The sequence below is a fragment of the Anser anser genome (genome assembly GCF_964211835.1).
Source record: "Anser anser genome assembly, chromosome: 7".
Classification (NCBI taxonomy): domain Eukaryota; kingdom Metazoa; phylum Chordata; class Aves; order Anseriformes; family Anatidae; genus Anser; species Anser anser.
Window position 1 is genome coordinate 39926126 of NC_139727.1, and position 72089 is coordinate 39998214.

General features: G+C 42.4%; 1 protein-coding gene and 3 long non-coding RNA genes across 7 annotated transcripts in view; 2 read left to right on the forward strand and 2 right to left on the reverse strand.

The window, feature by feature from the left end:
- Positions 1–16697: 16697 nt before the first annotated feature.
- On the reverse strand, positions 16698–27883 carry LOC310902300. Its single transcript, XR_014586628.1, has 3 exons — positions 27352–27883; positions 20273–20660; positions 16698–19080 (listed from the first exon to the last, which is right to left on the reverse strand). It is a non-coding gene; the product is annotated as an uncharacterized lncRNA (long non-coding RNA).
- A 14912-nt stretch (positions 27884–42795) lies between these two features.
- Positions 42796–48699, forward strand: LOC310902417. Its single transcript, XR_014586715.1, has 3 exons — positions 42796–43808; positions 46184–46240; positions 47047–48699. It is a non-coding gene; the product is annotated as an uncharacterized lncRNA (long non-coding RNA).
- A 13909-nt stretch (positions 48700–62608) lies between these two features.
- Positions 62609–66740, reverse strand: LOC310902723. The gene is made up of 3 exons (XR_014586918.1): positions 65532–66740; positions 65315–65431; positions 62609–65117 (listed from the first exon to the last, which is right to left on the reverse strand). It is a non-coding gene; the product is annotated as an uncharacterized lncRNA (long non-coding RNA).
- A 180-nt stretch (positions 66741–66920) lies between these two features.
- The window catches only part of MGMT (O-6-methylguanine-DNA methyltransferase), a 186295-nt gene continuing 181126 nt past the window's right edge, over positions 66921–72089 (forward strand). For 3 of the 4 annotated variants that reach the window (XR_014586915.1, XR_014586916.1, XM_083844684.1), the window contains exon 1: positions 66921–67051. The gene's annotated coding sequence lies outside the window, so the exon portion shown is untranslated. Of the gene's footprint in view, positions 67052–71949; positions 72079–72089 lie in introns of those variants that run through there. The other variant, XM_083844685.1, reaches the window with a different exon arrangement.

Genomic DNA, 72089 nt, shown 5'->3' on the forward strand with positions numbered 1-72089 from the left:
ATCCTCCTACCAGTTTTAAGATGTGGCCTATTGCCCAACATAAACTTGGCAAAATTGGCCTTCAGAAGAACATGTCCCTCTTTCAAGAGAAACTCGTTAACCATGTTGTTATTCATGGGATTTTTACCTTCAGTTTTGTGACTTGGGTAGTTTTTTGAAGTCTCAGACTACTTGAACCACGTTTCTATATCTATCTCTGAACTTTTACTAACGTTTAAATTAAGCTCTTAACACTCATAGCATCAGAAATAAAGATCACAAAAGCCTTAACATTTTTCAGAATCAGAAAACAGATTAAGATGTACTTACCACTGTTAATAGTATCAGATTTCACTCCTCATTTGTGAAGATTTCTGACTGACAATATTGTGTTTCTTAAGACTTGAATGGCCCATTAGCATTTTTATCCAAATCAAAAATACTCCTTCCATTCAAAATCCATTCAATTGGCAAAGAGCCACCTGAAGACTGCGTCATTGCATTCACTATCGCAACAGTCACGCACACACGTTAATAAAGAGAAATGTAAGACTTCACGAAACAGTATTTCAGCATTACTAAGCATTACTAAGCTGTTGAAATACTCCATTATTATTAACAATTTGGCAATAATGCAAATAGTGTTGCATTTAAAAGCATGCCTTGGCAGCACGATGGGTCAAGATATGAGAAACTCAAGGTAGAGGGGAGTGGAGGCAGAGAGACCATGTCAGTACAACCCCTCGTTTGAAAACTGAGACTTGTAGCACTAACTGCAGATGCATAAGGAACAATTTGTCTTTTCCAGTTAAAAATTTAAACACTAATTCCAATTCTGCAACTTGTGCATCACTAAATGAATGACAGCCCCATCTCCAACTGCATTGAAACTGAGCAAAAGTAGAACCAAGGGGTAAATTATAGCAGCAATACCACAAAACAACCTGCATGTGAAAGACCATATAGTGTGTGCAGACCACTGCAAGACTTTACAAACTGCAACCACCTTCATGCAAGGGAGATCATATCTGATTAAAAAAAAAAAAAAAAACGGGAATCTCATGATTTATTCAATTTCCTTGTAAACAAGACCATGTCTGCTTGCATGTTAAAATTTTCACCATATTCAAATATATTTGTATATAGGACCTAAGACTGAGAAAAAATGTGTTACTTTATAATGCATCACACATAATAAATATTTGTTTAACAAAGCCTGCATGAACTTCACGCGTTAATCAAAATTGAACGTGGCATGATTTGTATGATTAACTCAAAAGTCATGTTCCAAATGATAAATAAACTAATACTAACACTGTTTGTTCATTAATAATGCAAGTTATTGATAGTTCACAAACACTACTGATACAATTAACTGAAGGATCATATTTTTAAAATATTCTTCATTAGAGTTTCAGGGTTACATTCTTTCAAGACCCAAACTAACAAAAAGGCCGTTCCAAATGCTCTTCAGATTTGGGCCGATCACTTCTCTTCATGAGGATCATGATGTGCTTGTAGAACTTGGATATTCATGTCCAGAAAAAAACAGTCCATATACTTAAACCAGTATGGTTTTTATCTCAGAAACATTGCAGAATCAAACTGAAAAACAATATCAATATCGTCCTTAGCATGACTTAGCACAGCTATCATTGGTCCTTAGCACTATATATATTTTCTCCCCTTAAATAAAATAAATAAAATAAAATAAAATAAAATAAATACATCTCTGGCATGCAGAGGGGCCAGAAGCAGCATGGCATTTCTGCCCACCAGTGCCCACCAAGGGGCCACAGACATGGACCGGGCTAGCTAGAGGGGTGGCCATGTAGCAGGGTGAAGGCTGGCTGGTGTTTAGGAAGGGGCTTCTGTTTTTATCATCAACAGCCAATAGTTATCCAGTTAGGAGAATTAATAACACCGCAAACTTCTCTGAGACTGGATGGTGAACTGGGCCAGACTGCGAGGAGTGGCAAATTCTGTATTGTTTCCCCAGGCCTTGGAGATGAGCACTGTTTCTGGCTGAGGACAGTCTCTGGGTTTTCCCTAGAAATATTCATTAATATATTTTAAATGAAAGCTTGTCTGCCCACTGAAGTATGACTTGTTAAAGAGTGTCAATAAACAATTTTGAAAAAAAAAATAATTGTTTTTAAGCCAAACCCTCTGGTTATTCTGTTAGCCAAGCACATAGCTGGCTATGAGAGCTTGCGTGCAACCCATCATGAACCAGCGCCTGTGTGCTTGCAAGAAAAGTGTCAGCTAATCACAACTACAAATTCAAACATTCAGCATTCATTCTCCACAAAAGACACTGAATGTTTTCTTTGAGCTTTTTTTTTCAATCAATACTCCTGACAATAAACTCTTTCATTAGAACATTGTTAGAAAAGAAAAAGAATATATATATATATATATTATAAAGAAAGCATGTTGCCAAAACAAATGAGTTTTAAAATCTGAGCAAATACCAATGGAAAGAGCTTTTGTGTCAGATGCCACCCAAGTTTTTGTCTGTACACAGTTGGTATGTGCAGTTATATACATATCCATGGTATTTTCCACATACTCTGCATTTAACGCGTTAGCTGTATGAAAGTTATCATACCCATCAGTATCCAGAATAGAGGCAGAAACACAAGAAAATGACATCCTTACTACACCATATTTTATGCCTTGTTTTTATTTCCTTTACTTGCCTTTCAGTGTAAACAGTAGATGTTGTTATAAGAGGTCAGTTTTATATGCTGGTGCACCACTGAACTGTTTAGGTTTAAAATGACACTACTGTTTAAGACCCAGTAATTTTCAGAACATATGATTTACTGCTCTGGCACTCTATAAGCCTCATTTCATACCTCCAAGAATGAACTAGTCAAAGTGTTAAATAAACATGAAGTATAAGGCTTGTTTTCTTTCCAAAAGTGCAAGCACTGTATTACTCTAATGATTAAATATTGTTTAAATATACAACTGAGTGACTAGTTTCACAGTTGATTCTTTCCCTGTGCTTCATTTTATGTATTAATTATTTTGTGTTCAGACAAAGGCTTTAATTAAGAAGCATAAAGAGTTTCTGAAGAGTGAAGAAGTAATTGTTTTATCTGCATTAAACTGATTATCAACAGTTATGTTTCTGAAGAAAACAAAATAAAAGAAAAAAGAAAGGAGTCAGGGAGAAAAGAAAAAAATTCTTAACTGGAAAAAAAAGTTGTTCTACGGGAACAGAGCACTAAACTAAGACCCATTATCCAACATATTTTCAAAAGCAATTTTAAGCAGATTAACAAAAGCTTTTACTGTAAACTACCAGATCACTGAATTCAGCGAGAGGTCCATGTCATAACAGCAATCTCTCACAGACATTAGCACAATCTGCAAAAAGAAAGCCCCAAGGAGGAAACGTGCCCAGGTGACAGCTTCAGAGAAGCCCATCCTCTGGTGGACAGGTTTGAGGTTTGTGGTTGCCATGTTTATAAACACAGGTTTTGAGTAAATATATATTCTTTATGGCCAAATCAAGTCGGGGGAAACGGAAACAAAGAAAAAGGCTGCTGACATGTCAGACAAGGTATCTTTTATTTTAAGGAGAAAAAAGCATGTTGACTCTGGGTTTTGTCATTGCAGGCTTGATATCAAACTTAGTCAAGTTTGTTGGAAGTCATTCCACTGCCTATGAAGCACTTGGCATCAAGGAGGGTTTCTGGAAATTAAAATTATGCATGTAAAGTCATAATACATTACAGAGCGATGTTAACAGTGACTTAAATTCCCTCATCTACAACCCTGTTCCCAGATGCTTATGAATTTGCCAAACTTCATCTATCAGGCTGAAAACCTCCCTTCTGGACCTCGCCATAGCCAGGCTGAATTTTCCGAGGGTTTTGCTGAGCGGGGACGTCCCAGCCAGGCACGCGCACAGCACCAGTGATCTCCCTCTGCAGCCCAGCAGCCTCCAAACCAGGAGGATGCTGAAGCTGTTCAATTGAAAAGTTTCCAGAGCAGAAAGTAGGACTTGAAATTTGGCAGAAATTTTGCCTTTCTGTCAGTAATTTGAATGTGGGCAAACTTAGAAGGAAACAGTCAGGGTGGGGAGGGAGGAGAAGCGGGGTTTAGTTTATTGGTAGCTCCTGCTGAGCACCTTTGCAAGCTTTAGGCCTGATGAAAGCTTTGTGTTGCAGACTGAGTGCAAGTTATTGTTGGCCTGCACCGTATTTGTGCAAGATGGGCATGCAAATACGGTACACAGGACTGAGCGTGTGATATAACATCTGGACAGGCAGGGCTGCAGCATTCACAGAGGTTCATCTTCATCAGTTTTCTTTGCAGCTTTAAACCAGACCCTTAATATCATTTAAATGTGGGCCTTTTCTGCAGCTGAGTACAGCTATAACTTTGCTATCCGTCACTTCCTCCAGTTCTGACACGACTGAAGATAGAAGATCTGAAAGGAAATGTAGAAGCAAGATCCATAAGACACTGGCTTACAGTTCATGAGAATTTGCAATTTAAGTATATAATGACTGAAAAAGATGTAGATGTGTTGTGAGATGTATCTTTTATCCAATCCATCCACAGGCTGCTTAATTAAAGCCACTAATATTCTGCAGAAAAGTGTGAAACAATTACCAAGTGAGTGCTTCTGAAAGTTAGTTAATGCTATTTGCACCCCACGCTATTCTCCAACCACTGAAAATAAATAAATATGTGAATAAACACATAAATAGAAAAATAGATAGGAAAAAGCAGAGATATTTCTTTTTCCAGTAGTGAGTGATGGTGCTCCTGCAGCCCACAGCCCAGCCTGGAGAGCTCAGGCACAGGTTTGGGGGCTGAAACTTCTCTTTTATAAAACCCTGGGCTGTCAGCCTGAGGTGGTGGGATCTACATTGGTACGAAACACCTTTCCACATAAAAGTGCAGACAATTATGCGCAAGAAAAAAATAAAATAAAAAATCAGATTAATAGGTTATTCACTGTTTTCCATGATGTTGAAATTTCTCTATAAAATCACCAAGAAAAAATCAAAACAGTATTCACAACAAATATTCCTTTTTTTTTTTCTGTAAGGAGCATCTGAAAAATATATAGGAGAAAACTGCACCATAGGAAGTACAGAGTGCTAGAAACATTATCCTGTGCTGGAAAAATATTGGAGGGAAGTTTTAAGTGCCCTACCCGATACAATAAAAATACCAATACAGTATGTCCTAAACTTTGTATTCTTCATTTAACAAAAGACACTGCCACAGATAAATATCAGAACAGATTTGTTAATGCTGCACTATTGGCAGCTAAAAACGGATCACTGTAGACTGGAAGACTGAAAAACTGCCAACTGGTAATAAATGGATGGCTCAGCCTAAGGATTTACTGCCAATGAGGGGAAAAAGGAGAGCTATGTGAACAGAAATAAACTGAAAGAATTGAAGAAAACACAAAATTTCTTGCAGGCTTCCTTCAAAATACAAATTGGTTGGCAACAGGCAGGGAAAGAAGGAGGAACTCCTAATCACCTGAAGGTAATCACTGGGCTCCTCTGCCCCTGACCCCACAAATCCTAGTAGGAAAGATTTTCCAAATAGCAATAATAATTTTAAAATATTTTTTTTTCATATATTTATTTGTATTGTGTGTGTCTGGTCCTTGCCACAACCATTCTGTCTTACTCCTCCAACTCGGTGAGATGCCTACACCCTTGTCCTGGGCACGGGGCTGGGGTCTCCTCCTCGCCCCCCAGATCGTGCTGTGCTTGGCTGCGTTTGGATTTAAGGACTTCTGTAACTCCTCAGAAGGCTCCAGTTTTTTTTGGCACTGAATGAGTCCCTTGGGATGCACTGAAGTCCTCCCATTGCACGACAGCATCTTTTAAAAGGGGTTGAGATGCTACGTAGAGCAAGTCTGCTGGTCTTGTCTTAGCTGTTCTTGCCATTTCGTGGCTCATTACTTTGTAATATAAATATTAAGGTTTGTATAGAAACATATTGAATATGCATGTGTACACATATGCATATGCACATACACATATTAAGTAAATATACAGAAAGTGTGCGTACACAAATATATGCCTGCATATGCAACACAGGCATGCTAATTAGCAATCATTAATAAATGTATGCACATACGTACGTACGTATACATGGCACTGCCCCTCCCGGCATGCTGGGTCAAGTGCATGTGGGAATGGATGTTCCCAAAAAGATGGAAACTCAGACCAAAACCCCAGCCATGTCTGGAGCAAGCCTCCAAGAGCACGTTCTATAGACAAGGGTTACACTGCTGCAACAGATCCATGCAGGACACATAAAAATGACAGCGGTCTGTTTTTTCACCCATTCAGTGTAAATAAGGAGGATATTTTTTCATTTTTTTCATGCGGCAGCATGGGACAAGGGCACTGAGGCTGGTGGGGCAGCTCTGCCATTGCCTTGCTGGCACCATACTTTGCTCACGCGGCTCTGCCGGGCACAGTGAGGGGTTTGTCCCCAGCCAGGATGCCACTCGATGCTGTTCCTATTGCAAGCTAGATTTGTGACATAAAAATACATGCCAACCGTATTTTTAATTATTATTTAAGGAAATAATATCTGCAGCCCTGGGCCTGATTCTCAGCCCAAGGGCTGTGATTGGTACACAGGGCTGTGACTGTTTTTTTGATCAACAGGGGCATAAAATTGACACAAGGCATCTTATTTTCCTAGAGCATTAACTAGTCCTAACAGGTACCCAAATTTCTATGGGGTACTTTGTTGATCTTGGAGTTTTAACACTTTCAAGGCATGGCAGATAGCTGTCTGTTAAAGTTAAAGAAAAAAGATGAATTAAAGTCCCACCGAAGAGGACCAGGCTGTATGGGGAAAAAGAAATCAAAAGGAAGAAAAAGTTACCCAGCAAACTGAAAGATATGAACTTGATAATTACTTGGAACCAAATTAATATCAGGATGGCTGCCATTATTCTCAGAGGACGGCCATTTCATCTATTGTGCAGGTGTGCTCTCCAAGAGTGGATCACGCTGATGAAAGACTGCAAGAATTTCAATGACACCTTGGGGGATCTTATGAATAAAATATCAAAAATGGACATCTCCTTTGTATAGGAAGATTTTAATGCAAAAATCGTAACAAGTTTATAAGGTATGCCAAGAAAATAAGGAAGGTTTATTCTACCTTTAGCTGAAGACAGACAGATATTGCCAAGTCCAAGTTTTTCACAAGCATGACAGACTTTTCTTTTAAAAGCCTGTATTACCTCTGTGCTGAACCTCCCCGTTCCAGCTGGACTTTTATCTAAACAGATTGACTACACACTCATAAACCAACACAGATAAGAAGTGACCCTTTCTCCTCCAAGGCCTGAAAATCAGAAAACTTGCGTGAGCAGATTTGGGTGCGGTATCAACAAAATCTCTACTTTTTCACTGGGCACACACAGAAAAATGCAACAGAGAGTAAAGCAAATGAAAAGTGGATTTAATTGTATTTAAGGAGTAATAGCCTTGTTATCAAGGAAAGATAATGCAGGGATCAAGGGGAACAAACTGAGAAAAATCTACAGCCAGGTGAAACTAAAACCACCAACCTGCCCAAGTTAGACCTTTACCATGCCCTACATTTCATCTGTATGTTGTGGCAAGCTTGTTGCAACACACCTCACTTTGGAAATGCTGAAGTTTTGGGGCACCGAGGGCCTTCAGACACGCCACCATTTGCAGTCAGTGAACAAAGGTAAAATGATGGGATGTGCCAGTGGGTGCAGAACGTGTCCCGTTGGAGAGGGAGGTGAGCAGATGCTGTCTGGGACAAGAGGAAGACAACTTCAGTGATATTCTGTGGGTGTGGGGAAAGCACGGCCAGGATGGAGAAGATGGTTCAGGGCAGGGCGTCAGCGTGGTAAGGAGGGGTGCTTATTCCAGACAGAGGACAACACTGCGTGAAGCCATGTGGCAGTGAAAACTCTGCCCCACCGAAATGACTGGAGATGTTTACCTATAAATTTAAAAGAGCCCTGATGTGCGATTCCCGTCACATCTGTGAGTTTATCATCTGCCACCACTTTCGAAGCACTGTGAGATGGAGGTGCAGGAAAAGGGGAAGGAAGGGAGAGTTGGGGTGAGAGCGGAGGAACTCCTGCTGCAGCCCGGCATGACATGGCATGGCACGGCCAGCAGGACACGCAGCCAGAGTCAGTGAGTGGTGGAAGAGAGCAACTGGAAGCAAGCACGGAGCGTATGGCTCTCAGAAATCGCGTGGCAGGTGCCTGGGATGGGGGCAAGGAAGAGGTGAGCTGCATAAGGGCATCCCTGGTGGGGATGAGGAGAGAAGAGGAAAAAAAGCCAGTGCTGGGAGTCAGCAGCGCGCAGTGAGCCCCAGAATGGACAGGAAAAGGGGAAACAGCATGCCTGCTGTCATTCGGGCTTATTGCCCTTTATTGTGTTTCCATGAGTAAGACCACCTTTTCTCGATCCAGTTGGCTACCCCCTAAACCCCCGGGTTCAGCACGGCGGGGCTGCACCCGCCGCGCTCCTCCGGCAGAGAACCGTTACGCGGCGCGCTGCTGGGACCGGCGGCGTGGCCCGTGTATATGTTTGCCGGCTAATCTGCATCGCGGCAGTTTACGTTGCGTAAGCTGTTTAGGTTCAAGGGTGTTTCACTAGCACAGCTTATTGGGGACTGCATTTTCTCCAGGGTACACGCCAAGCTCTACATCAAAGCCTGATTGAGCAGAAAATATGTGCTAATGTTCACAGCAGTACTCTATTATAGTATAAGTATGCTTGTAAATATTCACTACATGTTATTACGCCATTTGAACCAAGAATATTGCAGGGTTAAAGGTCGGCCCTAATGCTCTCTCAGGAGGCAGCAGTTTTGAATATAACCAAATGGGATAATGGTCAGGAATACCCAGAGGGGGCAATGTAGCACATCGTAAAGAATTGTGCTGCGAGTTTTAAGTTTTCAGGACAACAAAGATGCCAACGAGATGGCTCATAAGCAGTCATTATTAATGGAATGACAAGGGTAATGTTAAGCAGGATGTCTTTACTATAATAAATCTTGTCCCTGCGCCATTAGTAGTCCTTACAACTGCAAATAGCAGTTAGGTTATAACCTAACATGGCAGAATTTTATCCTCTCAATCTCTAATGTATTTTATAATGCTGTTAAAGTCAGGAATAGCAACTGTTTAAGCTCACTTAATCTGTGAGAAGTTTAAACACGAATTTTAAATGCGAAATCTGCTTTGATAGTAGTTTCTCTTAATTAAATAGATGAAGTAGCTCTTTTTAAGCATACACTGGGCTGTACTAGAGGGTCTGGGGAACACTGTTGAATTTAAAACATTAAATATTTTCCTTCAGATGTAACTCCTGCATTCTAAAAAACAGACAGTTTTTATTTCAATTTTAATTTTTTTTATATTCATTTACAAAATTTCCTGTTGTTTCTGTACTGTGATTTTCTGGCCTAAAAAGAAAATACTGTGGTATTGGGTGTACTATTTTTTTTTTGCTTAAAAAAAAAAAAAAACCTCTTATGGGCAAATAGTATTTCTTTCTTTCTTTCCTTCTTTTTTTTTTTTTCTTTTTCTTCTTTTAAAAGCCCTCCTTTCAAAACCATGGACCAAATTCTACTCTCAACACAGGAAAGTAAATCAACAACTCTTTTCATAAAAATGGCATTATTCCAGATTGACATTTTATGATCATTCAGAATTTGATCCAAGGACAATATATTATTTTCAAAATCTTTCCTCAAGTCCTAGGGAAAGGGGTAGCCCTATTTAAAAGAATAAATAAATAAATAAGTAGAATGGCATTACAGAAGAGCAATTATTTATCTTAGTGTATCAAATTTGGGTATGTTAAATGGATCTTAGCTAACTGTTTTATAAATATTTAAACAGCTTCACTGCTAGCTATCCATTTCACCTGCTTTGTTTTTCTTCTGCTGGTCTTCCAGCAGTAGCTATGGAAATCACCAGTTCAATCAACGCCGCGTAATACTGTGGCAGAGGCATCATCAAACCATGATAGATTGGACCCGGAGTATTAATCAAGAGCCAGCTGAGTATTAGCTAATATGAACAGGGCCGTCTCTAGCCAGTCTGGTGCTCAGCATCCTCCTTGATAGCCTTACTTTTCTGAAAGTTGTCAGAAAAGTAAGGCTGCACTTTCATTGAGAAGTGCCCATTGCACTTCTCACTGATATTTAAAAATTAGCAAAAGGAATCATGATGATTCTTGCATATCCCTTTAAAAATAAAAATAAAAAATAAAAAAATCCCCAAATTCCAATATTTCACCTAGTAAAACTACTGGGAAATTGCATAACGCTAAAATGTCTGATCCTCGCCTTGTTCAGATGGTTATTCTACCAGTCCTGCTGACACTTATGCACAGTCTGCCAGATCCTGCTTCCCAAAGGTGCCTTCTTTGCAAACACTCAAGACCCCTACAGCCACCTGGCAGTGGTGCTGTCTTTCTGTGCAGGAGAGCAATTGAATTTGGCTCTAATCCTTCAGAAACACTGACACTAACATACCATGCCTGAGCATTCCCAAGGACTCTTCTAGGGACTGTTTGACTTCATCATGCTTCTGTATCTTTTGAATTAAGGAGTTTTATGTTCTGTTGTTTCAGTTTAGCTTACATTAAAAACAAAATTAAAAAAAATTAAAAAAAAATTAAAAAAATCAGCAATTCTAAATTCCTCTTAGAAATTCTAGTCCTGAAAGTTAAAGCTGATAATAGCTCCCTTCAGTTTTATCATACCACATATCAAGAGTGAGTCTTGTAGCATCTTACAGATCCATCTTCTCAATGGGAAAATGAGATACAGATCATAGGTGACTTATCCCGTATCATTCAGTGGCAATATTGAAATGGGATCTCCAACATACAAACCCACTGCTTTACTTGTTGGGACACCCTGCCAAATTGCACTTAGGGCTGTTGGGATGAATTCACCTATCCTTGTTGCAGATAGTGTTTGGGGGAAATGTATAAGACATGCCTAAACCAGGGTAGTCCAAGTTAGCTACCTATGCTTTAAAGGCAAACCAATCTAGCTCAAATCTAGTGAGAAGACTAGATAATAATGGAGGGGAAAAAAAATACTTTTTTTTAATATATTTTAGTTTATATATTAGATAAATATTTTATTTATCTTTTGTCTTCCATTCCATGAATGATAGTGGCGAAAAGACATAAGAAATATTGAAGAAGCAAATAAAATTTTGAGATAAGCAGTTTTGAGCACTGTGGTTGTGGATGCCCCTACATACTCTGAAGCCCACTTTGCAGCTCCCTGCGAACAGCCAAGCAGCTGTGCACTCCCGCTTTGATGCTGGAGAGCTGCAGCAAGGCGGCCGTTCTTAGCTAGCAGTTCTGCAATATCTCCCAAATCAGGACAGTGTGTTATTGCTGTTTAACGCATTTCACCTTCATCTTTGCGAATCAGTGGGGACCCAAATGAACCTCCTAAATAAGCAGAGCGACATAGCCGGGCAGATGTCCTGATGTGCCCGGAGGACGGGGGCTCATCTCCAGTCTACCCAGGCTCAGCTCCGTCTCTGTGACAAGACTGTGCGAACAGTCACCCTGCTGCCTCCGCAGAGTCAGTGCCAGCACTGTGACATGTACAGAAAGAGACTATCCTTAAACTCCAGAAGATTTTTGAACACAATATAAATTTGAACCTCAGCTGCTGGGGTGGTGTTAGCAGGCTTTCTTGCTATCCAGGGTACTTGTGACACTGCCATGTGTGGGACAGTGTTAACCAGAGGGGGCAGAAACAAATTCTGCAGCTGGCGGCTGGTTCTGCTCTACCTTAAGCAAGCTACATATTTATTTTCTCCCATAGATACACTCCCATCACCTACAGTTAACACAAACCAGTGGAGTATATACATTGGCATCCACCGCATACATGAAGGGCGTCATTTCAGCAGCATGTAGGTGAGAGGAAAACGTTGTCACCATTTTTGTGAAGCGGACGCCAAGGCCCAGCCATGCACACATCGTAAACTCAGTACCTGAGAAAAGCCCTGGTCCCACAGCTCTTATTAAATATTTTGGCATGCAAAGGACTGTAAGTAGCCAAGTGCAACGCTTGAAAGCGGCCACATGGGCAAAGAAATAACTTAACCTAAAGGTTTTGATAACTCTAATGCCCGAGATGATCTCCTTTCCTCTGTGATCACGGTTTCAAGATTGTTTAATAATTTCCACTGTAAAAGACCTTCGGGATCATTATTTTTGCAATCTCAGAGAGCAGTGAGGCACTGAAGTCCCACCTCTCCCCCCGTGTACTTCGTGGGACACTTCTTCACCCAGCTCTTGGGTGCTTCATGGGGCACCCCCGGCCCAGCTCCTGGGAACCAAAATGGCAGCCTGGGAACCCTGACTTGGCTGAGCAGCCTGGGCCCAACAGAGCAGCAGGAGCTGGCCCAGGCCCTGCCACATGAATCATAAAATGAGGGAATTTGGGTTGGAAGGGGCCTTACAGACTACCCGGTTCCAGCCCCCTGCCATGGGCAGGACCCCTCCCACCAGGCCAGGCTGCTCTGCAGCAGGGGCTCACACACGGAGGCCGGGCCCTCCCTGCCACCTGGCTCCGAGGGACCTCCCTCTGGTGACAGCGAGCTCTCCTTTGCAGCAAAAGGAGGTCGAGTCTTTATTGTGAACATTTGGGGTTCAAACCATGACAGTTTATCAGAAGGAATGTAATTTGTAGGTTGTTGCTTTTTTTAAGAAGGATACTCATCAGCTCAACGCCATTCTCGAGATGGCAAATCCAAGTCCCTACAAACCCTGTTCATTGCATAGGAACACTACAACAGCGCCTCAGAAAATTTGCCGAGAGCCATGAAGGAAGGAGTTCGGGCACCGGGGAAGTCCTTTCAGCCTACATCTCCCCAGGGTTTCCCCAGGCCGTCACCCTGCCCAGTGCCGTTCCCAGCGGCACGGGCCTGGGGCCAAGGGCACGCGGTGGGAGCGGGCGGGCAGCCAGGGGAGGCAGGCGGCGGCACCGCACGCCCGCTTCTCCCACCCAAATGCAAAGCAGAGCGCCGCGCGCTCGAGAGGTCTGCTCTCTGGTGAGGTTCAACATTAAGATGTGACAAGCTCCTTATATACAAGAGGATAAATGATATGCAAAGTCCATACTCTTTGTTCTGACAAGTGTCCAGAGGGAGAATTCGTGAGATAAAGCTGTAGCTTTCCAAGGCACCAGGGTAGGGTGGGCAGAATGAAGATTTTATCAAAGAAGTTGAGCATTGAAACACTAAAAAATGCCACGTTGCCTTCCCTCTGCACCTTCTCACCCTCCCCAGTGTGTTGGCCTCACCTCCCACCCAGCCTTTTGGCATCGCTGAACATCACCCTAACCCAGGGTTAGTATTTTTCTGAAACCCCAGGGAGGATTTTTTTTCTTTCTTTTCTTTTTTTTTTTTCATTGTTAAACATATATAGGAATAGACTGCCACAGAAAGAGTCATGTTCTTCCAGTCTGAGGAAAGCCTCAGAGCCAGCATTTTAGCTGCTTGCCCTGGTCTCACGTGGAAAGACCACTCTGGTTTCTGAGCGGCGGGCAATGGGGCAGCTGCATCCCCGAAATCCCTGCAGTGAGACCCAGAGTTGGGCTCGACACCCACCAGTCCTCCCTATTACTCATCCTCACAGCAGTGAGAAAGGGGGGAATAGCCAATTTCAATGGCTAAATAGAGACCGAAGGTCTCTGTCTGGGTGCAGAAAACCAATTGGTGCAGCTTCTTAACCTGCTCTGCTTAACACCAGCAATAAGTGTGAAGAAGCATTTCCACGTGTGCTGTGAAGGCTGCAGGTCCCCACTGTGAAACTCTGGTAGCATCTATGGCCTCAAAAGGGAGCAGCTATCTTACTGAAGCAAATTTTGGCTTTTTTAAATTAAACCCGGAGATCTGTAACACTTTCATCCTATTTGATATAAGATTTCTGTAGCAGGCAACAGATAAATCCAGACATAAAAGAAACAAACTGTTGATTAAAAGCTCAGTGTGGTTCTTATGTAAATACAACGTAAACATTAAAATTCACCCTTAACTATGTTTACCTCAAAACTGTAGAGCTCATCAATTATTAGACATTGTTTTAATGCACACAGTATGCCCCCATAATATGGCAATAAGTCCCAAAGTCTTATGTAAAATATCTCTTTTTTAATCATGTCTAGTTTCATAGACAAAAGTAATCACTAAAAAGCCAGTGGCTACAAAAACTGCAAACAAAATGAACCTTTAAAAGCTAATGACTTAAGGGTGGTTTTACAGACATATAAAGTATGTTAGGGGCTTACCCTATTTGTCATTAGCACATATTTTGAAAGCTTGGCTAATATAATGTGACACAAAATTAGTCAAACACAATTCATGCAATATTGTTTAATTTTACTCCTCATTTAACTTGGTTTTAAGCAAAATCATTATGTCACATGATAACATTCACTTGAACAAGAAATATTTTATAATGGTGTCTGCGTTTAGAAATGAGTTATTATGAGCTACATGCTGAACACATTCTTAACTATGAAAACTATAAAGCTAATAGCTTAATCATATTTTGACAACATCTACATACTTTATGCATTATTTACAAGAAAGATATAAAATGAAACTACTGAATATCTTGCACCATACTTCACCGTCATAGTTAACTGGTTAAAAATATAACACATTTATCTTCTGGTGGCTCTAGATTTGCATAGGAATATTTGCATACTATGTTGCAATGTGCTCTTAATGTAAAATTTAACCTTTGTACTTTCTCTCTGATGTGTAAGGTATACTCATTAAGTTAAAAATAATGGTAAAAATAAGTCTGCTGGTGATATACATTCCACGAATGATTCCCTTGAGCAGTGAGGAAAGGTAAAATGTGGGTGGGAAAGCGTTTAATTGAATTAACTCCTCATTTCCTATATTTTTATTCCAAATTTCACTGGCAGAGCAATTTGACTGCTATTTGTCAACCACGTGAACTGCACAAAGTTTCGCCTTCTCTAGTGAGGCTTTCAGGAACCACCGACCCCGTGCCAAGGACGCATTTCTGCATGCAGGTGGCAGTCCTGGTGCTTGACGTCTTTCGAGGGCACGGCCACTCACCGGGGACTCAGCAAGGAGCATGTGCCCAGGCATGCAGGCGGGGCGCTGATCCCTGGGCAGAGTTTGTAGCTCTCAGATTCGCTCAGCTTTCCTACAAGTCAGAAGCTCAAAATGTCACTGCTTTTTCCTCTCCAAACAGGGCTAGTTCTAACCAGCTCCTAAAGGATACAACACTGGTTTTGACCACTTCTCACTTAGGCGATGCTTTTAAAGAAAAGATATCATCTTTCTGTACTCAGAGCATAATAATATTACGGACCAGAAAAGCATAAGATCCACCAGAGCTTCATTTTACACACTGAGAAAATGCAGGTGAATCTGCTGAGCCCTACACAGCAGCAGTTTTGCAGCTTAACTGCTCCAGAGCAATTAATGGCTGCACCTTCAATTTTCCTCTCCAAAAATGCATGCGCCTCTCTTCAACGCAAAGCCTGCTCCCGGCTGCTGGCTCCTTTCATATCCCCAAAATCCCCCTTTTGTGTGAAGAAATTCTGCATGACTTGCTTACGCGCGGTAATTGGGCCATTATTTTTTTCTTTTTAGGGCAGATCCCGCGTTGGCGTTTCTCCGCGCTGACCCACCGACGACCTCCACCATTGACCTCAAAGGACTACTTTCTCTTTTGGTAAGAGATAATTCAGTCTCCCTGGTATGCCTCCTGGGCACAGTCAAAATTATGTCTGGTGATTCTGCGGCGTGGACCACTGTCTGCTCAGGACTGAGCTCACGCCGCGGCGTTCAATTAATTCAGGACCTCGGGATGGCCTTGAACTGCCGTCCCCGGCGGGCCGCGGCTCTCGCCCCGTCCCTGCAGAGCGCTCACCTCTAATAAACACCGCTGCTCCAGCGATCGGGGGATATGTAAATGCATTAATTTTTCATAAAGTGAGGTAGTCAGTGCCCGACACCCCCTCTGCTCTGCAGAGAGAGGGGCCGCCTGGATGCTGCGCAGCGGTACCCGCCGCGAGGCAGGTGACCCAGCCGCAGAAAGTTTTAAATAAATCGCAATAGGCTAAAATTTCAGAAAAGAGCCAGGGCAGGATTTCCGTGTTGGACCTGTACTTATTTACTGCCTCAGCCGGACCTGTGCAGCGTGTGCTGGTGATTGTTCTTGTAAAGATGCTCAGCGAGGTAAATAAAACCACGCAGCCCCAGCAACTGGCTGTTATTACAGCACCGAGCGGAGGTGTACAGAGCGGGAAATAACTCTCCCAGGGATAAATTACATGTGATGAGGGCCAAAAGAATACAGCTCCTATTTCAGGAAGTCTTCCAGGCAAAAGCAGAGATTTGGCAGTTTTAGCGTTCCTTTCAAGACAATACACGTACACCAAAAACATTACTCTTCACAGAGTACCCCAGAGGCCTTTCCAATCATCTGGATGCTCGCAGTTATTCCATTCCCTCAAATTCAACACAGATCTTCTTTATTAATTTTAATTTGTCATCAATAACCTGACAGGCTCTCTTTCGGCAAGAAATACTGTATTAACTGTTTCACTCACTGTGGCAGCTATTAAAAATGTGATAATGATTAGCAGTAATGAGGTCAAATAGAATAATGTGAGTATAAGTTGCTACCAGCGAAATATATAACACAAGAGGATTTATTATGTTCACTTGCTGAAATGTAATTTAAAAACAGGATATTACCACCTGCTATGCCGGCTCATAGGGTTATCCAGATCATTTAAGCATTTCCTGCTAATATGTTTATTTGCTTCTGGCAGATATTGCCACTACTGTATTTCAAATAACTACACTTAAAACAAAGTTAATTGTTCCTATCTACTTAATATAAATATGATTATGTAAGCCAATCATCAGATGACTAGCTGGTAAAAAAAATTATTCAAGCATCAGTATCATTTAGGAAAAAAAATGATGCAATAACACCGAGAGTTGTGGGCAATAAATCAGGTACACCAAAAGCAGATCTCCAGTGAAGAAACTTTTTGTGGGTACTAAGGGGAGCTGGGTAAGTGCTGCAAGACCAGTGCTGCCGACTTGCGGCTTCTTGAGAAGAGAGAGCATTCAGGTTTTGCATATTTGGGCGAATTAAGTGAAATATTAAAACCTGATCAATAGGAGAAACCGATACACAATCTCATTACTCACTGCCTGTATTCTCTTAAAAGATTTCAGATTTTGACATCTTTGTATTATTTTCAATTTGTTGATCTAAATAGATTAATCCTCGGGTTTTAACTGCAGTGACACACAGCAATGTGATAGAGACCTGGGTGAAACTGCGGGCAGGCTTGATCTACAAAAGCTTTTTCAGATTGGGAAGATAAGAGTTTAATACAAAAAAAGCGCTCATTCTCATCTGGTTGAGCTTTAATTTTGAGTAAAGATTACAGAGGTAGGCCAAATTCTGCTTCTGCTTACACTGTTTTAAATCCCCTGAAATAAACCAGAATTCAACCTTAAACCAGTGTGATGTAAAGCCGTCAGCACTGAGATGCTTACACCCTGGGAAGATAAAGGAGATAGCAAAAGGATTACTTCTTCTGTGATATACGTGATCTCCACGTGATCTCAGCAGCTAATCCCCTCCATGAGCAGGTTGGAGGGCTTGATTTTTGGAAAATATTAGTCAGCAGTTTTACACGAGGCTATTAGTACCTCTTTTGTATTTGGCTTTTCCATGTAAATAACAAAATAGTGACAAATGAGCAAAGTAGTGGTAAAAAGGATCTGTACAAGAAGAATGGATGTTGCAAGTCAAGACAAAATACAAGTAACAAATAGACATTTTAGAAACAAAAAACTGTATGTGTGTATATTTATTTATCCTATTTAAAGGCTGTGTGTTTTTTCATGTTATCCTACATGCACCTGTTGAACAAATCCATATATAAAGTGAGATTTCTTGAGATTTACATAACCTTTACTTTACAAAGAGCTAGCTTCAATGGATAGTGCTTTATGTCTAGTGAAGAAAGAGCAGGCTGGAGTTTGAAGGCAACTGAGAACATGGAACCATGAGATGTAGTTTATTGTAAGGTAAAGGCTTTTTCCGGCTGCTTTTTTTCCAAACCAACAATGGTGCCACTCTTCACCTTCATTGAGAACATGAGACAGGTAAGATTACGAAGAAGAAACACTATATTTTTACACCGATAAAATGGTAGTATGATACAGGAAAAAGAGGTGGGATTGGAATATCTTCATAAAGTTCTCATCCCAGAGCGTAGGAGCTTTGTCTGCTGTTTTCAGCATCTTCTTTCCAACAGCAGCAATGAAAGCACAGGGGTCCTGAGCTTCAGCAACGACTGGGGAAAGCACTGGGAACCACCATGTCTGGTCCTGGCAGGATCACTTCCATGCAATGGCAATGCAAAACTCCCACAACATATGATTTCTGCCCTGTAACCTACACAGAGACCCTCAGTTGTTGTGCACAAACAATTATTGGTTGGCATAATCGAGCTGCTGGAGGACTTTGTCAATGCGAAATCAGCACAAAGAGATTAACACCAACCTTGCACCTTGCTAGATTTTGCACTTCCCAGGAAAAGAAAGAAAAAAGGGGAGGGAAATGCAAAGTAACAAGCAAGAGAGACAGGTAGACAGATCAAGGCTGTTCAGAAGTCAAGTGGTGGATAACGTGGCGTGGGGAAGGGCAGAGGGACAAGTCAGGCAGCGAGCGCCGAGCGCCCCGTGTGCCATATGGTGGGGTGCGAATCCAAGAGCTGCTTCCTCCTGCTGCGGAAGTCATTAGGGGCTGCCCGGCTCCTGCAGCCGTGCCCAGGTACCCGTCAGCCTCCTGCACACGTGCTGCTCGGCTGAGGCAACCGCACCACAGCCTTTACATATCAGCTAAATTTGAATTGATGATAGGTACAGTGTTTGTAATCCTACATCAAGCAGCACTTGTGTCTGGCATTTATTTGTGCTATTGCTTTGGCAGCTTCTTCCAGGGACTCCTCTCATCTGACATGTCAGGTCTACAATCAAAGAGGAATAGTGAATTCACTTTTACAGTTAGGCAAGCTGAATGCTATTACCCATGTATTTGTCACCAACCTGCAGATCCCAGCCTCTAATCTGCCATCTGGATGGATGCTACAAAGTTAAGAGCCAGGGACATGCATTTCTCAGTAACTACCTGCTGTCAGCTATTATTTTAAGGATCCTGTGATTTTCTTTTATTTTGACTAGAAAAACAAGGCAGCTGCAGTAATAAAAAGGCATATCAACTAGTCACTTTCTGGCAGATTTGTCACTGGTGTGGATACAGTAGTGGTATTTTTTGTTAGCAAATGTATACAGTGGAATATAATATTGTAAATCTGTAGTGCGTTCTCCACAAAGAAAAAAAAAATCCTTTTTAGAACCTTGTATACCAGTCAACAAAATAAAAAATGAAAACATATTTGTTTTCACCTTATTGAACACATGTATTATATTTTTCTTTTACAATATTGTCCATTGTGTGCAACATACTTTGTAAACACTGTGATTGCTTTTAAAAATTGCTACTGTCCTCCAATTTTAGTGCAGATCCTACAGCTGCATATTCAGTTACTGCCCAAGTCCTGCGTTGTAAATATTTGCTGAGAAGAATGAGGGGTGTTATGTTTGGAGAATCTGCAGAATAAGATTAACTTTTCAATTAACGATTGAACAATTAACAATTTTCAAATTAATTTATTCTAATAATGCTTTGAAAAAACAGGCAAGAAATGCAATGATGGAAAACTATACTGGACCAAATTAATCCCTCGTGTGACTCTATTTCAGTCAATGTAGTTATATCAGGATAAAATGATAATTAATTGTTATTAACATGAGTATGAAGCAACTGATGAGGATGGTGTAAGAGTGCAAGAAAAATGTACATTCAGTTCAGCTTTTGTGACTGTACACAAGAAAAATTTATTCTACTTCCAAACTGCTGCAGAAGATAAAGCAATTGTTTTTCTTTTCTATTGTCTTTTTTAAAAGTTCTTTGATAAAGATCCTGCCTGTAGTTCTGTCTATGGTTAGATTAAATAGTAAAACAATTTTTGTGTGATGTCTTTAGGACACAGATGAGTTCCAGGGGCCCAGGAATTGGGTTTCCGTGCTCTAAAGACATCACACGCGAACGTACCAATAGACTCACACACTGATAGCCCACTTAAGCCATGTTCTTACCTCTTGTGATTTTCCCTAAAACACATTTTCGTTTGGTGAATGCTAAGTCCCAGAGACTCCTGGCAAGGGGAAGGAGAGGATGTGGGAATGGGTCTCTCAGAGACCCTCATTCCTGGTCAGCGTGTCTCCATGGAACTGGTGGTGGGTTCAGAACCTGCCTCTGTGTTGGTTAAGGTAAATTTTTGCTTCTTGCTTCTCTTTTTTATCTGAAGAGATGTATTTCGATGAACTCAGGTGGAGGATCATCTTTCTCGCTTATGGTTGATGAGTTCTCACTAATGATCAGAGAGCACCACATACTTTGAGATTTGATTTTGGTAAGCGCTCATGATTTAGATGGTTACTCAAAATATTCAGATCTCATCAGTCTCCACGAAGGTTATGAGAGCTACAAAAAAGGGGACAAGTTGTTAATTGTTGGGGAGCAATCAGGATGTACAACATTTAAGGAATTAAATTTTAGCAGTAATTTCAGATGATTCAGAGCCATCCAGTTTAGATCTCAGACTGCATATGGCATTATCTGATGGCTGTTGATCTTGTCTACTTTGTCTTCTTCCATTTCACTTGCTTTGTCTAGTTTTAAATCAGACAGCAAGCTCTCAAGATCTGGTACCATATCCTGTAAAATCGTATGTAACTTCTTGCATTTTTTATGTAAATCAGAACAACCAAGTGCTGTCACCAAGTATATAAATATATAGATATATATTTTAATTTATATAATTTATACATTTATATATATATATAATGTTTATATATAATATTATATATATATATAGACACACTCTGGGAAGAATTGATGTCTTTTTTTTAAGTCTAAAAGAGGCATATTGAAAGAGATTCCTTGCACTTACATTTTCATGCCATAATCAATAAAAATAATTTGAAACTATTAAATGCGACTTCTTCTGTGAAGAGAAACTATGAAAGTAGCACCGTGATGCTCCATGCTCCTGGATGGCAGACCAAATCTTCTCTATTCACAAATAAACATGTTTTTTATTTCTGAACATCAGCCCTGCAAAAGCAAAGCCCAGAGCTGAACCCAGTGCTGGTGGCTTGTGCAGCACGTGCCACCGGCAGCAGCGGGCGAAGGGCCAACCCCGGCCAACCTCCACCCTAACAACACATCTCAGGCATGTTTAACAAGCAAACATCAAAGCAAAACATATAACCAGGCTATCCCCTCATCTTCATCACACATCTCACCCATCCCTGAAGCCACTTCAGAGGCAGCTATAATTTACATAGAGAAAACACACTTTGGTGACAATAAACGGAAAATCCCCTTTTCCTTCTCTTGCTTATACAAGTCACAAGTGACTCTCCAACTATATTTCAGCAACTAAATGAAAAATAAGGTTTAAACTGAATTCTGATAGCAATAGGATTACAGCTGAAACACCAAGAGAACTATGTAAACATTCCTGGTAGTGTCTGTAAATCCAAGTGCTCTATAAGTCAATCTTCACTCAAATGTGCTCAGTTCAGTTTCAGTTAATATGAACTCAACCTTGAAGTCTTGTCAGACATATAGACCTGAGTGTACTGGATTTGCAGATGTGTAACCAAAGCCAAATGTTGGTCCCCCTGACACTCAGAGTATCCAAAGTGTGTGAGCATACAATCGCCAACAGAGCCGGTCAGAGAGCTTCAAAAGGTGCCTGTGATAGAAAGTGGCTTTCCTACAAAAAAAAGAGATTTTTTCCCCCTTGCGCAAAGAGTGTACACTGAAAAAAAATGCCTCTACTTATTTTGAAATTTCTTGGAGAAGCATACATTTTTCTTGATTCATAACATTTTGCATTTTTCAGAAAACTTTGCAATCAAGCTCTCTAAAACAAGTACATATTTTTATCAAAAAGTTCATAGGTCTATATTTTAATACTCTGTTCTACTACCTAGGGAGCAGACCTGCTTGACCTCGTACTCCAAGTAGGAAACACGTCGAGCATCAGGGAGGGAGCTCGTATGCTCACGTTTGAGTACGCAGTTTTGGTAAAAGATTGCACTCAGCAAAGTTCTTGCTGGGTCATTTCCCCTTACAGAATATTTAGGTGTAAATGTGAGGGCGCATCAGGTTGCAGGAGAAGGTTGCTGCCAGTCCGTGCACCCTGAAAAAAGCCAGCGGCGGGGAGCAGCGGTGAGCTCGGGTCTCCGAAACTGGCCGGTGGTTTACAGCCCTGAGCAAGGCGCAGCATTGGTGCCACCACTGGGCTTCCAAGACTGCAGCGTTTGCTCTCAGAAGAAAAGAGCAATGTGCATGCTTTATTTATTCTTTTCTGAGCTGTCAAAAGATCACTCCTTTAGAGGGGGCGTAAGGGTTCATATCCTTGAATAGAAAGTTAATCTTCAAAATGAAGGGAAATCTAGGATTAGTTAGTACGAAATTCTGCTAATAGATTAAAAGGGTCTCTCACAACCTTTTAAGGTTATTTATTAGTAATTTATTAATACTGTTAGAACAAAAACGACTGTTGTTTTCAGAATTCATTTTTCAGGCTGCAGACTTATACCAGATGACACTCGGGCTCCGGCTCTTTGGGAATACACATCAAACTCTGGTTCATAATTTATGTAATGACATATACTTGGACACTGATTAGCTACCTTATCAGCCCTGTAATAAAGGAAGCATAACCCCTAGTTTATCATTCATTTATCTGAAGTCATTTTGAATAATATCACAAGATTGTAATGTAATCATTATGCTGTACAGCATGTGTGGGCCAGTACACTACACTGTCAGTGTCAGAGGACTGTCATAGTTCATACTACTTAATTTGCTCACTTCTTACACATTTATGAAATTGGAGTCAACAGTCTGGTGTAGCAGTAATATTCCGGGCAAGAGACTTACTCAAATTGTTAATAGGGTGTTCAACAGGAGTGTGAAGAAGGACAAGATGAGACGGAAACAGATTTCGTGACCAAATTGCAAGGAAATACGGCCAGGTGGCCAGCAAGCAAATTGAATTTGCTCCGACATCTGCTGTGAAAAGTACCCCTCGACTTTGTGGACACTCCCTCTGGGTGTGAGAACGATGTTTCCCTTTAGAGAGCTTAGAAACCCTCTGCAAGGCGATGAGGTTTCCTCGCTGTCTCACTGTCAGGCTGGGTGGGCTCCTGAACAAACCGCGGAGCTCACGGTGGGGCGTGCGTGCAGGGCACACCAGCGCCGGGCAGAGGGGGAGAGGGCAGAAAGCAGGGGCGGCAGCCTGAAGCGCAGCCTTGCCCTCCCCAGGGCTGCTCGCAAGTTTATCACCAGCTTCACACGCGTGGTGCTTGTGTTTGGCGTCAGAGTTTTTGGAAGTGGTACCGGTTCAGGGTTTCAGCTCTCACTTTGGGAAGAGGGGGCTAGTCCTCGTGGGCTGGGAGAGCTTTGGAGCTTTGGGAATGTGACCCGGTAGCGTCCAGAGAAACTGGGGGAAAAAAAAATGAAAAAATAAAAAAATATTATATGTGTTAGCATGTGTTTATGCTGGTGTCACAGAAGCTAGTGCCCGCCCTCACACCACTTTCAATATCTGAGGCATACGAGACCTGTAAGACTATAGCACGATACATGTGCCCAGCAAGTCTTACCCAGAACAGGTGAAGAAGTGAAGAGTCTGGAAAACCAGCTGTGACCAGAGGATGGACCAACGCTACATAAGCAAAAGTGCTAGAAATCTGATCGCTTAAAATCTGATCACTAGAAGTCTGAAGTCGCTTAAAAGCGGAGCTTCCAAAAAGAGAATCATCACGTCCCCTCCACAATGAATGACATGGCACTAGGCACAGAGTCCGCAGCAGAGTATCTGGAGTGTGAGGGCAGAATTGAACCTCCTGGTGGACACTTCAGCGAAGGATGCTCGGTGCTGCTGGCTGCCTGGCCCTGCAAGGCTCTCTGCCACCCCTGTGACATCCCAGCCTTAATTTCATGGACCTGGCCTGATCGCTGTTCTGTGGCAGGGCGTGAAGTGACAACGTAAGGGATGAGCAGAACAAGCGCCAGGTTAGCACCCAAGAATGACAAAGCTGGCGTTGGAAGATTTGGGGGATTTCTGCCCCAGCTGCAGACCCGCAACTCTGACAGATGAGTGGGGCTGATGGATGGAAAAGTCAGTGACAAGTGGCACTGAGATAATGATCGCTGGGCAGCAGGAGCCATTAGGGTGTCATGGAAAAACCCCAAGATTAATGAACAGAGCAAGTTGGATAAGTAATGAAAAAAAGGGAAGGAGCAGAAAGAGTAGCATAATGTTTATTTTAAGATAGTTAATCAAAAGAAGAGAATAATTAAAGCTGCAGTTATTTCCTGACATCAGTTTAATGAAATCATAAGGGCAAAGAATAAAGGAAAGCCGAGCCGTGCTGAGCTCCGCTCTGCCAGCGGCAGCAGAAGCGCCCGGCCAGCCCCACCGGGCACGGGTGGGGGACACGAGGAGGCTCCTCCTTCTGCGACTGCCAGCACACCGCTATGCTTTAGAGTGTGCGGTTCATCCACCAAATATAAATAATTGCTTCACAAAGAAAGATTAAATGTTTACTGTAAAAACAATTACATTCGTTTCTAGTATTTTTTAATGTACGACAGTAAAAGCAAATTACTTAATCATTAATCTTCCATCCAACGACTATTCACAAGAAATCTAATTCTATTTATAATTTTATCTCTATCAGAATAAAAACATATTCCACAACATCACGTTTCTCCACAAATTTCTTGGAAAACAGAAACTCTTCAATAAATTTTGGCACTTGAGTTCAAGGCTGATGCAAAAAGAAGTGATGCTCAGCACAGAAAGCAGCGATTTATCTTTGGGTGGTGAATAGGGGCTGGGGTCAGAGGGGAGCAGTGGGGGACTGGGGCCTGGCAGGGTGCTACTACGCTGTAATTCCTGCAGTTATCACACCATGAGCATTCTCTTCATTAGTATGAGACGCATGATGAAGATCAGATCATATTAAACGACCGTGATTACATCAAATATGGTCTTGAAGCAGATGTGGTGAAAAATACAAGGAGTGCGTGATGCCCTGAACAGCTGGAATGGCTGAGCCAGGTAACTGCGTGCAAAAATGGGGATAAACCTGAAACAGGGATCATCAGCTGAGAAACACATGGTACGTAAAGCAAGCCAGGCCACATCTGAAAGACTGAAAATTTAGATGTGAATAAAATTTATGAAATTCTGCTCAGTTAAAAAAAAAAATAATAATAATCAAATAATTAAATAAATAGATGTCTTAGTATTGCAAGAAGCAATTCACACTTAAAACGGATTTTATTACATCCTGAAAATAACTAATGTGTCAAATAAAAATGAGCAAAAGACAAAGGCAGCAATATGTGCAAAGCTGTCATAAACTCATTCAAAATACTGCAAGAAACCACATCACTACAACTAACAAATGAAATACGTCTAAACTATAATGCAAACAAGAGGGATTTTCAAATTTCAAAGCAGAAAGGAAAGCCAAAATTGGGATAAAAATGCTCCTTTCTGATTTCTGCAATGGTTTACACAGATGTAAAGTTTTTCTTCCCAAGATAAAAAAGTCACTGAAAATTCTTGCTATAGAAATTAGTTAACACTACCTGGTGCCACTGTTGTGTTTCTGGTGTCACAGCTACTTCACTTAGAACACTAAACAAAGTGAAGTTTTTCACAACCTGCTACCAATCCAAGTCTTTAATGGGAGAAGAGTTTAGTTTCCCTTCAGAGGGCATTTATTCACTCGAAATAGAAAAACAGAGCAGAAAAACATGGTCTGGAGGGTTAAAAAGTCTAAAGTCCTGTTCAAACACAGCTGAATAAATTAGAAAATCTTTTGAATACTTCTGTATCAGATATTTTCATTATATTGCTCTTGAAGCACTTAAATAATGATGTTTGTTTTTTTTTTTCAAATACTTGTAAAAAGTAATTTTTCAAACACTTATACATGATCATATTCTCTTTGTTGCAAACTAAATAATTTAATATATGGTATAAATGTAGAAAGATGCTGAATCTATATAACATGCTATTTAGGCAAGGAAAAGAAATTAGACCCCGTAGTTTCAACATTTTTTTTTCCAAAGAGCATTGAAACTGTCATCATTACTTTCTTCCTGCGAGATGGACGTGCTGCAAAGTGCGTCTGCCTTCAGGTTGAACCTGCACCACCTTTGCCTATAACGTGCAGATAAAGTTGGAATGATCTGACGTAATTTCAGCTGCTAATTTATGTAGCTCATCTCACAGCGAGATAGCTAGTGAATGATGCTGTTACCTAGCCTTAGATGAGAGCTCGTTGAAGAAGTTCCTGTTGGCATCCACACACCCAGCGCGCCTGGGCCAGCACGAGGAAGGGCTCCTCCGACCATAGTCCCTCACTGGGCTCTCATCGCCTTCCTTCTCCCACGTGTATTCTACCATCTTTCACATTTAATACTGAATTTAAATTTATAATTTCAATGGGGCTGAGCACCTGCGTTTTCAGACAGAATATAAAACAGATGTGAAATAATAACGACACAGCATTCTTCCATCGGACTGCAGACACGCCCCTGGCACCCATTACTCTAATTTTACTCCCTTCTGAGGTCATCCTTTAATTTCAGATTACTCTCTTCTTTCTGAAGAGTTTCTGACAAACAGGGGAAAAAATAAAACAAGCAAATAAATAAATAAAAAGCTAAGGTTCTCCAGGCTCCGTTCATGGGCATATGGCACTCAGAGGGAAGGGCGGCAGGCACCTGCTTCCCCAGCACAGCAGTGTAAAAGGTATTGCAAAACTGGTTTGCAAAGAGTAGGAGGGTGGAAACGGCAAGCGATAGAAGCAGACTTTGGTTGCAATTAGTCTTTACATGGACGCGGTTGAGTCCTGGAGATTTTAACTATCATAAAGTCAAATCTTCTGTTATGAGGTGTTCCGGCTGTACAGCGTTTTGCTAAGAGTTACACTCCTCAGGTTCTGCTAATTTCCAATATATTCAAAATATTCAAAAATTCAAATATTCAAATATTCAAAAACTTTCATTCAACTGCCCAGCACCAATAAAGCTGTACTTCTGCAATAGCAGCCTCCACCCTGTTTTCACTTACCTTTCTTATCTGCAGCCTCGCCAGCGTCCCCCTTCTGCCCGCATCGCTTTCATGGGCACCACCGCACAGCCCGGCACCAAGCACAAGACCGCGTCTCGCCCTGTACCGATTCGGAGCAGCTGCCCGAGCACACCAGCAGCCATGGTACCACCTGGGACTGCTGTTTTTCTTCCCCTGTGCTCCCCACGCCAGCTCTTTATTCTGTTCTTGAGTGCCCAGCTTCGATGCTGTCTCAGGAAAGTGTCCCAAGAGCAGACCTGACACAACGCCAAGGCTGGCACTTGAAGCATGGAAACAACATTTCCCCTAGATCTGAAGAAGTTGCACAGGTCAGAATTAGTCCCTCTACTCCAGCTGACCTTAGAAAAAGCATCGCCTGGCCCCAGCCTACACCAATCTGTGCATCGCAGGGATGGCTCATCCAGACAGTCCCCTGACAGTGTATTTGGCTGATAAACCTATTTTTCGCGATGAGAACTGCTTCCATTAAAATTTTTATGTTTATATAAATTGCAATAATCTTCATGAGATTCTGATACTAAGTAATTTTCGGGCACCAGATATGTCCATCTCTCCTATTAGCGTTATTTTTCAGTAGCTGTTCAACAATTTTTAAAAAATAGCCTTCCTCTGTTGACTTTCCTTCACAGTTGTTTGTTTGCCCTCAGTGATGTCCATCAAGCTCCTTGCAGGGAGCTTGGTGTGCTCCTCCTGAACGTGGTGAAAATCCGAATACGTTTTGGAAGCAGACAAGGTGGCACTGCAGTAAAACTGGTAACTCAGGTTTGAACCAGAACCAATTAGTTATTTATTATTATATTATTTATTATTCATTATATTATTATTATTTATTATTAGTTTATTTAACACATGGTGCAGTGTGGTTGCAGACCCATGAAGGAGCCTATGTATGATGGCACTTTCTTAGCTAAGTGGGCACTTCACTGGTAGCGCTCATTGGAACTGAAATCTTTTCCTGCCACCAAAACCAGAAGAGGATCACAGGTATTCTGCAGCCTGACTTGCAGATGATATTATTCCATCTGCACCAGCACAATGCGGAAAACGCTTACATTGTGCTACATCTATCACATAATTAATCCCAATATTACTACATGAAATCTCATGTGTGATAATATTTTCCAGAAATGTTATGTTACAAAAAGGTCAAATATCATATAATTTTTCTGCTGGATCCTCCTCCACGCCGTGTTTACCCTACGATATGAGGTTCCAGGAGGTGAGAGGCACACCAGGGCTCGGCAGCTGCTCACGCAGCCACAGCCACGCAGCCGCAGCCACACGTGCTCTGCTGGGCTCGTGGTTCTCTGACACACACGAGAAGGGGGCTCTAGGCATGCAGCGGCTATACATTTGTGTATTATGGCCACAAAACAGCCTTTGTCTCTATTATGGTGTGCTTTCGTAAGAGAGCTGCCCTAAGGGTGGGAGTATGTCATTATGCAGTTCTGCATTTCACTCATCTCTTATCTGCTGATCCTTGCGTCTTGGTAATGCTGAGCTTTGCCATCACTTTAGGTTGGGATCTGCATTTCAAAGAGGCTCAGCGCTGGAATTTCAGAGGAGGAAAATATGCTTAAGAGATATCACTATCTGCTTCTTATTTTTAATTCACTAGTAAGAACTAATTCACCATGCTGCGTAATACTTGGATTTAATTCCTGTTCAAAAAAAAAAAAAAACCCACCTGTTTCATGAAGGTCTTCTCCAAGTAAAAGCCAAAGCCAACTCAGGATGACAATGAACCTTATCGGAATTACTCAATATCCTGCTCTCTCCAGCTTGTTCTCCCTGTGAGAACAGAGGCATGGAGTAATTCCTTTCACTGAGAACCTTCCCATGATGGGCTTAATCAGCTGTTCCCATTCATTCATCTCTTAAAGCAATAAATAAAACATACTGAACCAGAACTATCCCTTAATTTTCCTGATGATACACCCCCATGACCTCACCCACGGATTTATATATTATTAATTTTACCAGGACCTGCCATATTATTTGTGAGCGTCACTTGTCATCCACAGGAGAGCTAAGGCCCGCGGCAGGTTGGGCAGCAATTTCTGCCCCGTCTCAGCCAGGAGATCACAGCACAACGCGTGAGCAGGACCAGAGCTGGCAGTGACGGCAGGTGCTGTGGGCTCCCGCATCGTCTGCCAGAGCAGCATCCCCTGCTCAGGCTGCCTCGTTGCACGGACGGGTCCAAACCTACTGAAAACACCAGGAGCACACCGAATTTGCATGGCCTCTTGCCCGGGTGCTGCACATCAGGACCTGAAATGAAACACTACCTACTTATGCGCAAAGATGAAAATAGCGTCGAACCGTGAACAAACGGTGCTTTCATTTCGTTACTGGTTAGCCCTTATTGAACACACACGGCTCTGCTAACTCTGGCTTTGTTTCTTTTCGTTTTGTTCAGTTTTACTTCTTTCATGACTTCAAGTGCCTTTGACTAATTTTCACTTTGCTTACCTCAATCATCTACTGATAAAGTCCAAACCGAGACGCTGAGTCCTTAAAAAGAACCTGTGGGTTTTATTCTTTAAAAAGTGCTACTGCCCATATTTACTCTGAACCATCTGTTACACGTCTAATTAAAATATATTAGTAATGAGCTTATTAGTGCACGGAATATGTCCTGAAAAGGATGTCAGTCAAGAACCAATTGCTTCAGTAGAAAAGATACCTTAAACTCCTATTAGTTTAACAAAACCCTGCATTGGTATTTTCATCCTGCATAAAAGTGAACTGAGAGAGGGCAGGCATTCGCGTACTTTTTGTAATAATTTCCTCTTCAAATATGTTGCTGTTCCTTTCTAATATAGAGTCAGATGGCCTCTTATAATTGCAGTATCAAATCTTTGCCTCAGTTTTCAACTGCAGGTGATTTCAAATGATTAAAGATGCACAACAGGGAATAAACAAAAATGCTTACATGCAATTATTTTTAATTAGTATTTGGCTATAAAGTGTGTGCCTTCATAAAAAAGTCTGTTATTCACATAAACATCTGTTACCATACACACAAGGAAACACACTGTAAGTCTGTCATCACATCACCAAAACAGAAAATACTAAGGAAGGCTGGACAGGAAAGTCAACACTTTGAGTTTTTAAACAAAAGATACAAGCATAACTGCCAAAACAGACACTGCACCACACCTTTCAATTAGCGTAGCTCACAATCAAAGGAAGAGCTGTTACCAATGGAATTATACTTGAAAATGTTAAAATAGATGGAATTATTCTTTGAAAACAATGGAATCTGTAAGCACAAGACGATTTCAAACTCTTTACTAATTTTGCACCAGCAAACATAATCAAAACGCTTCCTGTTTGCACAGTATCTCTGGGTACTCTTCTGACAACTTTTTTAAATCTTATTTTTGTTCATTATTTAAGCACTCTCAAAAAAAACCCTCTGCTGTGGTGTTAGCACATAAATCAACCTGCAACAGTCAGTCCTGGCCTCATTTTACAGCAACCTACTCAGGGACGTTGACATATTTTAAGTAAGCATGCGGCAAACCGCAAAGTAAGGGAGAGATACGGAGTGATATAAATTAATACCACAATAATTGATAGGTGGAGATAAGGTTGCTCGGCGGAATACTGAGAATAAAATGAAGAGGAGGTGTGAGAGCACCTTGCACATGAATTACTGAGTCTGGGAATTGCCGAGCTCTGCTGCGAGGGAGCTCGTGGAAATGCCTTGCTGCCATAGCATCCCCAGCCACCGAACTTGACACAGGACTTCCACAAAGAGAGAAATCATGGCGTTAACCCCACGACTAAAGAGCTGAAGTAACATAGCATAATATGAATGAAAATACAAGCAATTGTTTAATCAACAAGCACAGGTGACGGTATCCACCCGTCGTGCCTCAGCATTATCTATATTCGGATCTGAGGTGGAAAAAAATCCCTGCACCTCAGTTGTGGCTCTGCCGGGACCAATAACTAATCGTTACAGCAAAGCCAACCTGGGGGTGCTGATCGTCAGATGCATGGATGGAGGCACCACATGTAATCCTGACCCAGCACCTTGACCCATTAATTGCACGCACAAATCTTTCTGCATATCCTGAGAGAGCTCATGTCTCTTAAAATCCTTCCTTCATGAGCTGTTAATGAGTGTCCTCTGGGTCCGGCTTCCTATTCCGACCGGTACGTCTTGGCCCAGAGAGAAGTCAAAAGTACCCTCAGAGTTTGTAATGGCAAAGATGACCCTCTGCTACAAAGCAGATCAGAATCTCTTCCAACTCCCTTTGATTTACAAGCCTTCTCCTGCATATCAGCATTTCATATATCTTCCAAAGTGTCAGAAATATGAAAGTCATACATTATATGCAAAGAATGGCCCAGTTCATTACTATCATTTTATTTATTTAACAAATACGGTATTTAATCAGAAGAAACTGACAGCCACAATTGTTTATTGCAATCATACAACACAACAATAAATAAACATTGCACATTAAGTAGTAGGTGGAAGGATAACTGGAAACATCCCATATAAAAAATTCTTCCTAAGAATTCCTCACCAACAGACAGGATTTGTAAATCTATTGACAAAGAGCTCAAAAAAGATGCGGCAGTAAATAAAAAACGTGAGACCAGACAAGGTAGATTTTGTATTCAGACAAGGAAATTAATTTGGGGGTTGACTCCAGGAGTGAACTACGCTACTTCCCGTCGGCTTTCTGCTAATGCACTGACAGGTTAGACAGCCACTCGTAAATAACACGAGCCACGTGACAGACTAATCTGCGTTTTAGCGATAACCAGTTTAACCAGCGTAAAGGCAAACCACCGCTCCCAGCTCCCAGAGGTGACGCGGGGTGGGGGGCACTGACCCCAGCCCTCTCCAGCCCCCGCGGTAGCAGGGTGCGCTCCCCAGAGGAGCTGCAGGGTGCCGTGGCCTGCAGCCCGCCAGCTCTCCTCTCCTCCCTTCTCAATCCTTAAACGATGTTCTGCTCCCAGCTTTGTGTGCCCTGACCTAATGGCAAAAACATAAAGAAAATGCACTTCCATTTTAAAATCTCCACTTTTCAAGTTTCCCCTCCCCTGCTTTCTGCAAGCACCGGGCAAACTGGTGGGGCTTTAGGGCCCCTCTGCTTTCACAACTTCAGTGCAAGCTGCACAGGAGTTTGTGGCGCAGGAGTGGATCTCAGTAACTGTGACAGGCGGCTGGGCCTGACAGAAGAAATAACCATCGTCCTCCTGAAACCTGCTGCAGTGCCATACTGGAGATGTTACCCTTCACCGTATAGGACTCCCCAGGTTGAGAATAAAGCCAGCACTTTTCTTTATTTCTCTCCTTGTTTGCTCTTCCCTCTCGTTTAAAAGCAACTATCATCCAACTTTGAACGCTAATGTTGAGGGAAGAAGTGTTAATTCCTTTGCTACAAAAGTTGAAATAACTCACAGTATGCAGTGGTAGTAAATGTGTCCTGATGCACATTTCATCTATGAGGCCACAGGCTTTACGCTGAAATCACTTGAGGTGTGAACAAACACATCTCTAAGTTTGAAGTAACCAATAGATAAGGAGAAAAAAGTCAGATTGAACTACACGGGGTAAAAGGGGCAAAGAGAACTCTTCTGGAAGACTTGTCCCTATGTGAGAACACTAATGACCACCAAAAGGAAAATGCAAAGGCTCTGTAATCTCTTTATGAAGCTTAATTATGAAGGGATCTTTTTATTCATCCAGCAATATTTTTTTTTATTTTTTAACAAAATTATTCAAGCAGTGTATCCAAGGAAATTAAACCTATAGACTGCTTTAAGGAGGTAAGTCATACCTCTAAAAGATGCCCACACTGCATTCAGTAGGAACTCAGTATCTTTTGTGAATGAGATGCTTCCAAAGCATTTATTAGTACTAATAATGCAAGTTTTTAATGCAAGTTTGGCACGTAAACCAAGCAGTGTGTACCAATTGTGCCTGCAAACATGTGAGTTTACTGTGAGGACCTGGAGCAAGTATCACAGCTTTGAAGGAGGAATCTTAGTTCTTCACTTTATAAGTTAATACATCTCCAGAAGCCTATTATTCCTCTTACACACAACTTGAAAACAGGATGTATTTGAGACTTGCCCATTGAGGGAAGCTTGAAATAATGCTACAACACTTGGTGTCCAGTATTGTGCCAAGAAATCCAGCGTATCTTTCTGAAAGTTAACTCAGAACCAGCTGATTCCCTGAGACTCTCAAATGCCATTTCAACAACAGGCATTATCTAATTTCCATGACCATAGATAAAAATGACAATCCCAAAGCAGACTTACACCCCGGAAGGTATACACAAAGAATTCAAATTTTGTGTGTTCATGGGTTTGTTTGTTTGGTTGTTTGTTGTTGTTGTTTTAAATCTCAGGTTTACAAAACCAGCTTGATGTCTCTCAGGGCAACCCCTGCAGCCAGGATTTGATTTGGATGGACACAGGATTGTGCTTGAGAAACACATTTCTAAAATACAGCAGGGAAAAACCAAGTGCCTTTATCAACCACTTTGTTAATTATATGCATCACTTGGCTTTATTTTAAACTTTATCCAAAGCTTTGCATTGGGCTCTCCCAGGTGCTAGCTAACGTGAGCACTCACAAGCAGCACACACACTAGGGAAAGAATAATAAAAGCACAACTTTTACTTGCTATGGAAATACTATGGGAATACAATTGATTTTTGGAGGAATGATGAGGAAATGCAGAACATATGCTCCTGGAAAAATAAGGAATACTGACATGGGGAGTGCAGGGCACTGTCAGTGTGTCAGAGATCTCGTACATGGCAGCTGTTTTCCTTTTTTTCTGTTATTTTAACCAGTCAGAACAACGACTGTGCCGGTCACAGAGCTCTGATTCATTTGAACAGTGCAGGTTTTGCATTTTTCTTAGAACTCAGGGAATCTGAAAGAATGACACTTTCTGTTCCCATTTTTCTGACTACCTGCCTTAACATTTCCCAGAATTAGGCAGGCGCTCTGCTACGACTCGCGGCTAGCAGGGGACAGAGGATTTCTTCCTTTTCCAGCACGGGCTGTCACATCAGAACCTCTAAGAACAGTTTTATTTAAATGTTTCAGCAAGAAGACTTGCTGCCGAGCCTATTTTTTTCCTGCAGCTTCTATCTCAGCGTCCCTGGCTTCCTGTTTCCTTCTGCTGGCTCTGCTCCACGCGGAGATGACACATCCCTGCTGTACTAACGCCACGGAGCCCGAAAATCATTCCCTGCCCATTCGGATGCACCTTGTTGTGGTTCTTGCAACATGAAATGGTGACATCGATCATAATTTATGAACTCATTTTTTATGTATTCATGCTGTTTTTCTGCTAATTTCTGATTAGCAAGAGTAGCTGGCCAAGATGCTCTCCTTTGCACAAGCTGGATCATTTGCAGGGTTAGGGACTGGTCCTCACAGTTTTCTTTGAAGAGTTCATGCTAAATTACAAGGAAAACCACTAAATTACCACTGTGCTGAGAATAATAAATCATTAACAGCCAAAATCTCCGCTCCGTTCTGGCAAACAGAAATATTTATATGGATGCCTAAGTAGTACAGGAACCATCTGCACCCCAGGGGGGCATGTTTGCTCTGTCTCAGACAGAACAGGGTTTGGAAATGTTTGGTAATTTCCTTACTCTGCTGCTACATACTACGCTCACATACATCTGCCACAGGCATAGTAAGATAAGTGTTTACATTTCTACTCATGCTTTTTTTTTCTTTTGGCTATTTTTAATCCCTTTCTGTATCATTTTCAATGCAAACCACAGTAATATATGGGTCTTTTTTTCTTTCCTTCTTTTCTTTCTTTCTTTCTTTCTTTCTTTCTTTCTTTCTTTCTTTCTTTCTTTCTTTTTCTTTCTTTTTGAGGTTTAAAGGTTCATCGTTATCAGGTTTTACATAACCCTACTATAGCTGTGAATATTTTCTCTGCAAAGCTGAGAAGACTGTAGTAGAAAGTACTCATGGCTACTGAGGAGCTTCTTCTTATGGAGAAGAGATCCATGAGCTTCACCCCTCTATCATCACAGGCTAGAAATAAATATGCTTTTAGCCATCCCCTTTGTGCCTCAACCTTTCAGCACCCTTGCCACTTATCACATTTTTCAAGGTCACCCACTAACACCGTCTCCCCAGTTGCCAAATCGATACAAGCAACATCACACTTCCCATAAAAACAGCTCTGCTTGCACTGGAGCACCACAGAAAGAACACAAAAACCTTACCCTGCAAGAATTCAGTCTCCTTAGTAAGAACCACTGGGCCCAGTTCGTATTCCCTTGAAATTACTGGGCTTGTGCCATTAACTTTGGGTGGGCATCAGAAGGGGCACTCAAGACATCACCCTGCAAACCAGCTACGTAAACAGGTTACGTTTAAGGACAATTAGTAAGCCCATGCCTAAAGACCTACGGTCAAGCCGTTTGATGACTGGGTTTAGCTCCGCTCAGCAAGTGGAAGGCAGATGGAGGCTGGCACAGCAGGCGTGGAGCTCTGCCTGGGCCACGACAGTGTGATTCGGTTCCCAGAAAAGGGAATTCCTACACGTAATGTAAATCGTTCTCAATGCGTTCACAAAAGCTTTTGTGTGTCAGATTTAACTACCACAGATGAGCCCTAGTCCTCCTCAGGCTTCTCAAGCACGTGCAGACACGAGTCCTTCAGGGTTATGTGGCTCCGAGCACCCCCAGCTCCCACCCCACGTCCCCCTCGGGGTGCCACAGCTCGGTTATGGCACAGGCCCTGCCCAACGCAGGAAGCACCAGTGTGTAGGAAGGTGAATCTCCTTTCGGGAGAAGGCCATGGACAATTCTGTGTCTGTCTGACACGATCCTCAAGTTCACTACTTCCTAGCTGTATGGGGAGATGTCTGTACTCGTGAACTGAGAACATTTTACAGGGGGAAGAAATATCTGTCTGTACTATGCTTCAGCTGCGTGCTTGTGCCATGGAGCCGGCGCTGCCCATTCTCTGACCACTGTTCCCTTCCGGAGCTGCAAGTCCCAGAACCAGGAGTCTCCCAAAGTGATTCAGAACTAAATCAAGTGTTGTTTACTTATAATAAACTTCTCCTGAGTGTCAGCCTGCCCAAAAGGATTCTTTACTGAAGTCTCATTATTTTGCGTGGTTATGCTGCGCACTGTCGTAAGAAGTATTTTGATTGCACCACATTAGTTACTGTCACAACATAACTCCTACAAAGGAAGGAGACAGGAAAAAACACCTACTACCTAGAAACTGGAAACTGGATTCAGGAGCCATGTTTATTCTCAGATCTCGGTTTGGCTCACCGCATGGCCTGCGGCAAGCCACTTACCTATTTACGCTTTGCTTTGCGGAGAAGCTAATCCAGTGGTGCTTCTGCACCTCTACAAGCAACGTTTATGCTACCGGGTGGTGACGGCTGCCAGCCTCTCCTGCAGCCCTGTGGCAGTGCCCACCGCTTCTCCCAGCTCTGCTCCATGCCCCGTCTCAGCGCCATCCCCCGGGAGTGGAGCTGGGCAGCGCGGCCAGGAGCGGCGGTGGTGATGCTGGCAGCGACACCGCAACAGCAGAGGGAAACATCCCAGGAATGCTGCAGCTGGACCGCGCGGTCCTCGTCCTTCAAGGGCTGCCACACAGCAGGAGCCCCCCTCGCTCCCCCCACGCCAGCGTCTCCTCCCCTGCCTGGGAGCAGCTTTCGGCCCAGGGACCGCAGCCGTGCCCACAGCCCAGCAGCTCCGCGTGCCACCCAGCATCAGCGGATGTTTATCTTTTACTGTGCTAATAATTCTAAACTTTGTGAAATACTTCTGGCTAGTTAAACTATTCCCCTGTAAAATTCAGATGCCCCCTTACGGGCAGCAGCTGTTGAAATAACTGCTTTACAATGTGATCCTCTTGTTCGATGATTTTTGCCTTCCAATGCTGCAATTTACATTTTTGCCAAGGCCTCAAACTGGCACTTAAGTATGAGAACAGCTCGGGATCTTGCCTTCGTCTCCAGCCAACTGATACCCTAAGCCTTGCTATGACATTATATAAATATTCAAAAAATGCTTGTGAATACCATAATTTCTCCAGGTCTCACAAATGAGGAATTATCCAAGTAATGGATTATGAATGGAGTAGTAATGTATGGAAACATTACCCACCCAAAATGTATTAGAGCTCCCAAGGACTCCACATGAAACAAAATGTGAGAGCCCCAGCATTAGCAAAAGAAAGCTCTCTCCTGGGATTCGTATTCCCGCAGGAGACTCCAGAAAGGTGAACATTCACACAGACTCTGTTTATTTCTAAATATTACTAGAAGCTGTAAAGTGCACTTGGGAAGATCAGATTATGCAAAAGACCTGCTAACCCAACTGAGTTTTGCAAATTTAAACCAATATCTTGAAGTCTGATATCAATGCATGCTTTCAGACAATCGGTGCATTTTGCAAGGTGCACCTCCCTCCTCAAAACCCCATGATCCCAAATCACATTTATATCTTGCCTCTGCAAACTAATACATTAAATACATTTAATACATTTAAAAAATATGTTAACGTGGTTAATCCGGTTATTTCTGAAGGAAAGTGTTTGAACAAAATGAAAGGCGTTGGCTAGGTGCCTACTAAGCCCAGGGTCACTGCTGTGCCCACGTCTAAAATCTCTGTGAAAGATGTTCACGCAAAGCTTACAGAGACGCTGACGGTCGCTTTCAAAAGCCATTGCTCAATTCGTTCCTCCGCCGCGGTCAGGATGCCAGACCCTTCAACTATTTCTTACTTAAGTATCCCTTACTCATGTGAGTGGGACAGAAGTAAGGATTACTCATCCAAGAAGGAGTTGCAAAACTGCATCTGAAGGCTGCTGCTCTGGAGCCAGCCATTGTATCGGGGCTGAGTGCAGGAGGAGGGACTGTGCCCAGGAGCCAGCCTATCTTCTGGGAAAGAGCGTTCTAAGAATTATTTTTTAAACTAATTTGAAAAGTTAGGAGTTTGCTGCCTTTTTTTTTTTTTTTTTTTTTTTAAGTTGCAAACAATCAAATAAAGACTGGAACAACAATGGGTTTCTTTTGTAGCATATCTTTAAATTATAGGAAACTTGCTTCGTGGCCAAACTGGGTTGGCTTGGAGCCAGAATGGATGTCTCCATTCTCATCCTTTCCCGTATTCTTTCAATGAGCAAAATGAAAATGTTTATTTTTTTTAAGTGAAGCAAAGCAGAGGCTCAGATGGACAGATTCCTAATTGCATTGTTCCTGACAGGCCTCCTTCATAAACAAAAGTTTACGAAACCCATGGAAAGAAATAGAAAGGCTCTCATTGTCTTCAATAGGCCCTGGTTTAGGCTCTTGCAGCTTAAACTTAATCAATTACAAATGTTCCCAGGATTATATTTTCTTTGACTTTATTAAAAATTGCAAGATTGGAAGGGCAAGAGTCATTCAGTGTCAGTGGGAAAATAGAAAGAGGGGAGGTAAGGCCACCATGGGAAGAAGTACTCTGGATGCTTACAAAATGCAGTATTGCTGTGGTCACCTAATATAATGAAAACAAAATAAAATGGAGGCATTAATGTTATTCTCCAACTGGAATCTTATTAATCAAATATTTCCTGGCTGACTGAGGCGCAGGATTACTCTACAGTGAATCAGACGGCAAGCTTCCTACAACTCCACAAGTCTCCTGCTGGCTCCTGGCCTTCTTGTGGTGCTGGAGGAGCTGGAGGAGACCAGGCTCGGGGACGGGGCTGGAGGGGTATGGGGGGGGGATGCAGCCCCCTTTTGGCCTTCCCCAGGGCTGGGGTGCATCCTGCAGGGCCCGTCCTGCCCCAGCAGCCACCAGCAGCTCGGTGCACACGTATGCATGGAGTTTTTCCCCAGCGTCTGGAGTCAGGAGGTAAATACCTGAGCCTTGCCCAGCTTTGTGTGGAATTCTCCGTCGGTCCATTCCCCGGCATTTAAAACCAAAAAGCAAGTCAAAATAGTCTGCGTGCCCTAAATCTAAAATAAAAATCTAAAATAAGTCTTAGACTTAATAAGTCTTAGACTTATTTTGATGAAATACATCGGGCTCATGCAAATGTATGCAACAGCGAGACCCACAGCCTTGGGAGCAGACAAAGCTGTTATTCCTCTCCCCCGGGAGCACCCGCTCCCCCGAGCACCCTGCTGCGCTCAGCGCGCCTTTGGGCCCCCAGACCCGTGCCAGAGTTTGTCTGAGATTTGCAACCGACTTTAATGGGAACAAGGCTCGGTCCTTTAAATAGGTGCTATATTTATGGAGCAACGAGTAGCCAAAACGTAGGGAAAAATGCAGCCAACCTCTTTGCTATTTTTTGATGACACAACAAAGTCTGACTTTCATTAACTTTTGCACGTATATATCAGGGGTCCTCCTAGGGACTGGGGAATGAATGCACTTTGTTTGAACTCTGTAGCCATTATATACTACTTTTTATTGATTTTTTTTGCCTGTAATTCTCAATATAGTTCTATTGTGTTCATGGAAAAATATTTATTTTTAGTCCCACAATTTCCCAATATATTTGTTTTCATCATAATTGTTTTAGTTCTGTTACAAATGCTGGGTGATTATAGGTTACATCTTCCCAGTTTTCTAAAAAAAAAAAAAAAATACAAAAATTTAGCATCTTAGATTAATGATTTTAGTCATCCAAAAAGGCGAAAAGAAAACAAAGCACGGGCAAGCGTACATAGCATGCTCTCAGATGTAGATTTATAGTTTCCATCGGTGCCCTGCCCACATTTCTGGAAGCACAACTTGCCTACGAAGTAAATATACAACCCAGAGAAAAGTTAGCCTTTCTGTTTCAAAATGTTTGCATTAGGAAAATAAACGAGGGGAGCAGCTCGCCGCCGACAACCTCACGGCATTCCCCGGGAGTGTGCGGCCCCGGCAGGTCTCTTCCCGAGGAGCCAGGTGGGGCTGGCCTCCGCGCCGGTCTCCTGGGGGGTCCCAGAGCCCCACGGGCCCCAGATGATCTCCTCCCAGCCCCGTCCGAGCTGTGGGCTCGGTTCTGCTCCCGCCGAGCCTCCCGGGGAGCGAGCAGGAGCCGCGCGGGATGGGAAGCCGCGGCGGCGCTGGGAGGAGCGCGGGGCCATCGGGGAGCCATCTGGGAGAAATCATTTTATTTATAACTTAAGTAATAGCACAAGCCACACAGCAAATCGATTTGCTTTTGGATTCCAGCTATTGTCTGATTGCCCAGACAAACAGCATCCAGTTTAAGTGGAGTCCACGGCAGTAATAACAAAGAAGGAACACAAATTTTAATTATGTTTCTTGAAGTCTGTATAAGTATTGGAGAACCACATAAAAATGATTTTTTTGACTAACTTGCAGTTGAAAATGTGTCATTAAAAGCTATGAGTCTGATTTTCTGCTCTGCTGGTCAAGATATTAACCAAAATGATAAAGTATTCATTCTTTGAGGGGAGAAAAAGTAGAGGGAAATAACTGCTGAAGGTCTCACGCTGGAGACATGATGAGAATGACACTAAAACCAGAGAGTTCATGGCTCCCCACTTGTTGGTCTCGTTACGCCACAAGCAAGTACCGGAGTCAGAAGCAAGAAGAAATCCCGCGTGAAGCAAATCGGGCAAAAATAAATAACGAACCCCAGCACGAACGTGAAACCCTCCGCCAGTCCACTGGCAGCACGACTGACACTTTTTTTCCAGACTTTCTTCTTCTAACTTTGGCAGGAGCAGGATGTCAGCCTCCGACACTGCTCACGGTGTATGCGTTTGACAAGAAGTGTCAGAACGTGGTCTTTCATATCACCAATGATTCAAATTAATTTCTGCTCCTCTTCGCTTGCGTCTTCCCTAATTCTGCAAGCTTGACTTCATACCCACTGAAACTTACATTTATTTGTAATCTTGCTGCTTACACTCCACTGAACAATAAAAGAACAATAAACTTAATAAAAAGCCCAAGTGATTGGAAATAGCTCTGGGAATGGCAGTCCAGTATGAAAGCTATAAATTTACTTGTATACTCATGACATTGTCAGCTAATTTTTATGAAAAGCCCATCACAGAACATTGCACCAAAACACTGTGATCACTCGTATGTCACCCATCATACTTCCCCTGATAACAAAACAGAAAATGCATCATAAAATGATACTTCAAACTACAAATTCATCATGAAATGCTCACTGTATACAGTAACAATTCTTTCCTGACCTTGTCTTGCACCTGAACCTTAAATTAATCATTTTTCTTCTATAACATTAAAGAATACCCAGTGGTACTTTTTATTGATTTTAAAAGCTAAAACTTCAACTAATAATATCATTACTGTTTTGGTTAATATTTCCCTATTCAAATCTGCATAGAGTTCAAGAAGTTGTGGAGTGTAAAATAAGTAATATGGCTTTTGGAAATATGATTTTAACATATTTTTCTGTACTTGCGTCAGAAAGTATTGACTGGCATACAGAGGCTGAATCAAAACCCACCGAAGTCAAAGGAAAACACCTATTGATTTTAAATGGTTTTGGATCAAGCCCTTAAGACCTAATCCTGGAAAATGCTGAGTGTATTAAAGCTACGTAGGAGCTAAGCATATCGAGAATTCACAGGACTAAATCCTGTTAAATATATAGCGTTATCCCGACTTAGACTAAGGTACTCAATTGGACTAATTAGGGAAAGTCTTCCAAGAGATGCCCAATACTATCACTGCACCTTGCCATCACTCTTGCAGTGGCCATGCTGTCGATGTAGGGGATGGAGCACTTAATGCCCTGATTTCCACAGGCCTATGGCATATGCACGTGTATTAAAAGCACCCATTTACACGTGTCCACCCAATAGTGTTTAATGAATCAGATTTTCTCCCGTGAACTACTCATAGCTTTGCAGACACAAAGCTGAGTGGTTCCAGCAGTGGCACAAGGGCGCACCTTAACCACAAACACAAGGTTCTCCTGAACCTGGGGATGCTCTTAGGGCCAAGAGGTGAGCGACCCTTCAGCTCGCCCCTGGGGCCGCTCGGGCAGCCGTAGTTCAGCCTTCAGTTTTCAATCTTTCCGCTAACCACAGATGGGAGGACATGAACACAGATAAATCCCCTGCCTTTCTGTTTCCTCCTGAGCACCAGCAGAAGCTTTGACTCCCCCGTGCCGCAGCGGAGGCGCGGGCAGTGGTCACTCAGCCTCCAAATCCCCCCGGCCCCTGGGGGCACCCCATGGTCCTGTGCTTCACACACTGCTGAAGTTTAAAAGTACAAAAGTACAGCTTCGGCAGAAATGTGAATGTCTTTTTTTTTTTTTTTTTTTTTTTTGAGCAACAAGAATGAAGTTGATTATAGCTATGTAAAAAAATTGTCTTCTTTTTTTTTTTTTTTTTCTTAATTGATCATCACTTCAGGATAAGCGTAACACATCCTTTGTTTTCAACTGTTGCAGAGAGTAAAGCAACTACCAGGAATAACAGTGCAGGAAATGTGTGTTCAGGTTGTCAGCCTTCCAATTTAATTCCTCTCCTGCCCTTGCCAAAACGAGGAAGGATGAAGTAGTAAAGCCTCCACCCTATTACTGAATGCCTCAGCTGCGGCTCGCTCCCACCCAGGCGGTCCCGCTCCCTCCTGATGGACGACCAGGAGCCCCCGGGTTTTATTACCCGGCCTGCATAACATCCAGCTTCCCCAGATTAACTTCTGCATGAAATACTGCAGTGGAAACCTCCGATGCAAATGGAATCATGAGCAGACTAAAATAAAGAGAATTCAATACAAAACGAAGCACAGTTTATATCTGGGGAGGACTAACTCTCTGGAAAGGGAGTAAGGAGGAAAGGGCTTCTCAGAACAGCACAGCAATGCCTCATGCTGCCCATTGAGCAGCTGCTTTGCGTAGGACAAAATTCGAGTATTTGGTGACAAGCAGGTCGCAAAAGGTCGTCCCTGCTGCAAAGGCTTGAGACAGCCCCTCGCAGCCCCAAGGGGACCTCTCCCTGCACCTTCTGCCGAGAAGCGCCCTGCCTGTGAAGGTCTGCCAGCCCCCGCCGGTGGGACACAGCTCAGAGCCCTGGGGGGCACCTGGCTGGAAGTGCCTCAAGCAAGGCTTTCCTGCTCAGCACCTGCGACGCGCGCCCTCCTTTTCCAGAAACGTGGCCGAAAGACATCTCTGGAGATGCCAGTATCTCCTCTCTGCCTACAGAGGGAATTTACAGCAAGGATCTTGGACTAGATATATCACTTTGATATGACTGCAGAGAGATGAGATGAATTTGGGTCATATCTTGCCACTTTTAATTACTTTATGACTGACATAAGACTCACGTAGAGCACAAAGATGATTTCTGCTGGACTCCATCAGCCGTGCAGCAACGTGTTGGAGGGACAGTGCCAAAGTCCAACAGGAATCCGGATCTGAAATACGGGACTTTTATGAAAGGCAGAACCCGGAGTGAGAAAAGGTGACAATTTGACTCTGAATTAAAAAGTGCCATTTTATTTATCAGAAAATATCACATCTGACAGACCTGCCAAAGACAAGCGCAAGTCAATTCTGTAAGAGCAGGTTTTATTATTCTGGTAGCAGAGGAGAAAAAACAATGTTTTACAAAGAAAAGAAACTTGACATGGTATTGAGGATGTTTATTTCTTTTATCATATTATGTATGAATCTTTTATAAGTTTTCAGTGAACTATATTAATTAAAAATTAGTTCTGGGAATATTTTGCTTGTAGCCTAATAAGCTATTACGTCAATACAGATTTTCGTAGACTATTTTAAATTTGAAATAAAGGGGTCTCCTGAGTATGCGCAGTGGAACAAAAATGTAACAAAAAAAAATAGAATGCTTAACACTTTTTACTTGTACAAGTTAAGGATCAGAGTGCAGGTCTTACTTGTCTTTCTAAGTAATTTTTATGAGTTCCATTCAAGACGGTTAATTATTAAAAGTTTGGTGGATTCAAACTGTGTAAGGAACTTGATTAGACCCGTTTTTTTTTATTTTTTTTTTCACTTTAGCTTTCATTGCAACCCATCCTAATGCTATTATACAACAAAGCAAGGCTTTTCCACCAGTGGCCATTTGGACACCATGCGAGGAGAGCACTGCAGTGCCCATCCGTAGGGAAAGCGTAGAGAAGGCAATAGAAAAGGTGCGGGGGAGGCTCCCACCTATCTTTTTATTTATCTCTAATTACACGGATATATTGCCTCTGGTGCTAAACCAGTAGAGCAGCCTTCCCTCCCTGTGTGCACCAGCATCACCAGCACGAAGGGTGTCTGCAGTCAGGGTTTTTTCTGGAGCTGCTCCCAGGCAGTGCAGCCCCATGCTGGGAATGGAGCAGGGGTAGGAATGACCTAAAAGTGTTTCAGTGGACAATTTTACACAATTAAATATTTTCATTTTCATTTTTGTGATTGCAATGAAACAGGAACTATGAAATAAGTCCGGTCAACGGAATTAAGTGACGCAGCCTCCCCAGGACAGCCAGGGCATCAAGCTTGCTGAGTCCAAGAATGTATGGTTTAATTTTTAGGTGGTCTTATGTGGAAGCAGGAGTTGGACTTGATGATCATTGTGGGACCCTTCCAGCTCGGGATGTTCTGTGGTTCTATAATTCTGTGATTACGGAACAATAGCAACACAACCCATCGTGTCCCACTGCAGCATCAAGGCCTGGATTTCTGGCAGTTTTCAGTTACATTCAGTATTTATTTAAACACAAATGTCACTGGAAGGTTTTAAGACAATCCCTATACCTACTTGTGAATTTAAAATTTTCCCGATGAATAAACAACCAACAAACAAAAGCCAAGTTACCAGAGGCACCAGCCCCTCGAACAATGCCTGCAGTTCACAGGTGAGTGTTAATTTTGTGGCCAGAGAGTGAAACCACAAAAGGGGCTCTGTCTTCTGGAAAATTAACCCTAATTTGATAAATGTGGGCAAGTTAATGTTCCTTTGAGGGCCATAAATTCAGTGTTTGCTGGTTAATTTTTCAATTTCATTTTTAAGGGTTTTTGCTCATTTAGCTTTTTTCACATAGCAGCTTCCCAGAACTCCATCAAGCAGCACCCTACGCCGTGCGAACGCTTCACCCACAGGATGCCATCCTTCACCCACTGCCCCAAAGGGGAGGAAGGCACTACGGATGTCCCTTTTCCTCCCAATGGGGCAGCCACACAGCCGGGTGAAGCATTTCCACCCAACAGCCCAGCTCGGCACTGGTCTCCCCAAATCCAAGCCCCAGGTCACCGCTTCAGCGCTGCCCATCACTCCAGGCATCCCGTGATGTCAATCTAAACCAGGATAATTAATTAAAATTATTTAGCCTCAAAATAAGTGAAGTATTACACTGTCCGTTGACTTAACCTGATTCAGTAACCAAAGTAAACAGCAGTTAATTGATTTGCTCAGGTTCACATCCGAAGTATATGACACGGAGCTGAATGAGAAGGCGGCCTCCTGGTTCCCAGCTCAGTGCTCTATCCCCAGACTCCCTCTACTTCTACTGCATTAGTTCATATTTTTAAAAAGCAAAGATCTACCAAAGGAAAATAAACATCACATATCGTGTTATTTAGTCTGCAGGTTGAGACATGCTCTTCATATTCATATTAATGAGCTGCTTCTCATGAGGCAACCCATTAAATTTAATAGGAGAGCTAACATAAACCTCACATGAAATGAAATAGTTGCAGTTACGTTTACATTTCCTCGAACAGTATACTTTGCATTCCTGTATTATGAACAAGCTTGTACATTTTATTTAATGATAAACAGGTTTAATAACTCTTTTTAGCCTTTTTTGCCACCTTTCTCTTTTCTCCTAGCCGAATACAAAAACCATCCTCAGCTGACAACTGGCCACAGACACTGCCTCGTGACAGGTAACTGGAGCATTCTAAGAAATTGTTTCTCGTTGTAGTTTTTCAGCACTTTTTACAACATCTATTACTAATTGACTGATTTTTTCAGTTTGTATGGTGATGAACAAAGAACCCACTGAAAATGTTTGCTTCTGTGTTTGCTTGGGGTTGACCTGGGGACCAGGGCACCCATTGCTTTTCCTTTTCCAAAAGCCCACAGTGTTGTTTCAAAAGACAATAAGAAATCTAAGCTCTTTGGCATAAAAATGATTTCTTCCCTACCTGATGCTGCAAAAACTTCATCTTTGTCAACAGTATCTCACGAGTATTGAATTCTTATTATGCTTTTTAGATGTCAAGGAAGATCACCTACAGCCAGATTGCCCTTCCAAGCAAAATTTAGCACAATGTATGGTGTACGATGTATGGCTCCATATGATATCCTCAGGTCACCTAAAAGGCAAAACTGGCAGCAAAAATTGTCCCAGACCCCTTCTCATGCCAATCAGAGCAATATTAAATTTAGAAATGCTACAGCAGATAAACTGCTCGAATTGAATCCTAACCTGCAGACTCCCCATACCGTGTTCAGACATAAGACCCTCCTCTCTGCCTTTCCCCCTGCTGACTGCTGGGCTCAGATCACGAATTCCGTAGCCCCAGTACCTGAACAAATTTCAGACAGTAAATGTAGCTGTCACAGTGTCGTGCCTCAAAACAAGAAAGTCTGTGATAAAGGCAGAAGTAAGCCTAAGTCTCCAGTGTTTTCAATAACTTTGCCATAAAACCTGCTTGTTTTTTTCCCCGATCTCCAATTCTTTCTCCAGTTCTATCCAACCAGAAGACGACCACCGCTAGTGGTGGTGCTCAGATCAGATTTTCTGGGGCTCCCAAGCCGCACGTCAGCGTGGCGCGTTCGGCCGAGCAACGCTGACCCAGCTTGTTAATCACCGCCGCCTCTGGACCACGTCTCTGCAGAGGGCGAACATCATTATGTGCAATAGGCCGACAAAAACATTATGGCAGTTAAGATTGCATAATGAGGGTGAACTGGAGCTTAAGTCATGTGGCTTTCCTCCAAATGCTAAAAATTAAAATAAATGTTTGGTCGAACAGGAAGAAAGCTATACCTAGGAAGCCACCGCTTTATTCTCTTTTTAATTTTCCTGACATCATTAGAGAGACATTGTTTCCCAGTTTTATTTTTCCTGCTGCAGGATTGCATATCTCCCAGCCTATTTAATTTTGATTCCTCTGACCACATTTCATTTTTGGTTCAGCAGGGCTGGAGTCCATAGTACCACCAGAGTGCCCCGGCCCTCCAGCTGTGCACACCTGAAAGCCTTGCAAGTGAAATGATGAAGGATATTCATTTTCACATTTCTTTTTCCTACCTGTTCCACGCCTGTGCGTACTTAGTCATATTAATATTTTTATACTTGCTGTAAAAAATGTCTGGTTCAGAGAAGCAAGGGAACTCAAATCAGAATTTAGAAAAATGAAGTCACCAACAAGCTCATTTTGACCCTGAACATACGAAGGTGTCGTTGGCTATCCAACAGCCATCAGGGCACATTTCCTGGGAAGCCCACCGAGGAGCAGGCTGATGGAGCCGACCTCACACGGCCCGATCTAACGAGGTGTGCTGCATGTGCCCGGCTGCGGGTCGGGGCTGCCAGGCGGACGGAGTACACAGCCAGGAGGGAGGAAACGGGCTAAAACAGAGAGGCTTTGAGAGCAGGCAGGGTGCTGGCAGCTCCTGCAGGTCTGCACCTCTGGCAGGGCACTCCTGCTCCTGCTCCTGCTCCTGCTCCTGCTCCTGCTCCTGCTCCCACTCTTGTTCCTACTCCCGCTCCTGCTCCCGCTTCTGTTCCTGCTCTGCCATTATCCAGGTGCAGGTGCCTGTCACAAACATCCCACAAGGAAAACGGGAAAGAACTAAGAAAGCGGGAGAGGAGCTTGCTTCTTCAAAACAGAAGAGGAAATCGTTTCCAGGATTCGCAGAGTGTCTTTTAGGAACATTGGAACAGTACTCGCATCAAAGCATCCTGGTGTTCAGAACAGGTGGCATACAAAGCCTTTTTCCTCTGTAATTTCCTTATGAAAGCCGCATTATTTATCTTTCAAACTCGTGAAAATTACAAAAAGAAAATAAAACAAGTAGGAAACGTGTTTATAGGAAGAGTTACAGTCCTGAGGAATATTCTCCAAGGGAAATGAATGTTTAATTACACATACAAGCAGTGCTTACCCAGTCGAGAGACTCTTCTCAAGTCCTGACGGCTGTTTCCTGGCATGCATTGCTTTGGAGGATCCGTAAGTGACTTGTTTGCTCGGGTAACGCACGCTTCCACGGCACGCTGCGGAGGTAACAGCACACGGAGAGGTGAGGTAATAGCTAAAGTCCTGCAATAGGCGCTGCTGTACGGTAACTTCCATAGCATCTTTCAGTTTCTCATCGAAGACAGGAATAAATTAAATCAAATTGCACAGGGCAAATATCTGCATTCAGCACTACTGCTGTTGATGCTGATCATGTGGAAAACTTGTGATTGTTGTGTTTTTTTTTTTTTTTCAGGTTGTCTGTGAATGCATCTAACAGAAACAATGAAAGGAATCGACGAAATATCTAACGGTTTTGTAAACTCAAGAATGGAATTAGCAAATTTGTTAACGAAAACTTATTTGGGTACAGAAATGTCCCCGTTAGAGTGAGTGCTCTTTATTCAACCTTTCAATGTCAGTTATCATTTTTAGAACAGCTTGACCTGGAAGCATACAGTTAAAATTGTGGTGACTGTTAATGACAGTTTTATTGGACACTATGCTTATAGTTCACATTTTGAGGTCTGTATGTAATTGATCTTTCTACCCTACATGAGAAACACTGCAATAAGTTGGTTGCAGCACCACATTATAGATATAGAGAAATAATAATGATGTCACCTTGAGATTCAAAGATCGTGGAATAGTAATAGTCTCCTAGCTCATTCTCCCAACTGTGATGACCTCTCCAGTACTAAATCTTAACAGTCTCAGCATTATTTTTGAATTATTCATGCTAGCCTTTTCCCTCACTACAAAATCAAGGAAAATGAATGCATCATGCTCTGTCAGCTCCACAGGTATTTTGGTAAAAATATAAAATGTTATTTGGTTTCAAAAAAATCTGTGCAGCAATACAGGTCACTTGCTAGCCTGAACAAAAACAAAAATTCATATGCAGAAGACATGGGACACATTCATTGTAAGTCTGAATGAGGCGTTTGGAATCACTGGAAGTTCTGAAACCTGCATTTTGATTAATTGCATCTTCATCTGTAGAAATAAAATAAGAATTAAACAAGCATCAATACACACAAACCATTTTTCAGTTGCTTTGACAGTGCAACATTGCCATTATTTCAGGGATTGAGCAGGATGACAAAATGCAGAGAATTACAGATTAGGAACAGAGAAACGCTTTTTTAACACTGTATTTGCAACTGAAATTAGTGGAGATGCTCGAGCCAAGCAGTGAAGGAAGCAGAGATTTCTTGAATTGCACACCACCGAACTGCAGCTGCACTGAAGACAACTAGTCTGTTCTTAAAGGCAGCACGTTGATAACTCTTCTAGTTTATCAAACCTGGATAATAAGAGAGAGCTACAGTTTTATTCCAGTGATGGATCTCATAAAAAGTGCACATGGGAATAAAATAAAATGCATGTAAATGTAAACTCAAGCAGGTATCCTGATTCATCTGTAGCTGGTGACCTTTAAGTTCATGATGAAAAACAAATGTCAAGCTTTCAAAAGACAGGAGTATCCCTGGCTTTGCTGGGGATTTTGTATGCTATCGCACAGACTGTATTAATTTAGTCTGGCATCAATAACCTTGAAATCAGGATTTTGCACTAAAAATCTAGTTTTATGTTTATTCAGAAAGCAAAGATAAAAAGCGACTTTATTTTAAGGGACCCTCCAGTGGCTACAGGGCAAACGTAATGTAACATTACTGATTTTGCCTACCTTGCTATTCAATGCCAGCTCCCATGGCAACAGATTTTATATGAATACAAAGAGTGTGATGAAGATCTCCCTTTATTTTGCACAGAGTTTAATTATGGAAAAGTCTCCCGACTGTGGAGTTATCCGGCATTCCTGACAGAGAAAGCGCTCCCGGAAAGCCCTGCTCAGAACGAGCCGCAGGTCCCCGAGGCTGACCAGAGAAGAAGGGAAGGACCTCGTTTGTCTACTTTTGAAAAAAGCAAAGATGTTGGGTGTTTATACCGACACAATAGTTTTAAACAGATTAACAGGGGAATATCGCATAATTGCTGAAGAAACAGCATATGATCAATTAATTACTTCTCTAACAAAAAAATTCCTTTATGCTACCGTTCTCTCCTCAATTAGTTGATAAGCTGAAAGGCAGTCACTGAACATTTCACCTAAACACAGAAAGAAGAATACACCATTTTAATTTTTTTCTCTTTTTTTTTTCTCCTTTTTTTTTTTTTTGGAGCTATGCTGAAAGACTTACCAGTTTCCTCTATATCCTCTTTGTTCCAGCTTATAAAGGAACGCTCTTACTGTGATGAATTTCATGCCACATTTTTAAAGAAATGAAAAACCACCCACATGTCAAAAAGAACAACAAAAGCATTAAAAAAAATCACTGGTTTTAATCTAATTGAACATCAGCCAGGACTGTCCCTGCTGCAATTGTGGTGCTGTTAACACGCATAGCAAAGTGTCCCAGCAGGTGAAAAAAAAATATTACAGACCGACGGGTAGTCACAGTTACATCTAGCGATAGCAAGAAATTGAAGACAATTAGGAAGCACACCTTCCCTCCATGCAGCAACTTTGTCACTGCAAACTAAGTCAATTACAATTACAAATAACCTATGTTTTTTTCCTCTTAGCCCATAATTCATGCATATTGAAATCAAAGAAAGCTTTGCCATTGACTTCACTGAGAAAGAGATTATTCCCTTAGTTTGGCTATTTACATTAATTTTCTACTAAAAATATCAGGTTTAGATCACTTTATAATAGTAGCTACTAGATTTCTATCTTTCACTTGGCACAAAGCTATTCCATATTTAAACATTATGCCAAAAGTATATTCTACAGTTTAGGTGCTTGGTGCTTTGCATTTGGTGCTTGGCTAAAAGTAGCTTCCACACTGCAGGAACGAGCCATGCCTTTCTGTCCTTGTCGTTAAATTCTTTGATGCACGGACACGCAATATCTTTTGAAACTGTGCAGGGTCGTCCAGTTACAATGGTGGAGTCATTCCACCCGTGCGTTGGATTTTCCTTTTCTGATGGCCCATGGACATGAAAGAGAATCTTATCTGCCTGCAAGCGCAAACACCGAGTTGGGTCCAACGAGAGCCGTCCAAAGATACCACCAGGGCTCCCCTCCGACAAAGGACGCTGTCAGGAGGCGAGAGCCAGCTCCATCCCGGGAGCAGGAGCACTGGTGGCAATGGCTCCATGACCTGACAGCACTTTTCATCTCTGACTTTGGTTATATGATAGCCAGAGTTTATGGCCTCGGTGATCAGAGGGGATTTCAAAGCAGAGTTTCCTACTGAACGGTGACAAATGACACACAACCTGGAAAAATTCAACAGAATATATCTAGGAAAAAATAATCTTAAACAAAGGTACTCAGTGGCAAAAGGAAATCTGGACAGAAGTAAAAGCAAAAGGAATGTAATAGTGATAATAACGGATTGCATACGAGTCCTTGCTGAAACACAAACAAAAGTTTTCAGAATTGCTCGTGGACTTGCAAAGATGCAGCAGACACCGTGCCACACCAGGGGAGGCTGGCTAGGTCTCACTGCCAGGCTGCACGCCAGCCCGAGCACCTTTACTCACAAGTCACTGCCATTCACCGAATTCCCAGCTTCAAATCCTCATGGCTGGTAGGAGCACGTGCATCAAAATTTAGAAAAATTCAGCTCCTCGCTCTTGGATGTTAATCTGAAAAATGGTTTTGTAGCATGTTTATCAGCTCTTTTTAAATTCCTTTCCCTTTAGTTCCATCAGTATCTATTTTAAGCTCTTGATATAAAACCTGATGAATATTTGTGGCTAATTCCTGTACCTCTGCTTAGTCTTGTAAGCCTAGAGGAAAATACAGCAGTAGGCCTAGATTCCCATTGTTAGCCTCCAACTTTTACTCTAACACTGAACTTCCACTGATTTGTTAACATAAAGACATATAACTGTCATTATGGATGTGATCCATAGTAACTCCGCTGGTTAAATATCCTGTTAATTTTTCTTAATACATTTATCTCTTCCAAGATGTGATTGTTCTTATTCTTCTTTTTGCATGGGTGCATATATTTATTTGTACACATGCAATGGCTAAAAAATTTTAAAAGCACTTCATTCAAAATAAAAAAGAACACATAGAAATGCATTTAGGGGTGCATTCTTTTCTTTGAAAAAAAAAAAAAAAAGGTGAATTCTTGGTTCCAGTGAAGTCAATGTTAAGTCATACCAACGACTCTCAAGACTGCAACATAATATTTTGTGTCATTCTGCAAATTCTGTCTGCATTTTTCTGCTACCCTCTATTTGCCATTACTGCTTTTCAGATTTTGTTGTGATTTGGGTCTTTTGTCCACTGCAATGAGACAAGATTTTGGATTATTCCATTCATAAAATTGGATATTTTCAAGTGAAGTTGCATTTTGTTCTTCTGTACCTATACTTCTAAAGTGAGTAGAGCCTGGGATTTTTCTTAATGTAGAATATATTATTTTATATGAGGCACGGTGATGATTTTATTCTAGCATAAATGTCATTCCCACATAGTAATTTCATTTGGACTAGTAGAAGTGACTTTTTTTAGGCGTTTGCACCTAATATTAATGTTAAAATTTAGAATATTTCATGGAAGGATAATGACAGAGCCAATTAACTGGCACTGCAGGATTTACTAGTTTCCATTGGAAATACAAGGTCCCTCCTACTGTTGCCATACAGCTAGCTAATGTTTTAGAACAAAATAATGTTTTTTTTTATTATTTTTAATTTATTATTATTATTTGAAAATGTCTACAAATATGCATGAGAAAGTGAAGAAACATGACCATTTCCCTTTAACTATTTACCTACACACACTGTCAGATAAATGCCACTCAGTACCTGAGGTCAGCTTAGTTTTGAATAGAGCTCCGCATTCCTGAACTCCTTCCCAAATCTTGGGAAGGCAAAGAGAGGAAAACAAATAGCAGATGTGGGAATTGGGAAAAGGAAATGGTCATTTTTCCAGTGTGGGTCATGGAGAATAGATTAGTAAGTCCAGGATAGTTTAAACATGCTGGCACAAGCAATAGATGCTGGCCTTTGCCCAGTACAAACAGTGCCAAATTCGTGAGAGTATGGAGCTTTGTGCATGAGGCTGATCACATGCTGCCAATTTCGAGTGGTTATCCACATGCCATTTAAATGCCCTTGGCTTTCGTCCACATGACTTCAACGTTTCCTGATTGCACGTCGGGGCTGCTGCAGCAGCAGCCCCGGCTCCTGGGCAGGGCTGGGAGTCGCTCCCAACGCCGCCGGGGGAGCCGCACGGAGCAAACGGGCCCTGCTGCGAACACGCACGCTTCTAGCACGAAGGTGCAATTCTAGGATTGCAGCCAGAATCGTCCTCTTCATCCTTATGGACAGCACAAGTCATAGGCTGATGGCATGAAACCCGGTTCGGGAGAGCAAGGGCATGCTGGAAAGCACCGGGTGAATTCCGGGTAGAGACCTGATTTCGTTTGTATGCTTTATTGATACGGTAGCATGTGATGCCACTTTAGCTTGTGATAAATCTAGGGGGTAATAATTTAGTTCAGTAACTGTGAACCGAACAGGAATAGTAATTACTCCACAGTATCCTCTTGGACTGGTGTAATATTAGAGCCACATTCCTAACGAGGGCAGACGCGGCTGGACTAATGCTCTGAAAGTGAAAATACAGCTTTGGACACCGGAAAAGTGGGGTAGTTCCAGTGGAAGCAGAGACCACCCAGCCACCACACGACGAATGAGATGTCATCAATTGCATCCCACAGCTCAGGATGTTATTCTTGTGCAGTCCGCAATCAATTATGTCTGTACAAAACGACTACACTCACTTTTTTTGGGTCTCCGGGAAATCTTTGTTCAAATTGAAGATGGTTTTCTAACAGGCTCTGCTCTTTACCCAATTTTCCAGCTGAGTTGACTGAGGCACAGGCAGGTCAAAAGGCTTACCCAAGGTCAGGGAGTGAATCAATGAGTTAGGTCAGATTAGATCTCAGCCTGTTCTTAGCTTTTCATCCTTTACTGTTACTGCCAGATCACCATTAGAACCAGGTTAACAAAAATGTCATGGATGTGCTTTATAAATATATATTTTTAAACTAGTTATCCCAATAAGAATTAAGTTCTTTAGATAGCACACTGTACACGATTAGGTTTCAAGAGGTTAGGCCTTTACTGCAAGGAATTCAATATACAGTACAATGTAAAATTACCAGCAGGAGAAATATTTTTACTACTGTACAAAAATAATAAAAATGTGGAAAAGTAAAATTTAAGGATCAAATACTGAAGTTTTCACTCGGTTGAAGGTCTGCCTGACTTTAATTGTATTTTGCCTTGGGAAAAGGCTTCAGATCTGGCCATAAATTAGTATGCTGATTCCATGGCATGAATGGTGTTTTATTTACTTTTTCCCTGAAATGTGCTGTAGAATTCAAACAGCAGTCAAACTAAAAAGGATCACTCATCCAAATCTGAAGAAACTATGGTATTTTGAGAATAACGTTGGGCTACCTTTTCCAACCAACCACCATATCATATGAATTGACCAAAAAAGCCCATTTCCCCTCATGGGACTGGTGTGTTTCTGGAGGTAAGGCACAGAGAGGCACCCAAAGCACTGGATTTTCAGATAAATTTCTTCCCCAGGAGGGCTGTGGAGCAGAGGGAGAGGTTCCCCATGGAGCCTGTCCCCATCCTTGGAGGCTTCAGGCCCAGGCAGGATGAAGGCTGACTCTGGAGACGGGTCTGCCTGGGGCAGGGGGTGGACCACAAACCCCTTCCAGTCCAGCCTGGATTATTTGATGGCATTATAGCATAACTGTATGTTCTTCTCTTCCAGGCAATCTTTTAAGACCACCACAGGGAGAATTTGTGTAGCCCCCAGCTACGCCTCCGTGCTGTGAGCTCCTCCCTCGCCAGGTCCCCAGGCACATGACGATGTGGTGCAGGGAAAGAGAAATACAATTTTTTTCACAGCAATTATAACATAAATAAAACAAGTTCATAGAATTATGTTCTGTTTTCTACATTCACCTTTATGCTAGTAAAACAGAGACTTCTTGTTCTGGGCTTTTTGCCTTACAGGCAACGGGAAAAGATTTCTCTGGAAAGTCTTGTCAGGATTTTTATTTACCCAGTTCTAGGGTTCTGACGGGCTCAATCACAGATGCTCCTGGAACTCTTGGCAAGGTCCAGCAATAAGGAAACTGCATCTCATCAGTTCTCATCTGCAGATCAAAGCAATTCAGTGGCAACATGAAAAGGCTGTATTTAAAAACTGACAGGATACCCTTAAAAAAATTAAAAGAACTACCTTTAAGGTTCTGGGAAGATCGCATTCGGAGTCTCAAGGAAAATAAAACAACATCTAAAAGGCAGTATTAAAAATATCCTTAGACTCAGGAGAAGCATTTGTATTTATCCAGTGTTGAAAAAATATACTAATCTAAATGTTCTCTACTCCATGTTCCATTTTGGTATAGAACTATTTAACCATTATACTGCGTTAAGTTATGCTGATTTTCCTCTGGCACTTCTATGAAGGCCAGTTAAAGCTAAGAGCAACCAACAAATGGCAGGGATTTGAAGGAGGCCGCCTGAGAGCAGAACAAAACGTAGGAACTTTTATCAAGATTTGCAAGTATAGGACAAAGAGCAGTTGTTCATTGGCTCCTTCTGATTCTTGGTACCTTATAGTGTTATTAGAAATATAAATGTTACCTCTCTTTTGACTAGCACACCTCCTTCCCTGTTCCTCGGGCTTGCTCTGGAGTTGCCTTTGCCTCCGTCTCATTTTTGTCAGAAGTGGGAGCACAACGCGGTATCAGCATATGCCTGACCTTTTCAGGGTGTGCGCTTTTACCTTTACCATCCAGGGACTTGCTTATGCTTGAAATCTGCTGCAGGTTAACTTGAATTACTTCATGCTAAGGTGCTTAATGTCACACCCTTTTCTCTTCTCCTGTTGCAGGTCAGCTGGCACTTTAATGGGCACTGTTAAGCCAACTTGGGAAGCTGAACACGGAATCACAGAATTGTAGGGGTTGGAAGGGACCTCCAGAGATCATCGGGTCCAACCCCCCTGCCAAAGCAGGTTCCCTAGAGCAGGTTGCCCAGGTAGGCGTCCAGACAAGCCTTGAATATCTCCAGAGAAGGAGACTCCACAACCTCCCTGGGCAGCCTGTTCCAGTGCTCCGTCAGTGAAAACTCAGTGCTCACCGTGAAGAAGTTCTTTCTCATATTGGTGCAGAACTTCCTGTGCTCCATTTTGTGGCCATTGCCCCTTGTCCTGTCCCCACAGACCACTGAAAAGAGGTTGGCCAAATCCCTCTGTCTCCCGCACTTAAGATATTTGTAAACATCCATAAGATCCCCTCTCAGTCTTCTTTTCTCAAGGCTGAACAGGCCCAGGTCTCTCAGCCTCTCCTCATAGGGGAGATGCTCTAGGCCCCATATCATCTTTGTGGCCCTCCGCTGGACTCTTTCCAGGAGATCCCTGTCTTTTTTACACCGGGGAGCCCAGAACTGGACTCAGTACTCCAGCTGAGGCCTGACCAGGGCAGAGCAGAGGGGGACAATCACCTCCCTTGACCTGCTGGCCACGCTCCTTTTTATGCACACCAGGATCCCACTGGCCTTCTTGGCCACCAGGGCACACTGCTGGCTCATGGTCAGCCTGTCATCCACCAGGACCCCCAGCTCATTCTCCGCAGAGCTGCTCTCCACGAACAGCTTTGCCCATCTCGGTGTAGCCATGGAAGCACCCCATGTCAGTGCCACATCAGTCGGCACGGCACACGGCTCGGTGGCTGGGGAGCAGCCTCTGTGCTCCCCTCATCCGTCAGCAGATGCCTTTGAACTACAACAGGAGGGTGGGCATTTGCACTACAACAGGAGGTGTACTACAACAGGAGGTGTACTACAACAGGAGGTGTACTACAGCAGGAGGTGTACTACAGCAGGAGGTGTACTACAACAGGAGGTGTACTACAGCAGGAGGTGTACTACAACAGGAGGTGTACTACAACAGGAGGTGTACTACAACAGGAGGTGTACTACAGGAGGAGGTGTACTACAGCAGGAGGTGTACTACAACAGGAGGTGTACTACAGCAGGAGGTGTACTACAACAGGAGGTGTACTACAGCAGGAGGTGTACTACAACAGGAGGTGTACTACAGCAGGAGGTGTACTACAACAGGAGGTGTACTACAGCAGGAGGTGTACTACAACAGGAGGTGGCGCGGCCCCGCACATGCTCACTGGGCACCAAGGCAGGGCCGGAGGCAGGGCTCGCAGGCACTTAAAAGGAAAAAGAGGATAAACATTTTCACACCCTCCTTTAGATTACTGGAGAATCCTATTTACCTAACAGAGTACATTATATTTTTATACGAATGTTAACAAAAGATGCAAGAATTAAAGGCAGTGCCCTAATTTAGCACTCAAGTGGCACATCAATGGAGCTTTTTCCTGTGGCTGAATCGGGTTCCTGCTTCTAGCCAGTAGTGCTGCTCGGCAGAGCTGCCCATCTTCCTGCCTTCCCCTTTGCCTTTCTGGTCCCTCAGAGAAACACCCTTTAAATAGGCGTTCTTAATGGAGGTATGTACGGAGCTACTAGCTTGTCTTTTCTAACCTGCCTGACTACCAGTAGTTCATTTACAACCCTAACTAGGATTATTAACCACTTCTTCGACTTGTCAAAACAGCAATTCTTTGTCCCTCTCCTTTCACTCCAAAACCAAATTTGGGACATCTTATTTTGCTAAAATGGATACTGCATTTGGACAACAAATTCATTGGTCTCCAGCTCCTTTCTCAATAAGATAATGAGAAGCAGGACTGAACACTAACTACAGAACTGTGCAAAATATGTTGGAAAAGAGGATGCTCAAGAAAGGTAAAAAACATAGAAAAAGAAGGCAGCAAAGAGTGATCAGGGGAATAGAGAAAAAGACAGGGACAGAGTCTCACAAGCATAACTGCTATAACACTGTAGCAGCAAACAACTCTCCTGCAGAACTTACTGCCGCTGGATCGCATCCATGTCCTAGCAAGTACTTCTGCACTCTGAAACCATTTTCAAAGCAGTATTTCCCAGAAAGAGATCATTTTCCCAACACTCAGGGAGACTAGACAAAAAAGAAAATCAGTACCATTCTCTTTTCTGCCTCTTCAGCAAAGAAAAATGTATTCTGTCACATGGTAGTTCATTATACAGCTAGCATCTACCACGTACATAAGTTCACAACATGTTAATACCGAAATGACCTGCATGTGATTTTTTTGTTTGTTTATGGCCTTCCTGGATTTTGCATGGCACTCAGTATGCTCATAGATTTGACTACTCAAAATCCAAGGATGAGTATCATTTTGCTCTCACAGGTCCCTGTTGTTGCTGACACATCTGCATCTTCCTTTTCTTGCACCATATTGCTACCCCGAAGTTCATGATTTTGTAGGAGAGGAAAAAAAAAAAAAAGGCAAAAAAAAAAAAGCCTTTTTAATCTGGGAACAGCAATTCATCTTCATAAAATTGATCTTTTATGATCTAATGACATGACATCAAGCTCAGTGAAATCAGTGAGAGTCTTCTTATCAGCTTCAAAACACATTTTATGTAGCCAGTGATTTTCTCTGAAGAAAACTGTGACTCCTCAAGCTCCATATGCATGACTATTCCCGTGTTAACCACCAGGACAGTGGCCACTGTTCACCCGGCCATACCGCACCTACCTACCCACAGGATTCATCAGCAACGACTCTTACTTTCTGGGTTGGGACTGAGCAGTTTCATCAGCACGAGACACCACGGCTCGGACCCCAGGCTGGGTCACCAGTCACCCTGGCAAGAGAGGTTCAAGGGTCTGACTCTGCAGCCTCCTAGAGGGCTCTTTTCTTTCCCTCCGCTGCCCAAGTACACAAATGCTTGCCATCAGGTTTGCATGAAAGCACAAGGACAACGTGAAAATGCAAGTGAGCAACAAGTACAACTGGTCTGTGCTGCGTGCCTATTTTTCTGCTGTGTGTCCATTTCCGTTGTGTTGATTGCACTGCTGCCATTCATTTCTGCTACACCAACGTTAACACATACAGGCGATCCAGGGGAACCGGATCCCTCTAATGCAGACTCTCTCCATAACAAAACAGGCACATTTCTACCTGTAGCGAGTAATTCAATATTAACATTTTTGACTGCTCTTCAGCAGCTGCGTGATGAGGTTTGCTAGCACTCTGAAGATTACACAAGGCTAGAGTTATACACACAGTTTATAAAATCACACAGAAGTCATGCATTTTACATAGACAGACTCCCTAAAGTGTCACACCGTATTTTAGCATCTGAACTTGCTGTGATTCAGTAAAAGAATCCTGCTGCTCTGCAATGGATCTTAGGCTCTGCAACCTCCTACACATGCATATATCATCATTGACTTCCAAAAGAGTATTGTTGGCTTGAGGGACAGAGGTGTACCTCCTATAATGGTATATACTACATTCTGCAGCAACCTTTCTTCTCATATTTCAGAGTTGAAAAAGGCCTGTCAAAAAGGGGCTATTATGAAAGGGAATTTGAAGACATTCATAAACATCTAGACAGAAAATTGCATTTTCAATATGAGAACCTCAATAGTTAAGGCTACATTTGGGAGATCACTATGGCCCTCTTATTTTCTGCTTACGCTGTCAAAGTTTGAATTCATGTTGGGTTTTTGAGCAATTCAAACAAAGGATACTTTCATAAACATCCATTTCATAAACTACAGCATATCTAATTCTTTGGGTTCTGAAGGCTGAGCTGAATGTAGTGTTTGTAGTCTACTGAGAATATGTCTGGAAAACATAAAACAATCTACTAGGTAAGTTACAAAGCTGTTGACATAGGGAATGAAAATGGAAATTCTGTAGTAGTCTCCTACATCCACAGTTTTACACTATACTTTGCCTGATGTTAGTTGATTGGTGCAGTATATCTTGATGTTAGTATCCCATTTCAGAAATGTTCTGACATTATCTATTTGGCAGTTTGAAAAATAGTATCAAACTCCCAATGCATTTGAGCGCACGTTTCAACACAGCAATCATAATATCCATTTCCATTGATGCAAGAGGCAAGTTAGTACCACCTTCAAGTGGATTCATTTCTAAGACTACACTTCATGATTCTACAAAACACACACACAACCCTACACATGCAGACAGAGCTTGGCTAGAAAGACCAAAAGGAATTAACATGATTTAATTTCCCGTGCCTCCCGGTAAACACACGGGTTCATTTGGGAGCAAGTCTGCCCCTACAAAGTAATTGATGCAGCGAGTTCTGTGAACGCAATGGCACAGATAATTGTTGGCAACCTCCCCTACCCATGGCATAGGAAGGAATGTGAGGAGGAATTTTCATTCAAGGCAAAATTATTAAGAATGTTTTTCAAAATATTTATGATGATTGCAAAGATGGGCGTATCTCTAAGCGGGCTACAATAACCCGATCACTTGAAGGATGTGTTCTATTGCAAATATGTTTAGTATGTCAATAGGAAAAAAATACATGCTGTAAATTCTGCTGTAATAATTATTGGAAATGCTTGAGCCTCGCTGGAATTTGGCAATAGCTGCAAAAGCTCCATTAAATATAGGACTCCAGGCACACTTAATTTAACAGGAGATTTATCAGTGGCCTTATTGACCAAAAATTCCTCTTATTTAACATTTATAAGCCTTTTTACCACACAAATTTCTCCGCAGCATAACAGATAAAAGTTTTACTGGTTAGCTTCACCAATACTGTCAAAGCATTTTCCAGCAAATTCTGGAATAAGGCAGCCAGGAGATACCTAAACCAACTGAAGTAGGGCATATGAAACACCATAACTTTTTATGGTTTTGCCCTAAAGAAAATGAAGCCAATCTCTGCTAATATCCCTTTCATTTACACGGTTTGCTACTAGATTTCCCTAAAGGCATTAGTGGCTGGCAAACAACTCCCAGCACCTTGATTACAGGAAATCATATTTTTCCCAATGCCAAGCTTCTTCATAAGCACTGAAAATGGTTTGCCTACTAAAATACATTTTCTTAACTTACCAGTAATTCTATACTTCAAGCCACCCAATTTCCTTCCTCTCCCAGAGCAGGAACCAGTTGTATTCCTGCTCAATATATCCGGACTTTTTGCTTACTTTTTGTGTTGTGGGGTTTTTGGGGTTTTGTTTTTAGTTTTTTCTTTTTTTTTTTCCTTTTGTTGTTGTTTGTTTTGCTGTTGGATGTGGGGTTTTTTTGTTTGTTTGTTTGTTTGTTTGTTTTTAGAGAAGGGTCTATGCTTTCACACTTAAAATATGCTTGGAGAATGTTTTGGGGGAATAGGGAGACAAAAAGCTGTCATAGCAGCGGTTACAAACTATTTCAAAGACTGGAAGTTTAAAACCTAAAGATCTTTATCTGAACCCCCTCAAATTGCAGGAATTGTGGAGATACACTGCAAAGACACAGACACAGACTGTTCAATCTTTTTATTTTTATTTTTTGCAAAGAAAATACTCTTCTCTTATTAAAGTAGCAGGGTTCTTTAATGATCTCAGTTGCTATTGGGAATGATCTGCCATCAGCAATGATTCTTATAGGTCTCCGTATTTTGGTACAAAGAGGCCTTCAACTGTCCAATCTGCTCCTACCCAGACCGAAGAAAACCATACTTCTTCAGAACTACCCCTTTGCCCTCATTTCTTGCTCTCCCTGAAAAACATACAAATCATATCCCACATCATCAAAATTTGACTCCTTCTAGAGTTCCCAGAAACACTTGCACTCCCACACACACACATTTGCTCCAGTGGCCCAGGCACACGCTTATCAGCATTTCACACCCATTAAAATCTAGGGACAAACTCCCATCACGTGCTGCAAACAAAAGTCTGGTGTAAGAGATTATTTCTATTACTAAAACCTATTCTGAAACCAGATTCAGCCTGCCTTTCACACACACACACACACACACCATCCCTCCCTCCCTCCCTCCCTCCCTCCTCCAGGCCCAATTAAAGCCCATAACGCGCCCAGACCAAACAGCTAGATCTGCGTTGACGTGAACTTTCCAGATTGAAATTTGCAGGACACATCCCTGCTGTTGAGAAAATGCAAGCGTCCTGGCAAACGAAATCACACAGTTTCTGGTTTCATTCAGACTTTATTTTTTTTCCTGGCGATTATAAATGTGAAAAGCAATACTTATTAACTTGCTCAAGTGAAATCATACAAGGTTACATTATTGCGCTTATTCACAGCTGAGGAGGTTCATGTAGGGAGGTCACGAGCACAGGAAGTGATCGAGGCCAGATTCTGACTCAGTAAGGCATATAGACACAAAGGCAGAAATATATTTTGCTTTTGCTCCAATCTGACAATTTTCTCTGGGGGGAAATTCAAGAACTGCAAGTGAGATCCAAATCATAGCGGTTTCCAATACCACATCTTCCCTGAGACTCCATCTGGTCCTGTCTCAGGCTAACAGGAGGGCAGTTACAGCTCCAGTGCCCGAGTCTCTCTCCCCCAGCAGATGTTGCAGAAGGTAGATGCTTCCAGAGGTTACTCCTCAACAAGGAATTTAATCCAGACAGAAACATTTATGAATTCACATCTCAAGGCCTTTAATAAAACCTCTTTTTTTTTTTTTTTTTAAAGGCCTCCATTCCATCCCATCGCATTCTGTGACCCTGAAGTTTTTACATTAGTCTAAACTTTGTTTTCCCCTGACAACAAATCACATTTTTTGTGCATTCATTGGGAACTTTAAGTTGTTTTAGCTTGGCATAAATATTACTTGGTACCTGAAAACACCATGTTAAGTGAGCAATACGTTATAAGCAGCAAACTTAGTAACAAATAATGTAAATAATTGAAAGATAATGCCTTGAACAAAAAACAATGACATGGGACAAGATTTGAAAAGAATTTTAGAAATCCTTTACATTCTTGCAATATCAGTGTTACGAAAATTTCCCTATTAGCTGTTGTATTAGTGAACTAGACTGGATGTGGCAAAGAAAATTAACACCTAGTGGCCCTTATAGATAATTGAATAAGGAAGTCTGACAAGATACACCAACAGGAGGAACAGGCCTAAATGTATGCAAAAGGGGGGTTATAACTTCTGCTGACACTGATGTCGTTGACTATGATACATCTAATTAGAAATAGTCTTCTCAGTCTCTTTCCCATTAAAGGACAGACTGGGAAGGAATTCAAAAGTTCAGTAGTTGGAATTATAACAGCACTAACAATAAAGATTAAAATCTGGTCAGCAGAAGGCTTAGTGTAGATTTGAGTAACATGTTCATAATTCTGGGTGCAGAGTGAAAACTGCTAAGGAATACTCGTTTTACCTCATTTGCTAACAGAAGAATATGACAATTAAGTCAAAACACAGTAGTTTGAACCAGTGTACAGAAACATTTCTTTCTGTTGCAGACAAACAACTTGTGGATTCACTGCCAAAGCCCCAAATGCCTGGTTTTAAGAAAAGTCTGGATATTTCACATTCCCTATTCTAACCTGTTATAATGTAAAGTAAAATCATATTAAAGATAATCAATTTCCATGCTTCAGGCAAAAAGGAGATCATCCTGGGAGAGGAGTTAGGAAAGATTTATACATATTTTTTGAAGGTTTCCACTTACAGTAAAGTTTTGGGAACCGGCCACTTTTGAGAAAAGCGTAACAGCACAGACAGATTTCATTCACTTTAGTCCTGTTTCCCTTTAATCTGGCACGCTAAGATTTTCAAAGTAAAATAAGTTCATTTTTAAGAGAGAAAATACCAGACTGAAATTTCCAAAGCACTTCAAATTGTAAACAGTCACTAATACTTGGGGGGAATTAATGAACCTCAAACTCAGTCAATCGGAACTACTCCAGATATGCCACTTTCCCTTTTCTCCTGCCACTCAGGACTCACAGGGCAGGTGGAAGCACAATCTGACGCTCTCCACCTGAACTAATCCCAGGTAGAAGTGGAGAGGAGCATATGTCAAGGACACAATTTCACGCATTAAGCAGCTATATATGCCTCCCCATTATGGCTCAGATACACACAGCTCTGAGCAGGGGCAAAAAGGAGTTCAGGGCTCCTTGTACCTCCTATGTGGATGTGCCTGAGAATGTCCTGCATGTTTTAAGATTGCATAAATCTGTAAGCATTTAATTATATAATGAAATAATGTATTCACAGTCTACTGGGAAAGCAGTCCTTTGGGGAATTCAGTGCTAATTAAGGTTTCTTTTTAAGAAGCCCTGTTGTCAGCACTAACACCTGCCATGGACAGGCTGGTCAGTAGGTTGCTCCTTCTCAACTGGAACAGTCCAGACTGACCTAAAAGCTTATCTTCTGTTTGTATGTTGAAGGAAGAAAAGACAGACGGAGAACTGATGATCATTATGGAAAGGGGGATTGCTGAAATTGGCTTTCAGAGCAGCTGGTTTACAAACAATTTTTTATTTTTATTTTTATTTTTTTTGCCACGTAGTAGATCTACTTCTTATTGCAGAAATCTCCATATTCCTCTTTAATAACATCATGATACTGGATTTCAAAATGTCTGGGGAAAAAAAAAAAAGAAAGAAAAAAAAAAGGATCAGGGTTTAAGAAATTTGATATTTACATTCTAAAATAATAACTATCTCTAGGGTATCCCATCCAGTCCACAGCTTACTGATGTGAAGAGATCTTTCATCTAGAGATGAGATCATCTTCACCTAAGCCATTGCACTTGTATGGGGCACACAATGCCAGTACCTTTCAATTCACTGTTAATCCGGGCTTCATTAAAGCTACTGGAAAGCTTTATTTTCTCTTGTCAGCATACAGCATCAGGTACGTAATAACTTTGAATAATCTGTTCACTAACTGCCACTGTAAAGGTAACAGAAATTAATTATGAATGCATAAAAAAATCAGAAAATATGAACCAGAAGTCTCTAATTGCTTGTAACTTATTACAAACATGGAATACCTTTTCCTATATTTCTCCTTTCTTACAATATTGTTTCTTTGTCGCTTAAAGGACATTGCATTGATGAACTGCTCATATGGAAAGATTTGAATTTATTTTTCTTTATATTAATTCTAATTTATAGATCACACAGATTCACAAATCACTTCTATCTTGTTCTAAACTGATATGTCTGTGAGTTACAATTAGCAGGATGGTGTGGAAGCACCGAACATTTTTACTATCTGAGATCAATTTCTGCAGTGATTATTGGACGATGCCTTGCTTATGAAGATGGCAAAGAAAGTAAAGCGGGGTGGCAAACATTCCTTGCTTATATTTCCTTGAGAGACTGAGGTTAGACCAGAAAACAAAAGGAAAACTAGGTACCACATTAAAAACAGTACTACTAAAAAAAGGAGTATCTTTGTACTATGGCACACTGGTGTCATTCGTTGCTCTTTTTTAAGTCTGCACCAAGTGCAACAATTCCAAAGGTATTTTCAATTGCTCTGTGGAAACTTCTGCATTTTGGACCAAATTTTGTAATTTGTTAGAATCAGATTTAACACATATGTGCTCACTCAATGTCATTTTTATTCGCAGTGTTCATTTCCTATGAAAAATAGATTTCCAGGATTCTGTGATGAGTTTTTAAATTTCTCCTGATATTTCCCAATTGGATCCCTCCATTTTGTGATAACTTCTGAGTCATACAATACCACCGTAAAATGTTTTGCTGATATAACTCAGATTAAGATTCAGACAGTGGAAGATCCTCTAGCTTGAAAATTAAAGGTTTCTTGTTGCAAACATGCCTAGCACCTTTTCTCCTGTATTTTGTGTGTGTGTACAACCTCAAATAAACCTCAATCTACAGTCTACATTCCTCCTCCCTGTCTCCTCTTTTAGAGATTGGATTTGCCAATCCAAGACAAATAAATTGGCAAACTTGCTTTTAGTTCATTGTCCCTGCCTTGCCCCTAACTTTGTGAATGAGTTGAAATGTTGATGCTGTCAGCCGTTGCCCGTTATCCTTCGTCACCCTGCTCCTAAGCACTAGCAAAGGACAGATTCGGGTGATTCTTTAGCACCGTGCACTTGTGAGACACGTCGGTTATGAGGCCTGCGTTTTTGCTTCCGGACTCGGCAGATTTCTGTCAGCAGTCGCCCACAAAGAGCTGAGGCGCACCGGCACCTCTCGGCCCGGCTGCTGCCCGCAGGCCGTGGTTTTGCCGCGGACATCCGCGGGCTTCCTCAGCCCCTCTCGGAGCAGCAGCACCGCGGCCTCGGCCAGGGCCCGGCGGGGCTCCCCCGGGGCTCCCCCTGCCCCCGGGCCGGGCCTTGCCGCGCCTCCCGCCCGTCTCCTTCCCGCTGCGGGAGCTGCCGGGGCCGTCCTGCCTCACCCCGAGGCCCCCGGCCCGGGCAGCTCCGCCCCGGTTTCACGGCGCCTGCCCGGCCTCGGCCTGACGGGAAGAGGCGCCGCGCTCCGCCGTCCTCCCTTCTCCTCTTCCTCCTCCTCCTCCTCCTCCCTGCGGCAGGTGCGCGGGCGGCCGGGCAGCCGCGGGCCCTGCGGGGCGGCTCGGGGCGGAGGAAGCAGCCGCGGGCTCATGGCGGCGGGCAGCGGGACGGGGCCGGGCACGGGGCTGCGGGGCCGGGGCCGCTCCCCCCGCGGCGGGGCCGGGTCCCCCACGGGGCTTGGCCGCGGCCGGCCTGGGGAGCTGCGTCCGCAGCCGCCGTGTGCTCCCCGGGGCCCGTGCGCCCTGAGACTTGCGGCGTCTGGGGAGAAACGGGGCTTTATGGCAGCACGGGGCCTCGGCTGCCGGCGCAGGAGCTAGGCCGAGCACGTTTGGTGGAGAGATCTCAGCTCTAAAGCTTGTCCCTGTGGAGCAGGAGTGAAGGAGCAGAAATCCCTCCTGCAGAGCGATGTGGGGCCCGGAGCACCCCGGTGCTGCAGGAGCCCTTCAGGGCTCACCGTGGGCACAGCCCGGCCGGGAGCTCAGGCGCTTCTCTGGGTTTCCATCAGGTGCAGGACGGAGCGATGCGAGGGCAGGAGGGATGGCAGCGCCCTGCCCTCTGCCAGCAGCCCGTAGCTGGTTCAGGCCAACGTGAAACTGCACTAAAGTAATGCATGTCACATTGATATTAACATAAAAATGTCTTTTTTTGCTGCTGGCATAAAAGCCAAGCTCTACAGCCGTTTGTAAAACAGGTACAATGTTGTAACTGCATGCAGTTTTAAAACCAAAGTAAGTGTAAAGAACGGTGTTCTTTTTTTTTTTTTTTCCTTCTATGACTCCCAAATAAAACCTGTTACTGAGTTGCATCTTATTTCTGTGAAATAGAGCTCTTATTAAATGGTGAGGTGCAGCCTCTACATACCAAAGCCTCCCACGTTAACGAACGGAGACGTAACGCTCAGCTTAGGGACGGCTGTCGCGGCGCGACTCCCGAGGAGGGCCCTGCACAGCTGACAGGGTTCCCTTGTGAACCTGACGGAGGCGTTGGCCTCCAAGCCCTGCCTGTCTCCCGAATGCACGCGGGACCAGGAGTGGCGGTGTAGGAGCTCTCCCTCCCTGAACTGCCTCTGTGGCCTTTGGTCCTCCCTCGCTTGCGTGGAAACGCAGCTTAAGTGGAGCCATGATGGGGGATCTTCTGCGGGAGCCCTGCTGCATTACAATTCCTCCCCGCCCTGCGCGTGGGCTTTCTTCCAACTCAGGTAGCTGGGATGTGGAAGCGCTGAGGAGGTCAGGGGGGCCGAAGGTCTCTTCCAGCAGCTCTCCCCACCCTCCTGTATGGGTACCCCCCTGGGAAGGTTTCTCCCTGCTGGGTAGCAGTGAGCAGAGGTGAAGTGCCTTTGTGTCTGCGTCTTGATCAAGACCTGAAGGGTTAGCAAAAATGGGACCACCAGGCTTGGGGTTTAAGACTAGTGCTTGTAGCCTTGGAACAGAATCATAGATAACACAGCATTTTGTTCTGAACACGAGTTATTACTTCACGTATTAATTTTGGGTTGGGGTTTAAACAGGCCCCTCTCGAGTTTCCATAAACTTGGGTTTCTTTATGCACGTTTGGCTGCTATGATGCTTTTTAAAGCTTATTTCCTCTTGGGCAAAAGCCTTTAAGCACCCCTGTAATGCAGGATGCTTCTGTCTAACAAGGTACGGTTCTCTGAAATATGCCAGGTTTGTTTGTTTCCTTGGGAATGGTCTGTGAGTCTGTGTGGCAGAGTTTTTCCAAGTAAAAAGTTTTGTCGGCTTTGTTTTTAAGCAGAAGCGTACCACATCTGGACAATTCTACCAAAAGCCTCAAGCTTCAGAGGAAAAAAGATGTAGCCCTGTGAGCTTGCAAGGTGGCTTTAGCAATTCCTATCTGCATTCTGATCCATGACAAGTTAATTACACCAATTACACCAGCAACTGAACAGAAGCTCTATAGGAAACTGTTGTAGTTATATTGCAACTTGTGTTACCGTGACTACTTTATCTCTTGATAACTCTGTAATTAACTTGTCACCACTGTTTAATGCTTAACGTATGTAGAGAATCAGTTAATGGCATCACTAAAAGGATGGTAGCCTGAAGGAGAAGCTCATGCCCTTTGGGAAGGTTATCGGGGTTTCCTTGAATGGCTAATTTAAGGACTTGTGAAGAAAAAGTATTAAGTTTGTTATGGGAAGCGTGGATAAGATGGAAAGGCTGCGCCGAAGAAATTCTGTTTAAACGGACTTTGGTGACAGGGGAAACTATTAGAAGGAACAGCAATGTAAAAAATCCAAAGCAGAACGTGTCAAAGACATGGATGACTGTTTTTGTAGTCTCCTTTCCTACAGCAGCATGCAGTCAGGAATCTGGAGGAATGAGAACTGATGTTCATGAATTAAACCTTGGTATGCCAGCTGCTCTACCTGCAGATGTTCTGACTAATGTGGTGTAATTTCTCTGTAAGCTTTGTCCTTCATCTCTGATGCAAGGGATGAAATCCTCTCTTGGGGCCAGTGACACTTGGTTTCCGCTGTGATGGTCATTCTCGTTTTGGTATTGTAAGAGCTGAACCATCGGCTTCATGGGAATGAATTTTAGGCCCTGTGATGTTGGGGCTTCTCGGGGTGTTTCACATCACCCTCAGGACACAGTGAGCCATTCTGCCTGGGATGCAGCTGACCTAAGTTAAATTTCTTTTCTGCAAAGAGGGCAGGGAAAAAAAAAAAAAAACTTTTTTGTAATACCTGTTAACATTTCTCATTTTATTTTTCACAGAACAATGTTAAATTCTGGATGTGTGAAACTTCTAAATACATCCTGAAGGCATTAGTATTCAGTCTAACACTTTTAAAGATTTCCTGCGTTAGAATAATTTCCTGTTTGTAACACTAGTGAAGTCAGCAAGTACCTAACCTGGTCTGTATTGCCCATTCCCAGAAGTTGACGGGTGAAGCTGAATGCACATTCCACCAATAGCATAACTCGTAAAAGCAAGCACTTGTTAAATCTATTTGTTTTTATTATGGACATCGATCTGCCAGTCGCAATAATGCATTTATGGACATTTTTCTGCAAGCGCAGCGCTGGTGGCAGTTTTTACTGACAAATTGAGTCATATGGACAGTAGTTCAAAATACGCTTACTTTATTGACGGATTGTGCAATTCTCTAGTTTACTGAGTGTTCATAAGATATCTGGACTGGTGAAGAGAATGTAATTAATGGGAAAACGTAGGATGAAGTTTTAATTTTAGGAGGCCTGAAATCTTGTAGGCAGTGACAGGTTTCAGCATGTGTCTTGCCTGTTAACTTTTTCATTAATGGCATAATTAAAAAAGCAAAGGTGTCCTAGCAAGGACTTCAGCTCTGCTAATTTATATGAAGGTATAATGAGGAAACCTTCCTGATGCAAGAAAAAATCCCGTGTTAAGTTTTTTCTCCCATAAGGCTAACATTATCGCCCAGCAGTGGTGCGTGTGGGCCAGCATTAATTTAAACACACAGGTAGAGGAACAACTGAACAATAAAAACAAATCAAACCTCTATTGAAATATTTTCCAGAAATGCTAAATGTAATTTTAAAACTGCTGATATTATGATCTACTTGTGTGGTCCAGACTACTGTTTAAAAAAAGTCAAATGTATTTGAATGCCAATAAAGTTTGTGGGGCTTTGCAGTTTTATGGATATTGAGTTATTGTGAAATTATTTTTTGGAAATATGTCACTATTTCGATGCTTTTTGCTAAACCTTTTCCAAATTGTTTCCTCATTTACTATTTTGCAGTAAAAAAGCATCCTATCCTGATTTGTCAGGACTACGTACTATTTTATATTATGTCATATTAAATAATACAAATCATTTCAAGTATATTTTCAAGTCACTTGTAAAAATTGGACCCGCAGCTGACATTCCACCCAACACATACAAATATTTTCATCAGGATAAATCCCTGTTAAAGTTAATCTCCAGGAGGAAGAAGGGATTTCATTGGTATGAAGATTCTGATTCTCCCTCTGCCTTCCAAGCAAAATTGCATATTTTGCTGCTATAGATAGAGGGCCTACGGTCTTGACTATCGTGGCAAAGGGGAACAGAGTAATTCTGCCTCTTTAAAAGCAGGAACTAACGGCATCCAAAGAAGCAGCAGGCGTCAGTTCAGATCACACTTGTTCACTGCACCGCGTGTAGCTGAGTGATGGATCTTGGAACAGGCGGCTGGGGGTGCTGGGTTTGGGTTCACAAGGGAACTGGGCAAACACTGAGCCCTTTGCCTGTTTTCTTTCACGTTTCAAAATCCCACTTCTGACTCAGGAAGCTTGAAACCCACTTTTGGGGGGGCATGACAGTGGACAGGTTAAAAAAAATCACCAAGTGCTTGCTATGCCGCTGGTGCTGTTGAAGATGGGCCGCTGAAGAGATGGGCTTTTGGTCTTCTGTGGATTCGTAGACAGCAAGTGTAAATGCTGTCTTGTGGATGTTGTTGCTGCATAATTAGCATTCCAATAATATTTTAATTATTTAACTGCTTTAGATGAGTCGGTCCAATGCAAACAACAAAATGATTTGCAGTTGTTTGTATATTCAAATATACAGGACTGTTAATTAGTTAAACTTTTAATAAACACTTAAAGTAAACTTAAGGCCTTGTTAAATGATTAACTTTTTGGTTTAACTTTATAAAATTACAGGATAGGATATACCACATCTAAAAATACACATGAAATACACAAACTTGCTTTGAGAGCAGTGGGCTGGCTTTGTTGATGGTACATTTTTAGATTGTGAGCGGTGTCCTGGAGAAACAATTCACAAACAACTTTTTTCCCCTTCATCTTGCTCCACTGAAGTTCAGTGTGGTCAAATATAATGTAGTGGGAAGGGCGGGGAGAAAAGGGAAATCCCTTGCACAATCTCCTATTGACATCAAAAATACCTCTGGTTATTTGCTGATGTTTCTTCAGTCTATGAAAGAGCAAGAGTTCTGGTTGGTCGACGGAGAAATGAGATTGGCTTTATTCAAACTGGTTTTAATTTTATTTATTTCTATTTTTATTTTTTTTTCCTGGAATTATAACTGAATTGGTAGGTTTTGA